A 72,089-nucleotide genomic window follows, 5' to 3' on the forward strand; every position below is an offset into this window, starting at 1 on the left:
ATCTAGCTAAAATATTATTTAAGGGTAAGGGTGCAGTTAAGGTATTTTCAGATGAAGATTAATCTTACTACTAATAGTGGCTAAAAGAACTACCAAGGATTTACTCTGGGAAGAAGAAAATTGAATCCATAAGGAAAGAATAATCTAAAGCAGGCAATGGTAAGGGGGCAGAGAAAAATATGAAAATGTGGGTAAAAATAAACAAGCATTGACAGTATAAAATAGTAGAAGTAGTTTCAGGGTGTTAAGATGAAACTACAATATTAGACAAAAAAAATGAAAGGCAAGAAGTATATGTTTTTAGCCAAAGTGCTCTAACATGTTATACAGCTCCAGAGCATGGGAAATATAAGCAGCTGTCCATCATATGTGGTCTGACCTCATCAGAGATAGCTTGTTGCCACCATATGTAAGCATAGATTAAGATTTCCAACTTGAGCCTCGAATGGTACCACATGGCAAATGCCTTGCCTGGATCCTTTATTTCCAAGTTCTGTGCCCATTTTCTTTTAGAGGATTAAAAGATGATGGGAGTAGATATGGGGGAAAGGGAGCAAAGAAAAAGAAATACACCTTGGCAAATGATTAGATACAAAATCAAAAGAAAGGGAAGAGTCAAAGATTTCACTGCAGTTTTTAGTCTAATTGGTGACAGTATCCCCATCCTCTGAAGTAGAGAAATCTAAAGAAAAATGTAAAAACACAAGTTTGAGAGGTAGTGATGTTTCATGTGAGATGCATCTGAATTATTCAAATAAAACCATTTTATGAGAATCAGAGGTTTTTAACCTGAATTTTCAGGAAGTATCATTACTAAAGATAGAAATTTTAGAGACAGACACATAAAGGAATATCCCAGATACATATTTCTATCTGAAATCCTAACGAAGAGCCTAGCACATATTAGGTTCTCAATAAAAATGTGAGGAATTAGTAAATGAATGAATGAATGAGATTTTTCTGTAGAAAGAAAAAGTCAGACAGCTAAGGGCTAAACCTTAGTTATTATGCACAGATTTAGAATTGGAACTAGCAGAAATACTAGCAGAGAAGAGAGCGGGGGAAATCCCAGTGAATTATAAAACACTGACAGCAGTGCAGTGTCCAGAATAGAGGGGCAGCAGCTGACCAACAGTGGGCAATGCTTTCCAGAGGACCCTGGGAACTGAAGAAAGACTGTTGAGCACAGAACTTAAGAGATGACGTGGTGACTGGGGTGAAATGATCAAGCAGAATGGCTAGTGGGACAAGCCTTATTCAATGAGGTTAAGGAAGATTTAAGTAAAATATAAAACTATGAAGAGCACTTTTTGAAATTTGGGGAAGACACTAAGAAAAGAAGATAGGTGAGCATGGTGACTAGAAATGATGCTAATGCCCTCATTTTTTAAGCTAAGGTAACTTCAGTATAATTAAAAACACAAGAGAGAGACCTATCAAGCCGCAAAAATGCCATGGTCCACATCGCCTCCAAGATAAGGTTCCAGGAGTTTCCAGGAGTCATACAAGACCCTGCTTTATCTATTCCCTGACCAGCTATATAATCTCACCTACTCTGGCTTCCATGAGCTTCAGCCGTGCAATATTGCTTGCTATAAAATACATGTTCACCTTTCCAACCTTTGCACTTGCTGTTGTTTACTTTAAATTAAATATCTTTTCTATGTTCTCAGCCAGACCAATTCTTACACATCCTTCTGGACTAACTTTAAACAATACCTTTTGCCAGTCCCTCAGCCGAATGAGCCATCACCTCTCTGTATTGCTGACTTAAAGCATTTATCAAATTACACAGTATTATGATATTTGAATCTTTTCCACTAAACTATTGGAGAGGAGTTGTTTGTGTCACAAAGTGCCTAGAATGTAGTAAGTATACAATCAATGAAGAGAAAATTATTTTGGGTAGAGGGAAATGGTTAATTTCTGACTTTCAAGTACATATAATCCTATTTCATACCATGGAAAAATGGCCTTTGAACTTAATTGCAAATTAAGTTTCCAAACATGCAGAGCTGATATAGCTACATTATTTGCAATGGAACTAATAAATCCTTAATAATAAGATATATCATTAAATAAGATGGCTTAATACCCCTCACTCTTGCCCTGATGCAATGTTTATAAGAGAAGAAGAGATACTTGCTTTTCTAGGGTTGAGTATTACTCATCCTGAGCCAAGATAATGTTTCAGATTTATCATGGCCAAATCATTCTGACCTGCTGCAGCGTCATCCATGGAAGAGAGGACTTTTTTTACTCAACGTGAATGCTAGTTTTCCTGTTCGACCCGTTCTATCTAGTTAGGATGAAACTGCTATCCCTTCATATGGAATTTCCTACTATAACTGTTCAATGGTTTAAGGATATCAAAGATGGATCACGCAGTGGGAAGGAAGACCCTGACTGGATGACATTCTTTAGCTTCTGCATTCTTGCATTGTCCTGGTTCCCTTCTGCCTGGAATCCTAGAACATAAGACTTTAAAGTAAACTTAATTGTCGAGGCCAAATCTCTGAGTAATTTCTCTGACTTCATCATCTTTGCCACCTTCGCTTGGAATTCAACTTCCTCCTTTCTGCTTAGTTTCTCCCTCAAGTCTTGGGCCTTCTGTCTTGCTGTTTTATTCATTCACTTACTCAACACATATTCACTGAGTGCCTTTACTGCCTAGGTCTCCGTTCTTTGCACTGAGGTTGCTGCAATGAACAAGACAGACCAAGTCTATTTTCTCATAACCTTCACTGCAGAAATGGGACTGCATTCATTCCCAAAGATTTGACTCCAAGCTGCATATGGCTTATTACCATTTATCTTAATCGTGTTTATGTCAATGTTCAAGGATTCTGAGTCTGAAGTTCCAGCCCCACATCACTGTTACATGGTCATGTCCTGCCAGCATGTCAAACCCAACACATCTTGGACAAAACTTACCTCTCCTCCTCACACTAGTTCTTTCTCCTGACTTCTCTATTTTATCAATGCTGTCATCATTTCCCAGGCACAAGGCACAAAATCTCAGAGATACCCCAGTTGCTTCCTCTTTCTCAACACCAATACATCACCTGATTCTATCCCTCTTCCTTCTGGACAAATGCTTTTCACAACAGTCATTTCCTTTTCGTAATGACTGCCATGTGCCAGGTTCAGATCTTCATTTCATGCCTGGGCCATTGCACCTGCTCACAGAGGTAATCTCTCCATTAACTTCCTCTTCTGGAGCACCCTAATCATTGCTGCCTAATTAATCTTAGGATCATGTCAGTGAGTACTCTAGATGTTATATAAACCAACTTTTATCTCTCTAATTTACTTCTTTCAAAGCCATTTTCCTACCACCACACTCCACAAATATGATACAGTTGAAACTCTTTGATTTGGCACTCCAAACCATCAATGATCTGGCCTCCTATCTCCTTCTCTGAGGATGTGTCCTCAGGGTCTTTCAATATCAACACCACTCCCTTGAGACCCCTTTCTCCTCCCCTAGTCCAAGCTTGAGACTACTCCCCTCTTTCCCAGAAATGCAGACTGTAGCACAATGTTCAGAACATTGACTTCAGAGGCAAATGTCTCCAGCCCAAAACCTTGTTCTTCCTATTACAAGCTGGGAAATCTAGGATGGCTACCTAACAGCTCTATCTTTCAGTTTTCTTAACAAAATGTGAAGAAAACTTACCTTGTAGGAGAGTTGTGAGGATCCAATGAAATAATGCCAAGCTCATGGCATACGATCAATCTCACTAGCAAATCTGTCTGCCAAGAAACTGGAATTCCAAGTTACTTTCCTAGTAGTGAAACTCTCTAGTGGAGCCAATGTAACTGAAAACACACCTCAAACACCTGCAGCCCTAGGCTGCCATGGATGCAGGAACCTTGTAACCATGGGCTTCCCTGCTCTGTGCCGTAGCTCCTATTTCTTCTGCTCAAATAACATGTCTTCAGAGAGGCCTTGCCTAGCTCCATCTAAAATCCCCATACACCTCTAGTTAATGTTTATACCCTTATTTTCTTTGTTTTCATCACAACCCTTTTCACGGTGTGAAATCATCTGACTTCCTTGCTCACTTTCTTGTCTGTCTTCACTCCAGAAATTGAGGTCCATGCCAGCAGGGCCTTGGTCTTATTTCTGGTTCTGTCCCAGAACCATAAACAGTGTCTGATGGAGTTGAACAAATACATAAATGAATGAATCTCTGCCTGTCTGATGTGTTTCCATCCTTCATACCCAGCCCAGATCCTTCTTCCCATGAAGGCTTATAAATAATCCAGTCCACAGTAACTTGCCCTCATTCAAAGTCCTATCACAATGCCTCATCTAAACTCAGTTGAATCCCTAGAGCAGTTGTCTATGCCGTGTTCTGCTTGTGACATTTTTTGCATTTCAGATCTGAGTTATCATTTATATCTTGTATGATTATTTACCATAATTCCTGAATCAGACTATAAACTCCTTGAGGTCCAGAAATGCTTTTGTATATCTCTATGGAATTACTTAGCACAATGCCTTATACATTATGCACTAATAAACAATCACTTATTTGTAGACCTTTAATATGTACCTGGCATGATGCTAGGGATGCAATAGTGAATACAGCACTGTCTCTAAATAATCAATTGAGTGCCATTATTCAATTATTTCAGTGAATATTCAGAAGTGGCTATTGGCCTTCTTAGAGGGCATTAGAAGGCCTGGTCCAGACAGAGACCACATGTATCAGCTGGATAACCTCAGGTGGGTTGTTTAAACTGTAGGAGTCCCTCCCTAATCTGTTAAACAGAGATGGTAATACTTATGTTACAGAATTATGAAAGAGATAATATATGTGGAAATGCCTCATAAACGCTAAATGATACATAAATATTGTGTCCGGAATTGGTGGGTTCTTGGTCTCACCGACTTCAAGAATGAAGCCGCGGACCCTCGCGGTGAGTGTTACAGTTCTTAAAGGCGGCATGTCCAGAGTTTGTTCCTTCTAATGTTCAGATGTGTTCGGAGTTTCTTCCTTCTGGTGGGTTCGTGGTCTCGCTGGCTCAGGAGTGAAGCTACAGACCTTCGCGGTGAGTGTTACAGCTCATAAAGGCAGCGCGGACCCAAAGAGTGAGCAGTAGCAAGATTTACTGCAAAGAGCAAAAGAACAAAGCTTCTACAGTGTGGAAGGGGACCCAAGTGGGTTGCCACTGCTGGCTCCAGCAGCCTGCTTTTACTCTCTTATCTGGCCCCACCCACGTCCTGCTAATTGGTAGATCCCAGTGGTCTGTTTTGACAGGGCGCTGATTGGTGCGTTTACAATCCCTGAGCTAGACATAAAGGTTCTCCACCTCCCCGTCAGATCAGTTAGATACAGAGTCTGGACACAAAGGTTCTCCAAGGCCCCACCAGAGCAGCTAGATACAGAGTGACGATTGGTGCACTCACAAACCTCGAGCTAGACACAGGGTGCTGATTGGTGTGTTTACCATCCCTGAGCTAGACATAAAGGTTCTCCACGTCCCCATCAGATCAGTTAGATACAGAGTATTGACACAAAGGTTCTCCAAGGCCCCACCAGAGCAGCTAGATACAGTGTCGATTGGTGCACTCACAAACCTCGAGCCAGACACAGGGTGCTGATTGCTGTGTTTGCAAACCTTGAGCTAGATACAGAGTGCTGATTGGTGTATTTACAATCCTTGAGCTAGACATAAAGGTTTTCCAAGGCCCCACCAGAGTAGCTAGATACAGAGTGTCGAATGGTGCATTCACAGACCCTGAGCTAGACACAGGGTGCTGATTGGTGTATTTAAAATCTGTGAGCTAGACATAAAGGTTCTCCACATCTCGACCAGACTCAGGAGCCCAGCTGGCTTCACCCAGTGGATCCTGCACCGGGGCTGCAGGTGGAGCTGCCTGCCAGTCCCACGCCATGCGCTCGCACTCCTCAGCCCTTGGGTGGTCTATGGGACTGGGCGCCGTGGAGCAGGGGTTGGCGCTCGTTGGGGAGGCTCGGGCTGCACAGGAGCCCATGGAGGGGGTGGGAGGCTCAGGCATGGCGGGCTGCAGCTCCTGAGCCCTGCCCTGCGGGAAGGCAGCTAAGGCCCAGTGAGAAATTGAGCACAGTGCCGGTGGGCTGGCACTGCTGGGGGACCCAGTACTGGGGACTCATAAAACCATTTTATGAGAATCAGAGGTTTTTAACCTGAATTTTCAGGTTAAACCGCAGCCGCTGGCCCGGGTGCTAAGTCCCTCATTGCACGGGGCTGGCGGGCTGCTCCCAGTGCAGGGCCCACCAAGCCCACGCCCACCCGGACCTGCAGCTGGCCCGCAAGCGCCGCGCACAGCCCCGGTTCCCGCTCGCGCCTCTCCCTCCACACCTCCCTGCAGGCTGAGGGAGCCGGCTCCCGCCTTGGCCAGCCCAGAAAGGGGCTCCCACAGTGCAGCAGTGGGCTGAAGGGCTCCTCGAGTGCCGCCAAAGTGGGAGCCCAGGCAGAGGAGGCACCGAGGGCGAGCGAGGGCTGTAAGGACTGCCAGCATGCTGTCACCTCTCAATATCAGTTGTTATTACAAGTATAATATAATTTCAGCTGAAATTGAAGCCATCATGAATAAAATATATTTAACAATAATGTCCATTTATTCCAGAGATAATAAGAAACCTAATTCTGCCTGTCACATGTAACAGGTGACAACCTTTGAGTAGGACTTCACTTTGCCAAATTTCCCACAGGCTCAGCATCCACCATCATCACCTCACAGAGAGTGCCTGGGCCACACATACAGCTTTACCCACTGCTGGAAATCAGAAAAGCCTGAAGGACCATGAGCAGAGAGCTCTAGACATTCCAAAGTCGCCGTCTAGATTTCTAAGATGAAACTATTTTTAAAATACTCAAATGTCTCTCATCAAAGTCCATGTGTGCTGGCCTGCCGGGTTTCAGCAGCTTGTGGGCCTGGAGGTGCCACCACCATCAGGTCCAGCCATTTGACATGAGACCCAAATGTCTGGTGTACAGGGCATGTGCTCCTATTTGGACTCTAATATCTCTCCGTGAGTCACCACGTCTCTTTCCCAGAGCTCAGGCCTCAGCTTCCTGCTCCAGGTTGAGCCCTCACCCTCAGATTAGCTTTGTAATGTGTCTGTTCCGAGTCAGGAGGAAGAACTCTTCCTTCCCACCCACTGCCCACCAAGTCCGGGGCTTGCTGTTTCAGCACACGTCACTGGTGTGGGGAGGCAGGTCCACGGGTGATATCATCTGTTTGTAAACAGCTTCCGCAAATCACCTCCCACTGGAAAGAAATCACAGAATCTCAGACATGGAAGGAAGGGCCACTCCTAGGCAGAGCAGGACTGCCCTCCAGAGCCTCCCTGGCAGGAGGTCATTTGGCTGCAAGGTCAAACATCTTGGATGAATCAGCAGAGCATTTCCGACCTCACCTTTGAGCAGACACCCTCAGCTGCCTGCCAGCTGCTGGGTGGATGCCATGACAGAGCTCCACACTCATTGGGTCACCAAGGGAGCAGCAGCCAAGAAGCCAAGCTGCAATTTTCTGAGAGCCTGGGTGTGTCCAGAGACCCAAGTGTCCCTTCCCTGTGTGGTGATGATTTCTAAGACAGTAGAGAATGACTCTTTGAGTGTGAGGGCATGACTTTGGAGTCACACAGGTTCCGGTTTCAATCTCATCTCCCTCACTCACCATCTGGGGACATTCACTAGCTCTGTGATTTTAGCCAAATCACTGGAACTGTCTAAACCCATGTGCTCACATATAAAAAGTGGGGAAGTGAATGTCTATATTTTTAGATTACTACGAGGATTAAGTGAGATAATATATGTAAAGTGCCTTGACTTGTGCCTGAAATAAAGTTAGTGCCAAATAAATGGTAACTAGTGTTACTATTATTATTACCCTGATTATCTCTTCCTTCTGAACCCAGCAGACACCATGCAGAGGATATTGTTCTCCTGTTTCCTCGTGCCTGAAATGAGTGGATAAAATCTGTGCCCACAGCGATAGGTTTCTGACCTAGGCAAGATGACCCATCCATTGCCACTGCCACAGCCACCATCTCTGAAGAATGAGATCCCCACGTTTCCAAGCACACATGTTGCACCACAGAGACTCCCAGAAACCCATGGCTCTTGGTCCTGCTTCAGCTGCACAAATGAGATCTGGAGAGGGCAGGTCCCAGTTTCCCGGAAGGCTCATCTTAGGAAAAATTTCCTCCCCAGCAAGCAAAGCAGTAGGTCAAGGAACTTCCAAGCCAAAAATAAAAAATAAAATAAGACATAGAACTAAAAAATAAAAAAAGACAGCTGGCTTGATTCCAAAGCCCCCAAGAGTTGCCAAAACAAACTTTGACCACAGAGCTGCCTGGACCTGGTGGTCAGGAGGAGCACCTCAGTGGTAAGGCTTGGGAAGTCCAGGTGAGAACCCAGCAGAGCAATGAAGCCCTTGAATCAGATGTCCTGTCTTCTTTATCATGCGCCAGGTGAGTGACTTTGAACAAATTACTTAACCTCAGTTTCTCTTCTGTAAAATGGGCATAACAGCACTCTCCTACGTGAGTCATTATGAGAATCAGATTGTGCCATATAAAGTCCTGAGAATATTCAAGGACTTTGTCGCATAAAGTCCTTAAAATACTCGAAACAGTCGATATGTGATCGCTGCTATCATAATTAACTATCAGAAAGCCACCTTCTTGTTCAGGCATGAATTATAGTATTCTGCCCTTCACAAACATTTCAAGCCTTTCTACCTGGGCGGAGAAACTAATGAAGAACAAATAAGAAAAGGTGTTCTCAGGAGGTAGAAGCTTTATTATGACATCTTCAAAAGACAATCAAATTAGTAGGCATTTAGTGAGCACCTGCTGTGTGCAAACCCGTGCAGACAGTAGGGTCCAGTGTCCCACGCATGGCTCTCGAATCCCCGGGGAGAAAAATCACATCGGGGTCAGGGAGTTTTGCGTGACTGAGAACAAAGTGGGTTTCTGAACATTAAAGTGCAATTCGCTTTACGGGGCGAACTCCGAGGCCCAGCCCCGCGTGGGAGCCGCAGCGGGGCGGGCCCGTTCTGGGCTGGGCAGGTTTCTCTAGCGCAGCGCTGGGGGTTGCGGGCCTCTCAGCAGCCAGAGCAGCAGCCCGAGCTCTGGTTGTTGGAGCGCTGGGACCTCTGGCTGCCGCCCCCACAGCAGCAGCAGCCACTACTCCGCTGCCGGCGGCGTCTCCTTGGGAAGCAGCAGCAACTGGTGGAGCTGGAGCCGCAGCAGCCCGAGTCGCCGCAGCAGCCGCCGCCGCAGCAGGAGGAGGAGGAGGCGGGCGCCGGGGTGGGCGCCGGGGCGGGACACGGAACGGGGCCCTGGGACGACCCCTTGGAAAAGCCTTTTGCGGAAACGGCGTTCTGTTGAGAGGACATCGCGGAGCTCCTCACGACGCACCTGGAAGAAAGGCACCCTTTCAAAGGCGAGCTGGCTTTTTCTTTCCACCAGTGGAACTCTGGGCTTTTGAGATTCGGCTTAGTGTACAAGTCAGCCTGGCCTGGGACAAGGAGGGAAAAGCACCCAGAAAGAGCCGACGCAAAGAAGCAAATCCAAGCAGGTGTTTCCAGTGAGTTAAACATGCTCAGAGCAGGACACAATCTATGCAATGAATCAATGCATTTCCATTTTCTCTGACTAGAAGAAGACTGCTCAAGTTCTCCACAGTGGAAAATAAACAGCACACTGCGGCAACTTATCTGTATGATTCAGTCCAAAATCTCCACTTGGCTTTTTTCTTGTCCCTCATTTTACTTTCCTACCGACCTTCGATTGTATCTTCCTAGTTACTACACCCCATCAGTTAGAAAACACCCAAGTCCAACAGGCGGTCCCACCTGCTGGGTCTAAATAATCCACAGGCCAGAAGCATGTCCTGATCGTTCTTTCTTGCCTATGCCTCTCATGCCCCACAACCATGTGGGAAAGGAGAGTTGTGCCAGTATAAATAACCCCATCCAGGGAGCTGAAAGACCTGGGTTCTAGTCACAGCTCTTCTGCGGACTTGCTGTGTACCCTTGCAAAAACCACCTCCTATGTTGCCTTTATGTCCTCATTAGTATCTTAAGAGGTTGGCTCACTGGAAGCTTAGGTGCCTTGCAGGACACCCCTCCCACATCTATCTGCTGCCTATGTTCTGTTTTCTCCTCCCCTGTGCCCTCAACTCATCCCACCCTCTCCCCCAGACCCTGCTAGGAGACTTACCAGACCCTGGCTCCACTGAAAGACTCACTACCTTCTCCAACTGGAATGGGCCAGCTGCTAGGCAGTGGATTGAGCAGCGTCCAGCCAGAGAACCTTTTTATAAGAAGTACTCATGTTCAGGCTCTTGGGAGGGGCCCATTTCCCAACAGACATGCTCAGCTGACACTCACATCCCAGAGACATTCATCACTCAGGTAGCACTGTAGGTGGTGCACGTGGGCATCTAAGTCACTTCACAGAGGTGCCAGGATTGCTACGGCATGTTTACTTTCCAAACAGGGCACTGTTTGTACCTGGGAGGCTGTGTGTATGCTAAGAGAGGGCATGGGGCTCAAATGCAGGGAGGTCTGGAACCCCCTTGTGCCCTTGTCTTCAATGTACACACACACACACACACACACACACACACACACGGCTCCACTTGCCCACACATCCATTCCTGTGTAGTCATCTACTTGGTAGGTGGTAGTTCACCTATTTTTATCTTGATTCTCATCTCTCTGGCTCTTGGTCCTTGGCTCCCCAGGGCAGACCACAAGCTATGCGATAAGCCTGCTGGGTTTCATCCATATGCTTCAAGATGCAGTGAGTGAAGATGATGATGGGGATGCACCTGTGGGAATCCCAGGGGTGATTTCTCTCTGTCACTGGAGACAGGAAGAAAAAACTCGGCAAAATTAAGGAACCATAAGACCAGAAAGTTGTGAATGTAGTCAGGTTGCCATATCCCCATAATACAGCATGGTATGACAAAGAGAAAAATGTGTGCGGGACAGTGGCCCAATTGCAAAAAGGCAAGTCAGCCTGTGGGACTCCTGCTTCTTAACCCACCCCAACCACCAATCTGCCTTTGAAGATAAGTTCTCGCTAGGGCTACTGCCCAGTGCCAAAGAAAATGGGAAAGGAAGAATGGAGGGAGGGAAAGAAGAAAAAAAGGGAAGGAAGGAAGGAAGGAAGGAAGGAAGGAAGGAAGGAAGGAAGGAAGGAAGGAAGAAGAAAATTCTTTCCAAAGGTCCAAAGTGTGCATTTTTAGAATAACTAATTTTTTAAAATTGGAGGAAACTTTGGCAGTCAACTTCAGAACTGCTTCTTAATCAATCAAATTGCCCACAACTGTGAATGTGAGCGATAACAGAAGTCCAAGACTAAGAATTCAAGAATTAAGGATGAGAGACAGGTTTGGGGGTGAGTGAGCTGGGAATGGCTCGAGGGAATAGGCAAGGAAAGATAAGTCACAAAAGATACTAGTTTCATTTAACATGGATTTAGAGCCTGATTAACAGGTTGCCAGTTCCTAGAGCACCTGCTGGTGAGTATAGGTGAGACATTCCAAAAAGTAAAGTCAATATTAGAACAGAGAAGGAAGTAATGAAATAACAAGACAAGCAGGATCCCCTCTGGGAAAATGGGCAAAGTTCTTTTAAAAAAAAAAAAAAGAATGAAGAAGAATGTTTGGTAGGAATCAGTATAAGGAGATTATCTGGGCAAGTGCCTACTCATTCTGTGGGCATCTTATGATCTCATAAACCAGCTTACTTTATTTATCGCTATTAACTCTTATCAAAGGAGGCATCAATTGTTTATCTTTTATATAAAAGGCTGATTTGGAATTAACTTTTCTAGTTATCTTTTCTAGGTACCTTATGAGTGTCTCCTGAAGGAACCAGCCCATCCCTAAAGAAATATTGCTTGGAAAACCCAACACAGGGGCAAAACCCCTGTACTCTTATACCTCTCACTACATACACACACACACACACACGTACGTCCCAACCACATAGAGAGAGTCTTTGCAAAGAAGGGTGTCTTTCTCAGTTCTTTACCCAGATTCAAATCCAGGATTTCAGCATGCAGGGAAAATGTGCTCAGACATTTCATATCTGACTCCAAAACTCACTCACTGCCCACCCAGCTCTCCCTCTAGCCAACTGATGGAAACACCTTAGCTTATAATAATCAGAAAAGTAAAGAGTGTCCATTTATTAGAGCCCAGGATGAGCACTTCAGGCAGTCTTATTCTCCATGAATGGGGACAAGCAATTGTTCAAACTGTGACCCATGCTTGAAGGAAACCCTCTCAGAACCTGACCCTTTTGAGTACAACCATCCTCTTCTCTTCAAACCCATTCCTTGTTCTCTGCATACAATCTTGTGTCTGGCATAATGGTCTCAGACATTATTCTTTCCTTCAAGCTTAAAGTTCCAGAATCCAGTGCATAGAAGGGAATATTGTTTTCCAGAGGCCTAAGTAGCTTCGCTGCCAAAATGTGCTTCCTAAACAAGTTTGTAAAGTGTTCGCTTGCATTTAAGAGAAGGGAAGGGAAGATGGCTTGATGCAGCAGGTAGGGAGTGGGAGAGGCAAACAATGAAATCAGGAGGCAGTGATATCAGGAATAAAAAGCTTTATTGTTACAGAGAAAATAGCTTCATAACTGAATTACAACACCTAGTTCTCCAAAGAGCTATGTCTGAGAGGGAAAGCCAGGCCAGAAAATATCACAGGCTAGACCTCAACCCTACAATGGAGTGAACGTGGGCAGGATAAAGAGGGGAACTTAAGGCATTTCCAAAGTCCTTCCATGGGAAATGAGAGAAAAGAAGCCTCAGGCTGACACAGATCTTCAGCACCTGGGCTCTGTCAGTCCTTCTCCTCTGTGCTCCTCATGGCCCAGGTCAGCAGCAGCCTCCAGAGCTGTGGCAGCAGCTGGAGCCCCCAGACTGCTGGCCACTACCACTGCCACAGCAGCTGGAACTCTGAGGTCGGCGTCGGAGGGACCGGCGGGGCCTGTGGTGGCTCAGGCAGCAGCCACCACCCCCAGAGCTGCAGCAGCCCCCAGAGCTGGAACCACAGCAGGAAGAGACTGGAGGTGGGCATGGGGCTGAACCCTGGGGAGGGCATTTTGGGGGACACTTGGGAGGACACTTAGGACTACACTTGGGAGGGCATTTAGGGGTGCATTTGGGAGGAGGCTGGCACTGCTGCTGGCTCTGCTGGCAGGACATCTCTGTAGAAGCTGAATAAAGCTGAAAGACAATACAAGCCCAAGATCACTTCCTTGCCCTTAAAATTGAGCTATAATTTCACAAGATTTTATCTCTAAGATGACCAGAATTTATTATGATGATGATTATTATTATTATTTGAGATGGAGTCTCACTCTGTCACTCAGGCTGGAGTACAGTGGTGCTATCTCGGCTCACTGCAACCTCCACCTCCTGGATTCAAGTGATTCTCCTGCCTCAGACTCCTGAGTAGCTGGGATTACAGGTGCGCACCACCACACCCGGCTAATTTTTGTGTTTTTAGTGGAGATGGGGTTTCAGCATGTTGGTCAGTCTCGAACTCCTGACCTCTTGACCCACCCACATCGGCCTCCCAAAGTGCTGGGATTATAGGCATGAGCCACTACTCCTGGCCTAAGATGAACCAGATTTTAAAAACCCAGTCTCCCAAGACCAGTAACAAGAACGATACAAATGATTTCCACCTAGTAACTCCATATTTTCAAATGAATAACTTGGAACTTCAGAAAGGCATCAGTCCTTCATTCCTTTCACCTACCTTCCACCCTCCCCTTCCAGAAGAACCTTCCCCTCCAAAATCCTCCTTTATCCTTGTCTTTCTTCAAGAATGGCCTCAACCTCCACCCAGGGGCTCTTTCCGCCCAAAACACCAGCACCAAGAGTTCATCCTGATCCTGAGAAGCACTCTACCTGGTTCAGGCACTGCAGCAGATCACTCAGGAGACAGGTAGACTGAGGTGCTGTCAGAAGCTTCTGCCTTTTATACAATTCAGTCCTGACCTAGCATCAGGAGGTGCAGACCATGTGCAGGATGCTAGAAGCATCTTTCATAAAGGCATGGGTGACCCCCTCCCCTCGCATCCCAGGGACCCAGTTCCTCCCTCTATAAGCATCTCAAGTATTAACCCACAGGAAGATCCCCTGAGAACTGCAGGCCTCTAGGATGGTGAGGGAGCTCTGTGAGTTGCACATGGCACTTATCTATCTCACAGGCAGCTCTACTATGCTTTCTATTTTCTGAGCTGGGCCAATATGGCTCTACGCCTCTGGGATGAACAGAAGGTCTGTTTTCTCTTTGGTGTAGGAACTGAAGGAGAAAATTCCCAAGATGGAAAAAAAATGGCCCTTTTTAGAATAATAATAGAGATCCAAAATAAAATTGTAGGCCCAAGGAAATAATCTAACATGATTTTTTTCATTTCTAGATGATGCCATAATGAGAACTAAGAATGTTTGATATCTCAGTGATGTTATTTTAGGCAGATCTAATGCTGACAGTGTGGGTGGTTGGGCTTTTCTCCTTGCCTGAATTTGATGCTCCAAAAGAGCTCACAAACAGTACTGATTCAGCACTAACAATGCCTTTAAAAGGGCAGAAGTCTAGGAATGGCTTATTTACTCGTGTTAAAGAAGGTGCCCTTGGCCAGCTCAAGGTGAGGCGGCAAAGACCAGGTGTATACTGAGGGTGGAGCAAAAGCTCTCGACTCATCTGGAGGTTTCCAGAAGTGAGGCACCAGTTCCAGTCATTCATAAGAGAAAAGCATCCAACCCAGGAAGGACCTCAGGAGAAGATTAATCTTTGGATGGAGAGGTGAAGAGCAGGAGTATATAGGTGTTAAAAGCCCATGGTGGGATCCAAAACTTATTTTCTCAGCAAACAACATTCTGAGGGAAAGTTGGGTCCCCAGGATAGTTACCGAAATTGACTTAGCTGGAAGGGGTGGCCAAAATATGGCATATTCACAATGAAAGCTGCAGTGAGAGAAAATAAGACTGGGAGAAAAATGCAGTACCTTAGCTCCATGCTCATTGAAATGGGCTGCAGTGAGAAGCATCAGCCCAGTTATAACACAAACCCTGGAGAGGGACGTCCAGCATCAGTTCCCACCCTTGCTCTCTCCACCTGTGCAACCTCTGACAAGTTACTTAACCATCACTGGAAAAGGGGGCTGAAAACATTCCTAATCCACTGAATAAAGAAATACAGACGAAGTTCTTAGCACAGTTCCTAGAACTGCAAGTTTAAAAAAGAAAAAACTATTCACTATGGCTATCCTTATTTCCGTAAGAAAATATATTCTAAATTTCAAATTACTGACCTGCCAATTTTGAAACCAAAACTAATTTTTATGATATCAGAGCTTAGACTTGATGTTTTCTTACAGCAAAATATTGAGTATTTGCTTGTCACTAGGGAACGAGATTATAAAGAAAGCATACTCATTATTTAAAAACATCAAAAAATAGAAAGAATTTTAAAATCACCTGTAATCCCATCCCTAAAATACTGTTACTATTTTGCTATTTTCCTTCCAGTCATTTTTTTCTATATATAGTAGTTTTGTTGTTGTTGTTGTTGTTGTTATTTGAGTTTTGTTTGTATTTTACATAGTCTTTCTCATAGTACTTACATGAGTTTATTTTACTAACTTTTCATTTTTTTTGCTATAAATTTATTTATTTATTTATTTATAATTTTGCGGGATTTTATTATACAATTTATAAATGCAAATTATAAAAAATTATAAAATATATCTATGAAAAAAAGCATTACTATTAGGCCCACCACCCAAATATTACTACAGACCGCTTATAAATCCTTCTTCCTACCATTTTAGGGGATGCATGTATTTATTAAACAGAGAAGCAGAATAAGAATTACAAACACTTTGTGACCTATTTTCTCATGTCAAAAATTGATTTTTTTGCTATGCTAGTAAACATTCTTCTGCAATATCGCTTAATGATTACATGGTGTGTCAAAATTAATTTATATAACCAGTGACATATTATTAGCAGTACTATGCTCACTACTGGGTGACAAGATCAATTGTACCCCAAACTTCAGCATTATATAACATATCCATGTAACAAACCTGCACATGTATCCCTTGAATCTAAAGTAGAAGTTGAAATTTTTATTTTTTTTTTTTACTGCTTTCTCCGAGAGGTGGAGTTAATTTTCTTTTTTTATTATTATTATTATACTTTAGGTTTTAGGGTACATGTGCACAATGTGCAGGTTTGTTACATACGTATTCATGTGCCATGTTGGTGTGCTGCACCCATTAACTCGTCATTTAGCATTAGGTATACCTCCTAATGCTATCCCTCCCACCCCCCCCCAACCCCACAACAGTCCCCGGAGTGTGATGTTCCCCTTCTTGTGTCCATGAGTTCTCATTGTTCAGTTCCCACCTATGAGTGAGAACATGCGGTGTTTGGTTTTTTGTCCTTGTGATAGTTTACTGAGAATGATGGTTTCCAGTTTCATCCATGTCCCTACAAAGGACATGAACTCATCATTTTTTTATGGCTGCATAGTATTCCATGGTGTATATGTGCCACACTTTCTTAATACAGTCTATCGTTGTTGGACATTTGGGTTGGTTCCAAGTCTTTGCTATTGTGAATAGTGCTGCAATAAATATACGTGTGCATGTGTCTTTATAGCAGCAATGATTTATAGTCCTTTGGGTATATACCCAGTAATGGGATGGCTGGGTCAAATGGTATTTCTAGTTCTAGATCCCTGAGGAATTGCCACACTGACTTCCACAATGGTTGAACTAGTTTACAGTCCCACCAACAGTGTAAAAGTGTTCCTATTTCTCCACATCCTCTCCAGCACCTGTTGTTTCCTGACTTTTTAATGATGGCCATTCTAACTGGTGTGAGATGGTATCTCACTGTGGTTTTGATTTGCATTTCTCTGATGGCCAGTGATGATGAGCATTTTTTCATGTGTTTTTTGGCTGCATATTTTCCTGATACCAAAGCCTGGCAGAGACACTACCAAAAAAGAGAATTTCAGACCAATATCCTTGATGAACATTGATGCAAAAATCCTCAATAAAATACTGGCAAACCGAATCCAGCAGCACATCAAAAAGCTTATCCACCATGATCAAGTGGGCTTCATCCCTGGGATGCAAGGCTGGTTCAAAATACGCAAATCAATAAATGTAATCCAGCATATAAACAGAACCAAAGACAAAAACCACATGATTATCTCAATAGATGCAGAAAAGGCCTTTGACAAAATTCAACAACGCTTCATGCTAAAAATTCTCAATAAATTAGGTATTGATGGGACTTATCTCAAAATAATAAGAGCTATCTATGACAAACCCACAGCCAATATCATACTAATGGGCAAAAACTGGAAGCATTCCCTTTGAAAACTGGCACAAGACAGGGATGCCCTCTCTCACCACTCCTATCCAACATAGTGCTGGAAGTTCTGGCCAGGGCAATCAGGCAGGAGAAGGAAATAAAGGGTATTCAATTAGGAAAACAGGAAGTCAAATTGTCCCTGTTTTCAGATGACATGATTGTATATCTAGAAAACACCATCGTCTCAGCCCAAAATCTCCTTAAGCTGATTAGCAACTTCGGCAAAGTCTCAGGATACAAAATCAATGTACAAAAATCACAAGCATTCTTGTACACCAATCACAGACAAACAGAGAGCCAAATCATGAGTGAACTCCCATTCACAATTGCTTCAAAGAGAATAAAATACCTAAGAATCCAACTTACAAGGGATGTGAAGGACCTCTTCAAGGAGAACTACAAACCACTGCTCAATGAAATAAAAGAGGATACAAACAAATGGAAGAACATTCCATGCTCATGGGTTGAAAGAATCAATATCGTGAAAATGGCCATACTGCCCAAGGTAATTTATAGATTCAATGCCATCCCCATCAAGCTACCAATGACTTTCTTCACAGAATTGGAAAAAACTACTTTAAAGTTCATATGGAACCAAAAAAGAGCCCGCATCGCCAAGTCAATCCTAAGCCAAAAGAACAAAGCTGGAGGCATCATGCTACCTGACTTCAAACTATACTACAAGGCTACAGTAACCAAAACAGCATGGTACTGCTACCACAACAGAGACATAGATCAATGGAACAGAACAGAGCCCTCAGAAATAATGCTGCATATCTACAACTATCTGATCTTTGACAAACCTGATAAAAACAAGAAATGGGGAAAGGATTCCCTATTTAATAAATGGTGCTGGGAAAACTGGCTGGCCATATGTAGAAAGCTGAAACTGGATCCCTTCCTTACACCTTATACAAAAATTAATTCAAGATGGATTAAAGACTTACATGTTAGACCTAAAACCATAAAAACCCTAGGAGAAAACCTAGGCAATACCATTCAGGACATAGGCCTGAGCAAGGACTTCATGTCTAAAACACCAAAAGCAATGGCAACAAAAGCCAAAACTGACAAATGGGATCTAATTAAACTAAAGAGCTTCTGCACAGCAAAAGAAACTACCATCAGAGTGAACAGGCAACCTACAAAATGGGAGAAAATTTTCACAACCTACTCATCTGACAAAGGGCTAATATCCAGAATCTACAATGAACTCAAACAAATTTACAAGAAAAAACAAACAACCCCATCAAAAAGTGGGCGAAGGACATGAACAGATATTTTACTAACTTTTCACTTAACATTTTAACATCAACATTTCCCATGTTATTCGTTGTTTGGAAGCATTATTTTTGGTAGCCATAAGAACATTTCATGAAGGGCACAGAATCTCTTTATAAGTGGTTGGAAGCGTGAGGTCTTTTTTTTTTTGAGACAGAGTCTTGCTCTGTCACCCAGGCTGGAGTGCAGTGGTGCGATCTCTGCTCACTGCAAGCTCCGCCTCCTGGATTCACGCCATTATCCTGCCTCAGCCTCCCAAGTAGCTGGGACTACAGGCACCTGCCACCACGCATGCCCGGCTAACTTTTTGTATTTTTAGTAGAGATGGGGTTTCACTGTGTTAGCCAGGATGGTCTTGATCTCCTGACCTCGTGATCCACCCACCTTGGCCTCCCAAAGTGCTGGGATTACAGGTGTGAGCCACCGTGCCTGGCTGGGAGCGTGAGTTCTAAAGCCAGTCTCTGGGTTTGAATCCCAACTCCCCACTTACCAGTGGTGTGACTTTGAACAAGTGATATGAGCTTTTCACCTCACTGTCCTCACCTGTGAAATGGTGAAAAAAGTAGTGTTTATCTCGTGGAGTCATTAAATTGAGTTAACATACCTAGAACTCTTGTAAAAGTGCCCGGCGTATAGTAAGCATTCAATAAATGTTTAAAATGAAACCTGATGCTGTGTCACTTCTAAATTCCAGCACTCAGGGCAGGCCTAGATAAAGATCACAGGGTTGGGAGGCAGGTAGGCTCCTGTGGCTACTGAATCTCTATGCATCAGATCTGTCTCTGCCCTCCTTGTGGAGAAGTATAAGCAAGAAGGTAGAACACAGGCTCTGAATTTCCGGAAAGGGAATCCCAGTAAAGTTAAAGGAATTACCTATTTAAAACATGGGTTTGGTGAATTCTAAAAGGAACAATGTCCATCCCCTTTTACTTATAATTGTTTGGGCACATGACCACCTATCTGACCATATGGTAAGGTCTTTAATGCAGGAATCCCTAAGGGGTCTAATTTAGTGCCTTGTAGGCAGCAGGTGCTCAGTTTTCGTTTCGTTGTTCAGTTGAATTTACTATTCAGCAAGCAAGATGAATGCCTCAAACAAATCCAAACCCAGATTTTCATTAACAAATTCTAGACATTTCATGGGATGATAGAATAGATGTGGAAAGGACCTTGGCCATCATTGAGAGCCGGTGGTTCTCAACCCCAGTGAGATCTAGGCTTTGACATTCTCCGGACGTCCATCAAGTGGCTCTACTGCACCACTGGGATTGATAATTGCTGATTTAGATCATGCCCCTTGTTTGACAGAAAAGGAACCTGAGACTCAGAGATGGAAAGAGGCTTTCCCTGGATCACATGGAGAGTTGGGAGCAGAGATGGAATTCAAACCCTGCTATCTGCCCTCTCTCCATCATAGCACTCTGCCTCTTGAATAGTATTTTATTTCTTACTGTGATTTTTTTCTAGCAAGATTTACTTTATATGATTTGCTTGTTAAACATGGCTATTGAATTTGGAGTGAAAATAGTAATAAATATGGTGAATCACAGCCTGAATTGCACATCTGAAAAAATTAGAAGTGATCATTACCTCTACTAAATAACCAGGAATTGAGTACCAGTGTTGGAAAGGCAGCGTCTGGCATCGCCAGGGATAGGCCAGCTGGCAGACCCCCAAGAACTCTCCCCAGGGTGGCACTATCTGGATGACTGTTCCCTAGCCCAGAAGTCCAGGTCTTAGCCTTAGCATGGCTAAGTTCCTTAGCCCATGTCCCTGAGCTGATTAATCCTGTGGACACTGATTCACTGCACCTAACTCACAAGAGACTGTGATGACATCAACTTACAAAGAGAAACCTGAGTGTCAGTGTTGGCAGGTACATTGTCTTCCTGTAGGAAAACTCCTGAAAGAAGTCGTCATAATCTGCCAGCACTCAGTGAGCATGAGGTTGCATGACAACCTCAGGTTTTGATGGTGAGCAAAACTAGACATGCCCATCAGGTCATCTGAACACCACCAGCCCTGGACAGATTTGGGAGCCCTGAAAACATTTGTCCCTGACCGCCCTTTGCTTCTCTGTGCTGGACTGTGGCCTGGGAACTGTCTCCATGAGGGCCTTTGTACAGTGCTGCTCTCACCCACTGCAGGCTGATTCTGGAGTTTAACACTGGAAAGGGAATTTTTCTATTTGTCTTATTTCCACTGCTCATTGTTGCCCTGATGTAAAGTCTGAATGGTGTACAGAATAATGCCCACCCCTCCTATGCATAGATGTCCACATTCCAATCCCCAGAACCTGTGAATATATCACCATACACAGCAAAAGGAACTTTGAAGATGTGATTAAGTCAAGGATCTTGAAATAGGGAGATTTTCCTGGATTATGCAGGTGGACTCACTGTAACCACAAGGGTCTTTACAAGAGGGAGGCAAAAGGGTCAATGTCGGAGAGGGGAGATTTATCAGCAGAAGCAGAGGTTGGAGGGAGGCATTTTGAAAATGTAAGAAGGTAACAGAAGCCAAGGAATATAAGCAGCTGGGAAAGGTAAGGAAATAGATTTTTCCCTAGAGCCTCCAGAAGGAACATAGCCCTGTCAACAGCCTGATATTAGCCTAGTGACACCTATGCCAGTCTGACCTGCAGAACTATATGGTAATACCTGTGTGTTGTTTTAAGCAACTAAATTTGCAGTAATTTGTTACAGCAGCAATAGAAACCAATCAAGAGGATCCTCAATGCCTCTGAGGCTAATAGAATGTCATCGGGCCAAGGGAAGCTCAGTGAAGAGGTGACAGAGAAAACTCTTACAGATAGATAAAGTGCTGTCTGGGTTGTCCCAGCTCTACCCCTTGCTAGCTGTGTGACCCCTTGGAGCTGTTTCCTCAGCCATAAAATGAGGATAATAACAGTGCTCATGGCCGTGCTTGTTGTATGAGGACTCCATGAGATAATGCCTGCAAATCCCCTCGTCCTAGACTTGGCACATAAGAAGCGCTCAGTAATTTTTAGCCCTTCTTATTCTGGTCATTATTAGTCTTGTCCTCACCATCATCAGTGAAAACAGAGATGTCATGATGGATGCCAGTGCATTCCTGGGGCCCTCCACTGGACTCAAAGCTCCCAGCTACTTATTTCCTGGACTGGAGCTTGAAAAATTCCATAGAGTAGGATGGACAACTTGCCGCCACTTTGGGCTTATTTGAATTTTCAAGATACTACTTGCACATCTTCTCAGGAAGATGAGGGCTTCTTATTCTTTAACCTCTGGAGAGCATTTTACCATTTATGAGGTGTTTGTGCATTCCTTCCTTTACTGGAATCTTTTCAACAACCCAATTTTGTAGAAGAGAGGGTTACTACCCCTATTATTCAAAGGTAAAATCAATGCTCAAAGAGGCCAAGAAATTTGTCTAAAGTCACACAGATGTTAGGAGAAGTTACCAGGGTTCAAATCCAGCTCTTTGGACCAAAATCCCCAGGGGGCTAGAATATAATGCACAAAAGCAGTCTGTAGATGATGTTCTTCTTCAGAGAAGATACTGCAATATGGTCTTAAAATGGAGCTTTCTTCCTGTCCTAAGTGAACAAAGTGCCGAGTGGAAGGGCCTCTAGCAGTCTGGCTGCAAGCTGCAGACCTTTCTTCTTGCCTTCCTGCACACCACCACCTTCAAGTAATGAGTGCCAGAGACACGGGTGCAAGCAAGGACATCAGAGACTGACTGACTCATGAGCTGCCTGGGGCCCCCACGTGTGTGTGTGCACTTCCTGGAAAAGCCTCACCTCCAGGCCCCGAACCAGGCCTGCTCAGCCTGGCTGTGGATCCCTGGCATGTGGGATGCTCAGGTTTCCTGGGGCCCTTGCCAGCTACAGTGTTATCTTCTCTGTGGAGAGCATCTGCATAGCTGGAGCCTGGAGGCGAGGATGCCATGGGAGCCTCCAGAGTGAGTAAACAGAGAAAGGAGGATTCCTCCTCTCGGAGAGCAGGTAAATATCCGGGGCGTGGGACTCAGAGGGAGTAAAAATAGCCAAGGAGGCTCCTGGAAACACACACACCAAGGTACCTTGTTTTCCCAGATGGAGAGGATGGAGACCAAGCATACAGGTGACGTGAAGCAGGCAGCAGGGAGAGGCTGGCTGCAAAAGGGCCAGGCGTCCCATCACATCAGGGCAAGGATACCTCCATCCAGTGGCAGGTATACCATGTGCCTCCCTCAGGGGAACTGGGCTTTCCCTCACAGTGGCTTAATCTGCCCGTTTGCCTTCATCGGTGGAGTGCCTTCAGCAGGGCTTGTTTTCAGTTCTCCCAGCTTACATTGATGACCTACGGGGATCTAGTCCTGGGCTAGGCAGTGGGGAGGCAAAGATAGGGAAGCCATCAGCACTGCCCACTAAGAGCTGTCAGTCCAGTGGCGGAGACAGTTGTTCCCCAGGAACTGCAATACAAGCAGACTCTGATGGGTATGGACCAAAGGTTAAGCTATGTAGATTAGAAAGGAAAAGGTGTACATCAAGTTACAGTAGTATAAGCAACATGAGAAGTTCATTTATGTAAGTCTCTCTAAACATTTATATATATAAATGTATATATATAATGTACATATATATTATACATATTAAATATATATAATATGTATTTATTTATATAATATAATATATATTTATTTATATTCTATATAATATATAAATGTGTATATATAATGTATAGATACATTATATCTGTATAAAAATGTACCTATTATATATATGTGTAGTATATAGAGAGAGTAGGTAAATAATCAAGGGAGAAAAAGCTTGGATTGACCATATTAAGATGTTAACTGCAATTTCTTCTGGGTGGGGGATCATGCACATTTCTTTTTCTTTTGCTTACCTACATTTTCTGATTTTCTGCAATGAATATGCATTACTTGGATGATAGACTGTTTAAATTAACACAGAGGTACTAAATGGGCTGAAAGGGTCAGAGGTGACATTTGATGCTTTCATTTAATTTTGCAGGTGTTGTGGTTTCCACTAAGCAACAGGTACCATACTTGGCTCTGTAGGCATAAGGAGGAAGTGAGTTATACACAGTCCCATTACTCCTGAGGCTCAGAATGGCCTTCCCTCTCTTCTCCATCCGTTTACAGTTCACATGCCACCACCGCCTACCTGGTCTCCAGTAGCCTCACTGGCCAATTTGCTTCTCAGATGTTTGATCACAGCCTGCACAGTACTGCCTGCTCCATATGTGGACATCATTTACCTGCAAGATCTTGAACTCCTTGGAAGGAGGAACTATGTGTTATCCTTCTATTAAATTCCCAAAGCATGGAGCTAGGAAAATACTGGATGCCTTGGGAACATGAGCTGAATGTAGCCAAGCGGAGGGAAGGAGACATTGAGGCCCACACGGGAGTCAGCCTTGGTGCCCTGGTTTCCTCAGGGTTCCCAGGTCTTGACTCCAGAAGGGACTGAGGATGTGAGTCCTGCTCTTCTCTGAGCCACTCATCTCCAGTGGGTTGTCTCAAACCATGGCTCATGTATGGAAAAAGCCAGTGTTTATTGAGCTGAAATTAGCACTCCAGAGGCAGGCCTTGCACCCACAAGTGGGTAAAAAAGTTTCCCTCCCCCCAAAGATACTATCTTCCCCATCAAGATTTCAAAGCTCAATTGACTACATCCATGCAAAGACTAAAGAAATTTAATTTAACTTTGTAAACCTGGGGCTTGGTTAGCTCTATGGTAAGCACAGTAAATAGGGAAGGGAGAAAGGGAGTGAGGAAGAAAAGAGGGAAGGAAGGGTAGATAGAAGGAAGGGAAAAGAGGAAGGAGAAGAAGGCAAGGAAGAAATGAACAGAGATGGGAAATGAACAACAAATACAGTTCTCTCTTCCTACCTATAAGACATTCTACTTCGGGTAGTGGTGATTTTGTTGATAACTCAAAAACATAGGGCAGAAAGTGAATCTCACTTGTAACAAAGAGGAAAGACACCCACGTATCCTAGCAACTAGTATTTATGGCTATAGGTTCTCTTTCCACCCCTCTCCCAATCCCACCCACCTATGCCCGCCCAGCTCTGGGCTCTCCCTGCCCTGAGGTACCAGGACTTCTCTGAGCCTGCTCAGTCATGCTCCCGTGTCTGACGGGCGGAGTATGACTGAGTCACATTACAGGAGTCGGAGCAGTTTCACACATGGCTGAAGTCTCTAGGTTAATGATGAAATGCTCAAGAATTTCCTGCTGCCTGTGTGCCAGGCTTTTCACCAATATCCAAAAAAGCAATCTGGGAATGTGGCTACGTCTGTCCGAGGGTTGCAGATTACTCCCTCCAGGGAATTCAGTCTCTTCCCCTCTACGTATTCCCCTCTATTCATCCTCTGCCCCACCACCTCTGCCATGGCCTCCATCATAAGGACCTCTCCTCCCTCCTCCCAACTACTTCTCCTTTACGCCTCCCCTCTGATGGCATAAGCCACATTCCACAGTTTACAGTCACTGATGCAAATAGGACCCATCATCATTACCTCCTCTGAAGCCTCCTTAATCCCCTCAGTAAATGTCCCCAAGACCCAAGGCTGAAAGTCATCCCACCTTCTCCCTCTACGTCACCTCCAGGTCTAATCATGCACACAGGCTCCTCCTCCCAGTCCTACAGTCTCCTCTCCTCAGACTCTTACCATTTCTGTTTCTAAAAGGTAAGTCTGAGCCTATTTAAAATGTTCAAGGGCTCCCTATTCCCCACAGAGGAAAAAAAGTCAGTTCCTCCACATGGTGCCTAGATTCTTCATAATTTGGCAGCTTCTACCTGCCCAGCCTTATGTTCCTGCACCATACGGACACTACAGCCACATCAAATTATTACCATCCCTGAATGTGCCTGCATGCACCCTCTGCTTAGAACACCCTTTTTCCTCCACTCCTGCATGTTCTCAGGCTCCTATTCTCTAGGAAACCTTCTAAGACAGCCCCAACACTGACTCCTGTAATGGAATGCCTCCCTGTCAAGGCGCCTGGCACTCTCTGTGCTCCCCAACAGGATCGCCTCTTTATTAGATTCTGAGCCTCTCCACAGTGGGGTCTGGGCACTCCTCCATCATGCTGGGGAATATCACAGAGGCTGTGTATCATCAATACTCAAAGGTGCTTGGAGACAGATGCTGGGGTTATTCATCACTGTGTATCCTCAAGGCTCAGCACAGAGTTCATGTCATTCAGCAAATATTTGTTGAGTAAAGAATGAAGGAATGAAAGACTGAGAGCTTGTCGTCATTGTCATGGAAGGAGGAGGCCCACAACGCCAGCCTGGTTACTGTGCAGCAGGTTCTGACCTTGACTCTGTCTGATACAGGTGGAAACTGTGATGAAGTCACTTCTCATCAGTGTGTTGCCTTGGTCTCCCTGGGATGCCAGGCAAACAGGAGCTTTTAAGCACTGGAAATTCTGGATCCCTTATTAGACAAACTGAGTGACACCAGGTCCTGCTTGAGTTATTCTTAGACTCCACAGGTCACCAGGAGTCTGTCAGAGATTTGGCCCATCCCTCCTCATCCAGGGGATGAAACTGGCTCCAGAAGCCAGAACCAGCACTCAGAACTCCAGCCACTGAGACCATGTCCTTCCCATGTCTTTCCCATCTCCATTATCTGAACTGCCTCCTCAGTGGCCACATCTGAGCCCAGCGGAGCCTGGGGAAGAGTAACATAAGGACAGAGTCTTGCAGTGCCACAGAGTGTCCTCTCAACTGCTAATTGCCTAGTTGAGTGACAGGAAGCCCAGCAGGCTTTAGGAAGATCTCAGGGGAAAAATGACCCCTGACTTCTGCTGCTGTCCCCCTCTGCCCCAGGCAGCTGCATGAGGGTTCAGTTACTGCCCTCCCAAGGGGGTTACTCTGTGGAGGCCCTTTGGATGAGGCCAGCCCTCTGAACCTCTGTCAGTTCCCACTTGTAACATTCCAAGTGCTCAGGGTTTCTCTGGTATAGAGCTTGGTCCCTGGACCAAACTCTTTATGTACCAGAAAGAGTTTCTCTCTTTAGATTTCTGGTTTATTATTAAATCCTTAGAACCCAGAAGATGTTTGGAACATAGTAGATGCTCATTAAATATTTTGGGGAAGAGGGAGGAAGGAGGAAGGGAGGGAAGGAGGGGGTGAAAGAAGGGAAGGAGAGAGGGAGGGAGCTGATCCACGTGCCACTGTTTTAACTAGCTGCCACTGAGCTAGCTGAGAGAGCGGGGTGAGCCTCTGTGAGCATCTGGACAACTCACGCATGAGGCTAAAGCCAGCTTCCCAGAACAGAGGTGACCTCCCCTCAATCCCAAGACTCTTGGACACAAATGCTCATTTACCTAAGTAGAAAGCCTCTTGAGTTAGAAAACTTCACAGTCCATGGGCTTCCTTTGTGGTACACAGCAGGTGCCCTGGAACCCTTTGCTATTTCCCCATTTCAACCCTGTCTTTCCCTGGGGCTTTCCATTTATATCTCTCCCACCAGCCATCTCAGCACCGTAGAAGTATCCTGTCTTGGAAACACTAGGCTCAAGAGGGTCACCTAGGTTCCACGTTTCTCACTGGGATCCAGGAGATAAGGGTGGTAGGAATGCATTCTATTAGAAGTGTAAGACTCAAGGACCAGTGGTGAGCCATTTGTATCTTTAAAGTGGAAGAGGAATCCATTGAGCAGAGTGAGCTGAATAAGAGACAGGGAAATCTGCCCTTGAGTCTCAGTTCTGCCGCGTTCACTCTGCAACCTTGGACACACCACATTGCTTCTCTGAGCCCCAGTGTTCTCATCTATAAAATGGAGGCCAACAATATGCTACCCAAACAAAGGAGATCACATATAGCAAAGTATGTGGTGATCCATAAAGTGCAATAATAACTATCATAATAATATAAATATAATCAAATGATGATGATGACAATTAAGGCCAACCTGTGAGTGGTGTTGTCTCTCACATAACCCCACAGCTTTACGTGATGTCAGTGGTTCTAAGGGGCGCAGAAGGGTAAGGCCCACAGCAGGAAAGACCCCCAGGTGACAGCTGAGTATCAGTGACACTTCCAGGCATTCCTGGTGCCTACCTGGAAGACAGCACTGAGGGCAAACACTGTCCTGCCCCAAAGAGCATGAGAAAGCAAGAATGAACCTGATGGCTAATCTTTGTGACCCTGCCTTGACCCCTGTAGGACTCCTCTTATGACTAGAGAATGACACCCTATTCTCACCAGCTGGTTCTGCAAGCCCTCAGAAACCAGAATGTCGAGTGGGGTGGTGCCTGGGTTTGGGCAGTCACTTTGCCCCTCTGCAGCAGTGTATCCTCCAGTGGAAGATGGGGAGGCTGGACACAATGGCCTCTATGAGCCCATCCTGCTCAGGTGGATCTGGTGGAAGTGTCTCACAGGCTTCCCAAGGCCCTGTGCTCCAGGGCTCACAGCACCGAGAACTTGGCCAATACCCAGCACTATCGACAACACCTTATAGTGCCTCCACTCAGGGCCAAGCCTGGCTTCAAGCAGCTTCACCCTGGCCTTGCACCTACAGCGTCACATACCAAAGACATTTGGAGCTGCTATCGGAAGGTTCACCCATCAATCCATCATTCAGTCCTCAAAGTCATATTAAGTCCTGATAACACACCAGGCATCGTGCTCGACCCTGATGACACAGATGGAAATTAAACACAGCCCTGTCCTTAGGACATCCCCACTCTGTGTCAGGGCCGGGTTGAGGCAGGCAGACACATAGGCATTCACTTGTAAGGCAGTGTGATGAGTGCTGATAGACGACATAGCACTCTTCTCTCTTCGGAGTTGCCTCCCACTCCAAAGTCCTGGCAGGAGACAGATGACTTCCCACAGACACCCTTGCCCACCCTTTCGACCTTCTCAGCTAGGAGCCAGAAAGGATCCCAATTTTGCCATCAATTAGCTATAAGACCTTGGGAAAGTCACTTTGCTTCTTGAGGCCTCAGTTGCCTCATCTATAAAGTGGGAACAATGATGGTTTTTCATCTATTCAGGAATCAAAATTTTTTTTAGCAGGAGCTATATGCTAGGCTTTGGGAACACAGCAGTGAGCAGAGACATGGCCCCTCATCTCATGAAATATAGAGTTAATTAGAAAAGACAGACATTAAGACATAACATTAGTGCCAGAGCTATGAAAGGAGAAACAGGTTCCTATGGAACTACAGGAAGAGAATCTCACCCAGCCATGACCGTTCTCCCAGAGATACCACGGGCACTCAATTAAACAGTGAATATAAAAGTGCTCCTTAGGCTGTAAAGTGCTGTGTGAATATGTGCTATCCTCTCCTGGGTGTTTTTGCCTGTCTCACTCAAAGCTTGAGAAGTCAGAATATGAGAAAGATAAAAAGGAAAGCAAATGTCAATTGAGATAATTGCTTAAATAAATAATAGATATTATTCCACTTGTTAGCAGAGCAGGACCGGGACGCCCCCCAATAATAGTGAAATGTCTATTATTTCACTAGCATGCCCAGGGTGGCACAGCTCAGAGTCAGACATGAAGGTTAACCGTGTCCCTCTCCACTGCTCCATAGTAAACAGGAAAACAATTCTCCTTGGTGTTTCCACCTCCAGCCCTGTTCCTCAACTTCTGGTTAGAAGCGAAGGCACAGACCAACTCCCAGCCAAGATGCTCAGAGAGGGCAGAGGTCCACCCAGGAGAATGGACAGCAAGGCAGGTAATTGTTGCCAGGCAGAGCTCAATCTGCCTCCTCTGATGGGACTGCATCCATACTAATGGCCGTACTAACTCTGGAGGGAAGACAACCCTAGTCAAGCTGTGAGCTGAATCCAGTTGAATCCAGCTATGGTAGACAATGGCTGGACAGATACGGAAACTGAGGTTCAGAGAGGAGAAGTGGATGGTTGCAGCAAAAAAACTATGAGTGCCAGTGCCCTGTTTCTGAGTCTTCTGGTATCAGCAACACTCTGAAGTGGTTTGGGGAGGCAGACCTTCCCCTCGTGGTCTTCTCAGATCTGGGCATCTCACCTTTGGCCAATGTCCTCAGGCTCTCTTCCTTTTCTCCTGTCCATTCAAAATCCAGTCTCTGTAAACCATCTGAAACTTACTCTCAATTAAGCATGGCCCTTGCCTGGGGAATATATCTGTGTTTCAATAGATACCAACTCTCAAGATAAAGGAATGAATTTATAATCATCGGGTTTCAGGCCTAAGCCCTAAAAGGAGTGCTGGGCAGTGGTATATGCAGTGGTCAGGGTCGATTTCTCCCCAGATGAGAGAACGGAGACCCACAGCCAGAACAGAGATGCAGCTGGCCTTCGGTCACACGGCTAGAAAGTAGCAGGCCCAGAACCCATGTTTGCTGAATTTCAGCCCCTTCAAGAAAACCATAGATGCTGTAACTCTCAGTGGAGCTAGAGAAGACCCTTCGCCAGCTGGAGAGGTCCCGCAAGGGACAGCAATCCTGTCCCATATGACAAGGGGGAAACTAGGGATGAGGGATATAAACCTGCTCTCCCAGGACTCTTGGAGTTGAGAGGAATTTTGGTCTTCATTCAGGGCTGTCCAGTGAAGTCACCCCAGGTCACTTTCTGAACAGCCTAAGTACAAACACAAATCCTAAATCTCCCAGAGCCCAGACTCAGGCTCTCTGAGTTGTCACTCTCGTTGAGACACCCCCTGGTGGTGTGGTAGGAAAATCCTTTTGACTCTCTAGCCTGTGATCTCAGGGAAGTTATTTAATCTCTCTCAGCCTCAGTTTCTATATCTGTAATGATGGAAAAAATACTGCCTAATATTTGGGGATTGGTCTGAGAATAAACTAGACTGCAAATCTAAACCTACTAGCACGGAGCCTGACACAGGGAAGTCATTCAATGTGTGTTTCTTTCCCCCTCCTTAACCTCTTCCTTTTATAATAGTGATGCAGCATACTTCATAGAGTTAGCTTAAATAATGTCAGAGATGTGAAGTAGACAAGACCTATTGAAGATGGAATCTGTTTTTTTGTTGTTGTTGTTGTTGTTTTGAGATGGAGTCTCGTTCTGTTGCCAGGCTGGAGTGCAGTGGCGTGATCTTGGCTCACTGCAACCTCTGACTTCCTGGTTCAAGCAATTCTCTTTCCTCAGCCTCCCGAAGAGCTGGGATTACAGGCATCTACCACCGCGCCCATTTTCATGTATTTTTCATAGAGACGGGGTTTCATCATGTTGACAATGAGGGTCTCGATCTCCTGACCTCATGATCTGCCCGCCTTGGCCTCCCAAAGTGCTGGGATTACAGGCATGAGCCACTGCACCCGGCCAAAGTTGGAATCTTAAAAGAAAACTCAGGGAATCTCTATTAAAATAGGTCCCTGCTTCCTTGGGACTGAAACATCACAGAACCTCACCCTATCAGTCCTTGCAATAACTATAGGAGTCAAGAAGTTTGGGGGCCTTGGATTTGAACCTTAAGTTTTTGACTGTGAAATGAGAAGAGAGGTCAATAACTCAGCAAATATTTATTAAGCTTCAAATGTCTCCCAAACACCAAGAACAAGGCTGAGTGAGGAAAGAGAGACTAAAGGAATGGACATGAAAATGGGCAAGACACACTCCCTGCCACATAGGAACGTACAAGCTGGACATGGAAGTCAGGACACACACAAGGGAGCTACACAGCCAGAGGTGAAGAGCACAGACTCAGGAGCCAGTGTGTGGGTTTGAGCCCTAACTCAATTTTTTACTTTCTTTTTTTTTTTTCTTTGAGACGGAGTCTCACTCTGTCGCCCAGCTGGAGTGCAGTGGCGCGATCTGGGCTCACTGCGAGCTCCACCTCCCGGGTTCACGTCATTCTCCTGCCTCAGCCTCCCAAGTAGCTGGGACTACAGGTGCCTGCCACCAAGCCCGGCTAACTTTTTGTATTTTTAGTGGAGACGGGGTTTCACCATGTTAGCCAGGACGGTCTCGATCTCCTGACCTCGTGATCTGCCCACCTCGGCTTCCCAAAGTGCTGGGATTACAGCCATGAGCCACTGCGCCCTGCCTATTTTTTACTTTCTTTTGGGACAATGTCTCACTCTGTCACCCAGGCTGGAGTGCAGTGGTGCAGTCATGACTCACTGCAGCCTCGACTTCCTGGGCTCAGGTGATCCTCTAGCTTCAGCCTCCCTAGTAGCTGGGACTATAGGTGCACACAAACACACCTGGATAATTTTTTTGTATTTTTTGTAGAGTTGGGGTTTCACCATGTTGCCCAGGCTGGTCTCCAACTCCTAGGCTCAAGCTGTCTGCCTGCCTTGGCCTCCCAAAGTGCTGGGATTACAGATGTGAGCCACTGCGACTTGCCCCCAACTCAACTTTGGGCAAGATACTTACCTTATCTGGAATGAACTTGGTTTCTATAAAATAAGGACAAAAAGAAGGTCAATTAACTGGGTTGTTGAGGTGTGCGTGTGTGTGTGTGTGTGTGTGTGTGTGTGTGAAAATATAATAAATATTTTATAGGGACAAGCCTGGCTTAGGCTGTATGTGTGTGTGTTAATTTATATAAGATATAATAAAAATAAAGTATGAAATTAAAATATTATTTACAATATAGAAATTTATTAAAGCACTTTAAATGGTACCTGGCACATAATAATCACATATAAGTTTTGCTACGTTAACCAGATACACCACATAAAAAGCAGACCAGAGTTGCATGCTTCGTAGAGGAAAACACAGTTGACTCTGATTACTTGGGATTGACAGCACCCCATCAGGTCTTGAAAGAAAAGGGGATTTGCAGTGACCTCTGCAGCAGCTTCCTGCTCTTCGCCTATCCTCATCACTGGAGCCCAGCAAAATCTCCAGGATGTACTGCCCGTTCTGAACTCCTGCCTCTGATTCTGTCCCCCCCTACCATCCCATGTGTGTAAGGCAAATTGGACACTCCACCTCTCCCTCAGTGCAGAGAAGTGCTAAAACCCTAATCCAAGGGTTTACAGCCTTAAGAGACTTGGACAAGTGTGTGACACGGCTGTGAAATAAGAAATAATAGGAGCAGAGTTGGAGAAAATGTTGGGCATAGAAACCCTTGGAAGACAGATGTGTTAGTTTGCTAAGGCTGCCAAAACCAAGTGCCACAAAGTGGCTTAAACAACAGAAATTCATTTTCTCTCAATTCTGGAGCCCAGAAGTCTTACATCGAGAGTTGATGGGCTTTGTTTCTTCTCTCCTTAGCTTACAGACATCCATCTTCTGTTTGTGTCCTCACTTGGTCTTCCCTCTGTGCATGTCTGTGTTCTAATTTTCTCTTCATATACGGACACCAGCCATATTGGATTAGGGCCCACATCTGATGACTTTATTTTAACTTAACTCCCTCCTTAAATACCCTATCTCCAAATATAGTCACTTTCTGAGGTCCTGGGCTTGGGACTTTAACATAAGAATTTTGGGAGGACACAATTCAACCTACAATAACAGATGAGGAGTAGCCTCCCTTAGGAACCAAAAGTAAGCCCTGTACCATCACAGATACCCATGAAAAGGGGGACAAAGATGGAGATGGGTGGAAATAAACTAAGAACCCCCCACCCATGCCCCCCTCATTAAGGATTCAGCTGACTTTGGAGGGTGGATAGAGATTACACCAAGGCCTCAGGGGGGAAGTGAGGCCTAGGCAGCTTTCAGAGGATGGGCTTTGAAGCTTCTGCATTCTGAGGTCCAGGAAGTTAACCCTGTCACACTCCCTCTCCACAGTACCCCCAACATTCTGCAACAAGCAGTTCCCTAGTATGCCTCCAGCATACTATAAAAGAGCAGAACTGGCCAGGCAGGGTGGCTAAGGCCTATAATTCCAGCACTTTGAGAGGCTGAAGTGGGTGGATCATTTGAGGTCAGGATTTCGAGACCGGCCTGGCCAACATAGGGAAACCCTGCCTCTACTAAAAACACAAAAGTCAGCTGGGCGTGGTGCTGCACTCCTGTAATCCAAGCTACTAGGGAGGCTGAGGCAGGAGAATCGCTTGAACCTGGGAGGTGGAGGTTGCAGTGAGCCAAGACCGTGCCACTGAACTCTAGCCTGGGCAACAGAGCAAGACTCTGTCTCAAAAAAAAAAGGAAAAAAAAAAAAAGCAGAACCAGTCCCATGATCACCACTGACACATCTAATCAGCCTATACATAGACTGGCCTAGACATTCTAGAAGCATTCTTTGAAATAGATTGTTTCTTGGAGTAAGGAATGTATATCTTTGGGTTAATAGCTGTGGCATTTTCCCCTTTTCTCCCCTTGTGAGTAAGGAGAGTTTGTTTTTCCCACTTTTCAAGCCAAGCAAAGAGTCCATAAGAAAATCACTCTGAGATATTGGGGGTCCCTGCAGGAAAGTGAGATGATGTATTCTATCTCATTTGGCTGCTTGATGTGCTGTGGAAAGACAGATGCTCAGCTGTGCTGGGTTGACTGCCAGCATACAGAACAGTGAGGGGATGCTGGAAAGAGCTTGCCATGTGCCCTGGATTTGGGGAGGCGTTCCTGATTGGGTATAGGTCCTGTCACCCAGGTAGTGAGCACTGTACCCAACAGGTAGTTTTTCAACTCATGCCATCATCCTAAGCGAATTAACACAGGAACAGAAAACCAAATAACACATGTTCTCATTTATAAGTGGGTGCTGAACATTTAGAACACAGGGACCTAAAGATGGGGACAATAAACAGTGGGCACTACTTGCGGGGAGGGACAGAGAGAGGTATTTCTGATTATAAAGTCTGCAGCACACATCCAAACTATCCACTGAGGCCCCAATACATGGGAAAAAGGAATATATCCAAAAGAAACCCCATGTGAACGAGACAGAGAAGGAGAAACAATGCAGGAAAGTAGATCAGACCACCCACTGCTTGCCAATGCAGATTCCCAGGACGTGGTTTAGGTCTGAGCTGACAGGTCAGAGAAATCTTTTAAATTGTGCTGGACTGAAGTCTTTAAGCCCTGAAAGTGACCAGAAAGCTATAAAATCTGCCAGAGACTTCATTAAGGCACAGTAAAGAGATGGAATATAGGGCTTTAAGTATCTGAGTTGATAAATAAATAAATAATTTTCCATCTGTAAAATATAAAGTTCAAACCTTCAGTAAGTTTTCTCCAAGAGCCATTTTTGCCATTATTGTCAGAAGTTATTGCTAATCACATATATGATTACTACCCCCCTTAAATAGTGAACCTCTCCACCCAGAGAATGCACCCAGTGGTTACTTTCCTTAAAAGTCATCCATACGGTTTCTGTACACATAAAAGGATGCCTTATTTGTATGTGGTATTTGTATCTTGTTAGCATATCACTTAGCAAATTACCTTTTCATATATTTATTATTACATTATATTTCTTACTTGAAAACTGTTTAGCAATAAGTTTTCTAATGTTCTACATTTTATATTTATCCCTTTGTTAGAAGCTTTTTGTATTCACTTTTTAATCATTGATCATAGACTAATGGAAAACTTATTTCTTTGATAACTCTAGTGATATTTTGAAGTTCATTAGTAATCTATGAATGTCTATACAGTTTTAATCATCACTAAAAACCATTTATTGTGTAAATCACATGAAATTTCTATAAATTGGAACTTGTTCAGAAAACAATTTAGGTGAAAATGTAACTATTACATACACTAAATAAAATAGGTTGCAATTTCATAAAATTTATGCAATTAATTAGATAAATATGTGTACTTTGTTATTTTATTGTTCAACCCCAAGATCATCATCTACCTTAGATGAAATCTATTGAACTCTGGAAACAGCTAAATTTAAGAGTGAGAAAACAGTTCTCAAAATTAAAAGCTGCTACAGGAGACATCAGCAAAAATGATGAAGTAAGGACCTTTAACAATCTGCCCTCTCTCCATCCCTCTCCCGCAGTAGTCCCCACTGTCTATTGTTCCCATCTTTATGTTCCTGTGTTCTCAATGTTCAGCACCCACTTACAAATAAGAACATGTGTTATTTGGTTTTCTGTTCCTGCATTAATTCGCTTAGGATGATGACATGGGTTGAAAAACTACTTGTTGGGTACAATGCTCACTACCTGGATGACAGGATCCATACCCAAACCTCAGCATCATACAATATACCCATGTAACAAACCAGCACATGGACCCCCTGCATCTAAAATTAAAATTAAATTTTAAATTATTTTTTAGTGGAGAAGAAAACAAATCTGCCCTCCATAAAAGTAGTGCAAAAACAGACAAAAATGGTCAGATTCAACTTTTTCAAAATTCTGGAAGAATTTATTCAAGAAACATTGTTGAATCTTGGTAAGAACAGTTAATTTGGTAGCACTGGAACCATCTCTCTCTCTCTAGCTTTCTGGTAGCCTTGAAAAATTACAGCTAATATTTGCAGTGAAAACAATTAATTACCTGACGACCAGTAGAGGGAGCAGAACAGGAATGGAGCTGATAAGTAACTTCAGAAAAGTCTCAGGATACAAAATCAATGTGCAAAATTCACAAGCATTCCTATACACCAGTAAAAGACAAACAGAACTCCAAATCATGAGTGAACTCTCATTCACAATTACTACTAAAAGAATAAAATACCTAGAAATACAACTTACAAGGGATGTAAAGGACCTCTTCAAGGAGAACTACAAACCAGTGCTCAAGGAAATAAGAGAGGACACAAACAAATGGTAAAACATTCCATGCTCATGGATAGGAAGAATCAATATCGTGAAAATGGCCACACTGCCAAAAGTAATTTATAGATTCAATGCTATCCCCGTCAAGCTACCACTGACTTTCTTCACAGAATTGGAAAAAACCACTTTAAACTTCATATGGAACCAAAAAACAGCCCGCATAGCCAAGACAATCCTAAGCAAAAAGAACAAAGCTGGAGGCATCACACTAACTGACTTCAAACTGTACTACAAGGCTACAGTAACCAAAACAGCATGGTACTGGTACCAAACAGATATATAGACCAATGGAACAGAACAGAGGCCTCAGAAATAACAATAACAGAAGAAATTTAAATGGAAATTTAAAACATTCTTGAAACAAACGAAAATGAAAACACAGCATATCTTGGGACACAGGAAAAGCAGTGATACAAGGAAAGTTTATAGCAATAAACACTCACATCACAAAAACAGAAAAACACATCTACAAGCATCTGATCTTTGACAAACCCTTCATAAATAAAGGAGAAATAAAAATAAACTCCTTCCCAGACAAGCAAGTGCTGAGGATATTCATCACCACTAGACTGGCCTTACAGGAAATGCTCAAGGGAGGCCTAAAACCTAGAAGCAAAAGGACAACAGTTACCATGATGAAAACACATAAAAGTATAAAACTCATTGGTAAAGCAACATACAAATGAAGAAAAGACTCAAATGATACCACCACAGAAAACCAGCAAACCCCAAGAACAAATAAGAAGATGAAAAGAAATGAACAAAGAACATATGAAAACAACCAGAAAATGATTAACAATATGACAGGAAGAAAACTTTACATATCAAAAATAACCTTGAAAGTAAATAAATTAAATTCTCCACTTAACATATATAGACTTGGTGGAAACAAACAAACAAACAAACAAACATGATCTAACTATGCTTTACTTGCTGCCAGAAGAAATGCACCTTACCTGTTAAGACATATATATACCGAAAGTAAATGAAGGAAAAAAGACATTTCACACAAATGGCAACCAAAAGTGAGAAGTAGCTAGATTTATCAGATAAAAGGGACTTTCAGTCAAAAAGAGTAAAAAATAAAAGACAAGCTCATTACATAATGATTAAAGGCATTAATCCAGCCAGAGGATATAAGAATTTTTTTTTTTTGAGACAGAGTTTTGCTCTTGTTGCCCAGGCTGGAGTGCAATGGCACAATCTCGGCTCACCGCAACCTCCACCTCCTGGGTTCAAGCGATTCTCCGGCCTCAGCCTCCCGAGTAGCTGGAATTACAGGCATGCACCACCAAGCCCAGGTAATTTCATATTTTTTAATAGAGACGGGGTTTCTCCATGTTGGTCAGGCTGGTCTCAAATTCCTGACCTCAGGTGATCCGCCCACCTTGGCCTCTCAAAGTGCTGAGATTACAGCCATGAGCCACCGTGCCCGGCCCAAGAGGATATAAGAATTTTAAATATGCACCCAACCCTGGAGTACTCAATTTCATTAGCAAATGTTTGATCTAAAGAAAAAAATAGATTCCAATACAATAATAGTGGGGAATTTCAGCACTCCACTCTCATTATTAGACAGATCATCTACACAGAAAATCAACAAAGAAACATTGGACTTAAACTGGACACTAGACCAAATGAACCTAAGACACATTTACAGAATATTTATCCAAGAACTACAGAATACATATTCTCATCAGCACGTGGAACATTCCTCAGGATTGACTGTATGTTAGGCCACCAAAACAAGTCTCAACAAGTGTTAAAAAATGAAAATCATACCAAATATCTTCTCAGACCACCATGGAATTAAACAAGAAATCTAATAGGAAATTTAGACACTACACAAATACATGAAATTTAAACAACATGCTTCTGAATGGCCGTTGGGTAAATGAAGAAATTTAAATGGAAATTTAAAACATTCTTGAAAGAAACGAAAATGAAAACACAGCATATCTTGGGACACAGGAAAAGCAGTGATACAAGGAAAGTTTATAGCAATAAACACTCACATCACAAAAACAGCAAGATTTCAAATAAACAATCTAATTATGCACCTTAAAGAACTAGTAAAGCAAGAAAAACCAAACTCAAAATTAGTAGAAGAAATAATAAAGATCAGAGTGGAATTAAACAATAAGAGACTAAAAAAAAAATACAAAGCATCCATGAAATAAAAGTTGTTCTTTAAAAGGTAAACAAAACAATAAACTACTATCTATACTAACCAAAAACGAGAGAGACAAGACTCAAATAAATCAGAAACTATAAAAGAGACCTTACAACTAATACCACAGAAATATAAAAGATTATGAGAAACTATTATGAACAACTATAATAACTGGAAAATCTAGAGGAAATGGATAAATTCCTGGACATATACCACCTAACAAGATGGAATCAGAAAGAAATAGAAAACCTGAAGAGACTAATAATGAGTAGTGAGATTAAATCAATAATAATAATTTTTAAAAAGTGTTCTAGGAAGCTAGGCAGGAGGGATCAAATGGGACTGGTTGGGGAATGAAGGGAAATGCGGGGAGGGGTGGAACTCAGAAAGTCTTCCGGGAGGGGAGGTGCTGAGCTGATCCTTATTGCATGAGTGGGGCACCCAAGTTAAGGAGCCGGTGAAAGGTGGTGGGCATCAGGGGTGTCATGTGGAGGCCAGTTGAGACACATCTAAAACCTGCATCTATGCCTGCTTCCCAGACCTAAAGGTGGGACCTGGAGAAAAGCAGAGAAGCAGGAGCTAAACCAGAGCTGGAGAGGTGTGCAATTGGAGGTTCTTTCCCAGTTCAGCTGGAGGAAGGGATATCAGGCCTTTTAGGATAGCAAAATTCATGCGCTAAATGGAAATGTATAAAGAACAAGCAACTTCTTTAGTTTGAATGGATATAATGTTGTTTCTTGAGCAACTGACCCACCTGAGGTGGAGATAAAATTTCTGATTAGATGTCTATATTTGTCTCTTCTGGTTTAAGAAAATCATTTTAGGAAATAACTCAATCAACATAACTTTTACCTCCTGCTTAGCATTTTTTATCCCCTTCCCCCTTGTCCGGTACTGATGGCATCTGGGTTCAGGACAGGAACCCCAGGCCCTAGGGGTCACACGCAAAGGAAAGCCTGGGATTCCTCTGCTGGATTTTGGATTTTTGCCGCCCCCTACTGTAGGAGGACTGAACTGACCGAGTTCTTGGTCTAGGGTCGACTGATGAAATTTGTGGCCAGTTAACTTGTATTCTGTTCCCATGGCCTGGGCCAGCCCGCTGATCCTCCTGGCTCACTCCAGCTCACTTCAGCTCTGACTGGAGCTGGAGATACGAAGGAAATAATGTATACAGTGGTCCATTTCCAAGATAAAGTGCCTTAAATTGTCTTAGGTCAGCAAACTACAGAAAACACAGGATATACTAGGCCCCTGCTTGGATAGCCAACATCTGCTTGTAGCCCCTGCCCCCGCTTTAGTTGCCCTCACCCAAACGAAAGAAGTTTAGTATAAGAGGAAAGTTTACTAGCCTGCAAAACCCCTGAGCTGACTAGGATTGCAATGCCTTGTGGGCTGCAACAAAATGCCTCAAGACAACCTTAAAAAAAACACCTAAAGCCCCAACCCAACAACTGATAGGTGATGTCTGGGAAGATTGTGACCCCATAGTACTTAGCCTATGAAGAGCCCGGGAGAGGGACCTGTGCACTAGGGGATAAATTGCTTGTTGTAACTGTGCTGGGTGTGCCTGCCCATCAGACAACCTGTCTTGCAAGACCATCATTAAAAGTCTCACTTTCGCTGTTCTCTGGGTCTCTGAGTCCATTCTTTGGGATTGGATGGGTGAGTTTCTTTCTCACAACCTGGTAACCCGTATGGGGAACTCTGTGCCTGCATGGAGTGGGACTCCAGCTGAGAGGGGAGACACATCCCACCTGATTTAGGTGGCCTGCTCTGTCTGGGTGTCCTAGCTCCCCACAAAAGCAAAAGACAAACCTGAGACTGTTATTCAGGAGACAATGGAAGTGACACAGGAAGAAAAGCAGGCACCATGGCAACTAGGCAAACTTGTGCATAAGCCAAGGTAGGAAAATTGGACTATAAGTACTGCCTTGGTGGTTAGGCATTTTCAAAGGTTGAGTGTGTGTGACTAAGATGTACCTTAGATACAAAGCGAGTGCAGAGTCCCAATTCTCCCATGAGGAAACAGCTGGAGACAAACGAAGCAATTCTTGAGGTGTCAAAGAAACTTCCAGTGTGGGGGCTGAGTACACAGGAAAAAGCTCAGACACAGAGACTAACCAAAAATGGGAAATAAGAATTCTAGGCTTAGGAAACAAAGGAAAAAGGAAACTAAAGAGACCCCCTCTAAAATTCCCCCAGATAATCCACTGGGGAAAGTGCTGCAGGTTTGGAGGGATAACCCTCAAACCAGGGACAAGGAAAAGCAGGGACAAGGAAAAGATAATAAAGTATTGCTGTTTTATCTGGCCCAAAGAGCCAATTAATCAGCCTCAGTCTTTTGGCCTAAGTTTGGCTCAGATGAGGATTGGGTGTGCCAAACTTAATTCTCTATGTAAATAATAAAACTCCATCCTCACAAGAGGAGGTGGGTTATGCTCTTTGTTAGATTAGTGAATTAACCCCCATGATCCCCCTTAAAGAAAAAAAAAAGAGCATAATAAAGAGCCTTCGCCCAGTGAAATCCCTGGCATCCCCTAACATGCTTGCCCCCTGCCCCATACATCTCACAAAGTAGAGGACAGGGAGATCAGGAGGCAACAGGAAGGCAAGAGGAAGAGGAATCTGGGGGTCATAAAGGAGCTAAACCCAATGCTCTCTTAAATCCTTACCCAAATTTAAGGAAAAAAATTAGAACAATGTTTTAAAAATTTGAGACTTTACCTATTCCTTCTAAACAGCAGGTGTCTAACATGTACCGTCTTAGAGACGTCCCTATGGGACAGGAAGAAGTTGGATTTGTGAGTGTGCCTCTAACAAGTACTGAGGTTAGGAATTTTAAAAAGGAAATAAGGCCACTCTTAAAAAATCCCCTCGATTTAGCAGACCAGGTAGATCAATTTTTAGGACCAATTTTTATACTTGGGCTGAAATGATGTCAATTGTAAATATTCTGTTTGCTGGGAAAGGGGGGAAGAGAAAAAATAAGAAGGTAAATTGGAAAGAGAAAGGGGAGGAAACAGCAAAGGTAGAGGACCAGAGAGAGAGAGGAAGAGGAAGAAACTGAGTGTAAGGGAGAAAGGAAACGGGATGATAGAGAAAGCAATAGAAAAAAAGTTAGTGAGAGAGAGACAGGAAAAGACAGATCAAAGACACAGACGGTGAGACTGGAGAGAAAATGTAAATGGAAGAACAAGTATAAAAGAAAGAAAGAGAAAGAGAGAGAGGCCATAAAAAACAGGAGACAAAGAGACAAAAGTGCGAGTAAGCAGTAGCGGCCACAGCCCTGCTGGTAGAGGAAATTTGGAAGCTGACCTTCAGCGGGGCCCTGGTAGTAAGCACTCCACATCAGGTCTGAAATGTATTAAATCAAAAAGCTGGAAGATGGTTAACTAATTCCCGGATTTTAAAATATAAATTCATATTACTACTACTACTACTAATAGTAATAATAATTTGGTCTTAACAATAGATAAACCCAATAGATTTAACAATAGATACTTGCTTGAATCCAGCCAGTTTCTTATAGAAAGGAGACGAGAATGAGGAGGCATCAAACCATAACTGTTTAAATATCACAGACTATCAAACTAAAGTTAAACCAGACCTTAGAGAAACTCCAGAATATGATGGGACGAGGCTGTTTGTGAATGGGTCATCCCAAGTAATAAATAGTAAAAGACATAATGGCTATGCTGCCATTGATAGAAGCAAACAATCCTTATGTGAAAAAGGTAAACCAATAACTGGTCAGCCCAAACCTGTGAATTATATGCTCTTAACCAGGCCCTAAAGCTCCTAGAAGGTCAAAAAGGCACTATATATACTAATTCCAAGTATTCCTATGGAGTAGTACACATCTTTGGAAAGATCTGGACAAAGTGGGGCCTAATAAAGAGCGTTGGGAAAAAATTAGTACATGGGGAACTGGTCAAACAATTTCAGAAAGCCTCTTGCTTCCAGTAGCCATAGTTCACGTAAATGACCATCAGAAAGGAAACACTATAGAAGCTGTAAAGAATGGGCTTGCAGATAAAGCTGCTAAGCAAGCCTCCCTGAAGAAAGAAGTTAGACTGTGTAGCCTAATACCAGATATCCCTAATGTGGTATTAAGACCCCAATTTTCTAAAGAGGAGGAGAAAGAGCTGGGTAAGATAGGGGCCACTCAAACTGAGGACGGAAGGTGGGTGCTCCCTGACAGTAGAGGAATAATAAGCAAACCCATAATGAGAGAACTGATCTCCATACTGCATAAGGGAAGTCATTGGGGAAAGTCTTGTGTAATGCAATACAGAAGAATTATGGGTGTATAGAGATTTATACACTTGCTAAACAAGTGTGTGAGGGTTGTGTGACCTGCCAGAGAACAAACAACAAGGTAGTTAAAAAAAAAAAGCAACAGACTACTGGAGGAAGACCTCCTAGGTTAAGGCCATTTCAAAGCATTCAAGTAAATTTTACAGAAATGCCCAAAATAGAGAGACTAAAGTATCTGCTGGTAATAGTAGACCACCTCTCCAGCTGGGTGAAGGCCTTCCCCCTCCCAACTGCCACAGCCAGGAATGTGGTCAAAATAATCTTAAAACACATTATACCAGATTTGGCCTAGTAAAAAAATATTAATTCTGATAATGGAAGCCACTTTAGCTCAAGGGTGCTAAGGAGAATTATGGAAGGTTTGCACATTAGATGGGATTACCACACCCCTCGGCATCCCCCCTCCTCTGGAAAGGTAGAGAAAATAAGCCAAACTCTCAAAACCAAAACGCACATTACCAAACTAATCTTAAAAACTAAAATGCTTTGGACCAGATGTCTCCCAGTAATACTCCTTGGGATTAGGACAACCCCAAGAAAAGACTTAGGATTGTCCCCCTCTGAGTTATTGTATGGACTCTCGTATTTAAACAAGGCTACAAAGCTTCCTACTATGGAAACCAAAGACCAATTTTTAAAAAATCATATACTGGCCATACCCTCTACCCTGTCATCTCTTAGGTTAAAAGGACTTCTGACTCAAACTCCACCCCTGAGTTCACGGTCCACCACTTCCAGCATGGCTACTTGGTGCTGATTAAAACTTGGAAGGAAGACAAGCTCCACCCAAGCTGGGAAGGTCCCTGTCCAGTGCTCCTGACCACGGAAATAGCCGTGGAAACAGCTGAACGAGGGTGGACCCATTACACTTGGGTCAAGGGACTGGTAAAAAAAAAAAAAAAAATGTAAGGAAGGGAAAAAGGGAAAAGGGCAAATGGGAAGTGTATAAATCGCCTAAGGAACTCTTAAAGCTAACTCTAAGGAAAACCTAGAAGAGAGCTATAAGCGGGCCCTCTCATCAGGGATGGATATGGTTAGGATTAATCCTAACACAAGGGGTAAAAGGAAACTTGAGTATTAAATGGAGCCCAGTACTAGGGGTGGAAAGTAGGGAATATTCAATCAAACTAATAGTCAACATAACTCAGACTTTCACCCAGCAAACTGTAAAATTTAATGCCTGCCAAGTTTTACCTTGAAGGAATTTAGGACACCAAAGACAGTTGTCACAGGCAAACAAATATCTATGACCTAAAACAAACCGTTCTCGGACCCTCTCAGAAAAGCCTTACACTAGCTGAAATCAGTCTGGTAGACCAGTCAATACCAAGGCTGAGTAAGTCATTCTTCCAAAAACAAAGACTTAAAGGATAAAATACATTTATATAAGGGTCCCACACAACCTAACTGTGAAAATTTAAAATCCAATCATATATTAATCACAATAAACAACCCAGCTACTCTAGACCAGGAACCTTGGAAGTATGGATTAGGAGTAAATATCTCAGGAAGGGACCTCATGGGATGGTTAGCTCTCAGGCTAATCACCAACTCAGCCTTGAGCTCACTCAAGGTTACTATAACTTCTGGTCCCACCACTTCCTTTAACCCACCAGGCAATAACTCTAATAGAGTAAAAAAAAATAGTAATTGAAATAATTGACCTAAGGCAGACTTTAAAAATTAAGACCGGATATGGGGATGTAAATGCCTGGGTTGTATCCCCATAGGGATACAAGGCCACCAGCCCTCCAGGGTCCTCAGAAACCCCAAATATTAGATGCAGATGGAAAATTTTTAGTCCTTCCCCATGCTCTTTTTCCCTAGTTCAAGAGACCAAATGCCCTGGAGAGGAAATCACATGAGGAATGTGTTTAAGTAAAGAGTAACCACTGTCAACTTCGCACAGGATGGAGGAGGGTAGGTGGGGTCCATAAAAGAAGCCTACAGGCATCCAGGAGGGACAGATGATAATGAGGCAAAGGAAAATCCTGTGAGTGCTCCTGGGAGTCTGGGACAATTCTGAAGTTTTCCTACATTTGGTTCATCAACCGAAGAAAGCAGGACTGGCTTCAGGCTGGCCATGCCCAAGACACAGAAACAGAAGGCTGACTGCCATTGCCTGCCCAAACTTGGTCCACTGGACTGGCCCAAAGCAGGTCCGTTGTGCAAGGAGAGAAGCAAAACACAGAGTAAGCTCAGCTGTTACCAATGAAATGGGACCTAGAGAAACAACGAGGCAGAGCTTCACTCTGACCCCCTCCTTGGGGGCCCCCTTTGGAGCAGAATAAGACCTGTAAAAGAAAGACCAGGACTTGGATTCTGCTCTCTGGATGAAAGAATATTGGGCTCACGGGCTGTGTTTGGGAGAAGGGAGTGGTGTAGGCTAGACAGAGCAAGCAGAGTGGAGGTGGGGCCAGGAAATCTCCAGATGAGCCTTGGTTTTGCTTCTCATAGGACGTGAGCATCCCTGTCACCCCCAGTGAGACAGTCAGGAGTACAGCACCCACCCCCTCACTCTGCTATTGTGGGGATTCACAAAGTGAAGTGGGGTATAGAAAACATCTATTGTCAGCATAAAGGCAGGATTATTTCCAAAGGCCCTGACCTTCAGTATACATCCAGCAAGCAGTCCAGGAAGCAGTTTCCAAAAGATTTTAGCCTTGATCCCCTTGTTCACTTTGTCATGGAGAGAGAGACTGGGAAAGGGGGAGAGACTGAGGCTGTGCCCTTAAACCTCTGTACAGGTTTTTCTGTTCCCAAAGAGCCATTGAAACCTTGCTGCCTCTATCTCAGCCACAGAAGAACTTAAAAAGCTGAGGGCTGGAGATTGGTTCCTCCTTTCATAGCCTCTCAGAACACCAGCCCTGTCACAGGACCATGAAGCTCCCTTCTCAAGGGGATCCAGAAAAGGATCATCCACATCTCTGTCCTCACAGAGAAAGCCAAAATCACCACCAGGGGGCGGAGAGGAGCCCTGCAGGGAAGGCCTTGCGGCTATAGCCTCCTTCCTGTTCATTGAAGCGCTGTGGTTGGCTGGCCTCGCCTCGCCTCCCCTCCCCTCCCCTCCTGTCCCCTCCCCTCTCTTTCCTTTCCTTTCCTTTTCCTTTTCCTTTTCCTTTCCTTTCCTTTTTCTTTCACTTTCCTTCTTTCTCTACTTCTTGAACAAACATTTATTAAGGCCCTTACTGTGAGTCAGGCACCCTGCTGGAGCTAGGGATACAGCTGGGAGACAGGTGTGTGGTCCTGCTCCTACAGCCTTGGTATGTAGTCAACAACACTGAGTGAATGAATGTATTCTCTATACACCTTGAAAGAAAACAACCACAGGCCAAACCTTGAGAAGAAAGACCTTGAGGGCAGCAACGGCCCCAACAGACCCAGACATAGGGAGTTACCACAGATCAGTCCCAGACACCCGCCAAGAAGCCTTGCAGGGATGCAACACCACAGCTCGTTGGCAGCAGCAAGGTTGCAGGTAGAGGAAGCCCAGTCCCATGGGCTCACCTTTTCTTCCAGACTTTTCTAAGTGAGAGTTATCTGGTAACCATACAGGCCAGAGTCACAGAAATGCCCTTTACTGAATTGGAAACACTGAGCCAGCCTTTCATCCCCAGTAGAGAGGGGTAGGTGCCAGTGTAGGTGGATGATACCGTAGCTTACCTGTTCTACTCAGAGTGGCACTGGGATGAGCAGGCACCAGGACTCCAGTTAAGGATAGCCAGGGGTAGTGCTTCGGAGTCAGACCAGGAGTGTACCCCAGCTTTCCCAGCTGTGTTTCAGAGAAGGTGGGGGGCAACCCTGAAATTAAATCCTTCTCTAACTGAAAGCCTGTCTTGGAGGACAGGCGGGAGGAAGCAGCCACAGACCCAGTGCCTCTGCTCCTACTACAGCCACGTCCTCTTCTACAGCTCATCACCAGGCTAGGCCCGAGGGACCTCCACATTCTCAATGGAAACTCCCACCCAAGGTTAAGGGTGTTGTTAGAGCACCCCTTCTCATGTGAGGGCATCCCTTGACCTGTTTTGGCACCCTTCCTTCTCTTGGGGAACCCCTCATCCGGTTAGGGCACCCCTCCACCTGTTAAGGCACCCCTCATCCTGTTAACGCACCCGGCCTCCTGTTAGGACACCCTCCTCCTGTTAGGACACCCCTCCTCCTGTTAGGGCACCCTTCATCTTGTTAGGGCATTCCTCCTCCTGGTAAGGCATTCCTCCTCATATTAGGACACCCCTCCTTCTGTTAGGGCACCCTTCCTCCTCTTAGGACACCACCTTCACCCTTTATGACAACTCTCCTCCTGTTAAAGAGCACCCCTCCTCCTGTTATGACACCTCTCCTCCTTTTTAGAGACTCCTCTTCCTGTGGAGGCACCCCTCCTTCTATTAGGGCATTGCTTCTATTCTTAGGGCACCACCTTCACCCTGTAGGGCACCCCTCCTTCTGTTAGGGCACCCCTCCTCCTGCTAGTGCACCCCTCCTCCAGTTAGACCCACCCCCTCCTCTTGTTAGAGCACCACTCCTCCTGTTAGAAAATCCCTCCTCCTGTTAGGACACCTCTCCCCGTTAGGGCACTCCTTCCACTGTTAGGACACCCTTCCTTCTGTTAAGGCACCCATTCTTCTGTTAGGGCACCCCTTTTTCCTGTTAGAACACCCCTCCTCCTGTTAGGGCACCCCTCCTCTTGTTAGGACACACTTTCTCCTGTTAGGACACCCCTCCTCCAGTTAGAACACACCTTCTCCCATTAAAGCACCCCCTCATCCTGTTAGGGCATGCCTTCTCCTGTTAAAGCACCCCCTCCTCCTTTTAGGACACATGTCCTACTGTTAGGACACATCTCCTCCTGTTAGGACACCCTTCTTTTGTTAAAGCACCCCTCCTCCTGTTAGGGCACTGATATGATTTAGCTGTGTCCCCACCCAAATCTTATCTTGAATTGTCATTCCCATAATCCCCCATGTCATTGGAGGTACCCAATGGGAGATAATTTAATCATGGGGGTGGTTACCCTCATGCTGTTCTCATGATAGTGAGTGAGTTCTCATGAGACCTGATGGTTTTATAAGGGGCTTTTCCTCCTTTTGCTTGATACTTCTCCTTCCTGTCATCATGTGAAGAAGGACATGTTTACTTCCCCTTCCACCAAGATTGTAAGTTTCTTGAGGCCTCCCCAGCCATGCAGAACTGTGAGTCAATTAAACCTCTTTCCATTATAAATTACCCATTCTTGGACAGTCCTTTATAGAAGCTTGAGAATGGACTATTACAGTAAATTGGTACTGCAGAGAGTGAGGCGCTGCTATAAAGATACCCAAAAATGTAGAAGTGATAGCAACAGGGGGCTTGCCTGGGCATGCCCACAGTGGACTGGGGGCACACATGTGCACTGCAGGAAAGAGGTGGAGCCACCAGGAATTTGCACCTTATGCAGGGAGGAGCGAAGCCTCATCAGCTCTTGTGTGGAAGTCCTGGCACTGAACTGTGAGGGGAAAACCTGCTTGCAGGACCCCTCTTTTTGCTGAGGGTTGTCCTTTTGCTTAATAGATTCTATTACTCACTCTGTGATGTCCACACGCCTAATTCTTCCTGGTCTTGAGACAAAAAACCTGGATCTAGCTGAGCTCAGGAGGAGAAAAATCCTGCATCGCAACTGACTTTGGAACTGGATAATAGGCAGAGGTTGGAACAGTTTGGAGGGCTCAGAAGATGAGAAAATGTGGGAAAGTTTGGGCCTTCCTAGAGATTTGGAGAGCTCAGAAGACAGGAAGATATGGAAATGTTTGGAACTTCCTAGGGACTTGTTGAATGGCTTTGACCAAAATGCTGATAGTGAGATGGACAATGAAGTCCAGGCTGAGGTGGTCTCAGGTGGAGATGGGGAATTTTTTGGGAATGGAGTGAAGGTCACTCTTCTTATGCAAAGAGACTGATGACATTTTGCTCCTGCCCTAGAAATCTGTGGAACTTGGAACTTGAGAGAGATGATTTAGGGTATTTTGCAGAAGAAATTTCTAAGTGACAAAGCATTCAAGAGGAAGCAGAGTATAGAAGTCTGGAAAATTTGCCGCCTGATGATGCAATAGAACATAAAATCCCGTTTTCTAGGGAGAAATTGAAGCCAGCTGCAGAAATTTGTGTAAGTAATGAGGAGCTGAATGTTAATCACCAACACAATGTGGAAAATGTCTCCAGGCCATGTCAGAGACCTTCACAGCAGACCCTCCCATCACAGGCCCAGAGATCCAGGAGGAAAAAATGGTTTCGTGGGCCAGGCCCAAGGCTCCTATGCTGTGTGCAGCCTAGGAACTTGGTGCCCTGTGTCCCAGCTGATACAGGTGTGGCTAAAAGGGGCCAAGATACATCTCCAGCTGTGGCTTCAGAGGGTGCAATTAACAAGCCTTGACAGCTTTGCAGAAGTCAAGAATTGAGGTTTGGGAAACCCATCTAGATTTCAGAGGATGTATGGAAACACCTGGCAGGCAGAAGTTTGCTACAGGGGTGGAGCCCTCATGGAGAACCTCTGCTAGGGCAGTATAGAAGGGAAATGTGGGGTCAGAGTCCCCACACAGAGTCCCCACTTGGGCACTGCCCTGTGGAGCTGTGAGAAGAGGGCCATGGTCCTCCAGACCCCACAATGGTAGATCCACCTACAGCTTGCACCTGTGCACCTGGAAAAGCCACAGACACTCAACACCAGCCTGTGAAAGTAGCCTTAAGCGGGGCTGTACCCTGCAAAACCACAGGGACAGAGCTGCCCAAGGCTGTGGGAGGCCACCTCTTGCATCAATGTGACCCAGATGTGAGACATGGAGTCAAAGGAGATCATTTTGGAAATTTACGTTTTAATGACTGCTCTATTGGATTTTGGATTTTCATGGAGCCTGTAGCCCCTTTCTTTTGGCCAATTTATCCCATTTGGAATGGGTGTATTTACCCAATGCCTGTATCCCCATTTTATCTAGGAATTAACTAACTTGCTTTTGATTTTACAGGCTCATAGGCAGAAGGGACTTACCTTGTCTCACATGAGACTTTGGACTTGGACTTTTGAGTTAATATTGGAATGAGTTAAGACTTTCAGGGACTGTTGGAAGGGCATGATTGTGTTTTGAATTGTGAGGACATGAGATTTTCTTGGGGCCAGGGGTGAAATGATATAGTTTGAATGGGCTAATACAGGCACCCTCTCCTGTTAGAGCACCTTTCCCTGTATAGGGCACCCCTCCTACTGTTAGGACACCCCTCCTCCTATTAGGGCACCCATTCTCCTGTTGGGGCACCCCGTTTTCCTGTTAGAATACTCCTCTTCCTGTTATAACACCCCCCTCTTAGGGCAACCCCTCCTTCTGTTAAGGCACACCTCCCCCTCTTAGAGCAACTTTCTTCCTGTTGGAGCACCTTTCCTCCTATTAGAGCACCTCTCTTCCTGTTAGGACAACTTTCCTTCTGTTGGAGCACCCTTCCTTCTATTAGGACACCCCTCCTTCTGTTAGGGAACCCCTCTTCCTCTTAGGGCACCTCTCCTGATTTTAGGGCCCCCATTTTCTTGTTAGAACACACCTCCTCCTATTACAGCACCCCTCTTCTTGTTATAGCACCTCTCTTGTTGAGGGCACCCCTCCTCCTGTTAGGGCATCACTTTCTCCTTTTGGGGCACCTCTCCTCTTGTTAGGGAACTCTACCTCCTGTTAGAGCACCCATTCTTCCTCTTAGGACACCCCACCTCCCGTTAAGGCTCCCTCCTCCTTTTAGAGCACCTCCTTCTCTGATTAGAGCATCCCTCCTTTTGTTAAGATACCCTTCCTCCATTTAAAGCATCCATTCTCCTGTTATGACATCCCCTTCTCCTGTTAGGGAACTATACCTCCTGTTACAGCACCCCCTTTTCCTGTTAGAGCACCTCCTCCTCCTTTTAGGCTCCTCCTCCTGTTCAGGCCCCTCCTCCTTTTAGAGCACCCTCTTCTCCTATTAGGCACTCCAACCTATTAGGAGCACCGTAATTAGGGCACTTCTATTAGGGCACCCCTCCTCCTGTTAGGGCACTCTCCAACCCCATTAGAACACCCTTCCTCCTGTTAAGACACCCCTTTTCCTGTTAGGGCATGCCTCTTCCTGTTAGAACTTCCTACATCTTGTACACAGCACCCCTCTTTCATGTAATCTCCCAACTTCGGCTGAAACACCTCCAGGCCAGAGAAACCAAAACCCATCAAGACAATAGCCACTTGCTTTTTTGAACAGATTAGATGGTTAGATGATATGGCTTGGCTGTGTCCCCACCCAAATCTCATCTTGAATTCCCACGTGTTGTCAGAGGGACCCAGTGGGAAGTAACTGAATCATGAGGGCAGGTCTTTCCCGTGCTGTTCTCGTGATAGTAAGTTTCACAAGATCTGATGGTTATTATAACGGGGAGTTTTCCTGCATAAGCTCTCTTCTCTTGTCTGCTGCCATGTGAGACATGCCTTTCACCTTCCACTATGATTGTGAGGCCTCCCCAGCCACGTGGAACTGTAAGTCCAATAAACTTCTTTCTTTTGTAAATTGCCCATTCTTGGGTATGTTTTTATCAGCAGCGTGAAAACGGACATTAGAAATTATTTTTTATTTTAAGCATGACTCTTTGTAGCCTCTGTCCACTCACTGGTCCTAGTTATACCCTTCCACACACTGAAAATTTCTTAGCTCTCCTTCAGACTTCTCATCTCCCAGATAAGCATTCAAGGCTCCTCCCAGGCATTGTTGTCTTTAGAGGAATGGCTTTGGATTGCATCATCACTCTAGGCTCTCTACTCTGACTTTTCTGGGTCTTTGTCATGGGACTGAAATGGACATGGCAAGGGGCAGCCTAACAGACCCGCTCCATGGCACAATGGTTGAGCCCATTCACAGCACCGTCTACATGTGGCAGCCCTGGAGTTGTGCAGTAGAAAAGCTGTGGGGCCCTAAGCAGCAACCTCTCTGTCCTTGGGGCCTACAACAGTGTAGATATTTCCAGGGATGAGTCAGTGTTGATGAGGCAAACTATTCAGGGAGGTTGTGGCAACACAATCAGAAAGAGAGTTGTGGTCAGGGAAGAAAGCAGAAGGTAAGAAACAGCAGTGACCGGCAGGTCTGAGGAGTGAGGCAAGTACACAAGGTAAGAGAAAATTCTAAAAAATTAGAAGGCGGTTCAGAAGCAAACTTTTGTTGTGTGTTTAAGGGATTGGTCTACCCAGGATGCCTCTAATATGTGAACTAAGTAAAGAAGGAGGAAATGGATCTAAGCAAAGATATGAGGGTTCCTCCTCATTAGAATCAAACCCATTTGGCCAGGTGCAGTGGCTCACACCTGTAATCCCAGCACTTTGGGAGGCTGAGGTAAGCGGATCACTTGAGCTCAGAAGTTCAAGTCTAGACTGGGCAACATGGTGAGACTCTATCTTTACAAAAAATTAAAAATTAGCCAGGTGTGGTGGTGTGTGCTTGTGGTACCAGCTACTCAGGAGGCTGAGGTGGGAGGATTGCCTGAGCCCAGGCTGCAGTGAGCTATGCAAGACTGCACTTCATTCTGGGTGACAGAGGGAGACCCTGTCTAACAAAATAAATAAACAAATAAAATTTAAAAACAAAAAAATAATTTTTTAAAAATGCACTCCTCTCACATTTCACCCTGTGACTGTGTGTGAATCCGTGAAAGCATAAAAGGTGAGGCGAAGACCTCAGGCTTATCTTCAGGGTGGGCTCAGGATAAAGGGACTGGGGCAGTTGCTGAGCCTTCTATTTCATGCACCATATCAGACTCATGAATACAGGCAGGGGAACAGGTGGCTTAGGGGCCTGTCTTCTGCTCTGTTACTCAACATTAGTGGTTGCCATAATAAGCAGGACCAGCTATATCATTTTCAAGGCCCAATGTGAAATGAAGATGCAGCACCCCTTGTTCAAAAATTATTAAGTAAAAGCAGAGCATTAAACCAAATGCACAGTCACATGGGGCCTTCTAAGTGCAGGCCCCATATAACTGTGCAGGTTGAACACCCAGGAGGTCAGGCTTCATAATAAGGCAATTGAGCATGTGATTATAAGTATAGGTGCTGGCATCCAACTGCCCAGGTTCATAGCCCAGTTCAGCCTCCTTCAAAAAAGGTGCCATTGAATGAATTAGGCTTTGGCAAACCTTTTTGTAAAGGATCAGATAGTAAATATTTCAGCTTTGTGATTATCTCTGTCACTGCTTCTTAACTGTTCAGTTGTGCCATGAAAGAACTCACACATAATGCATAAATGAAAAGATATGGCTGCGTTCAAATAAAACTTTATTTGCAAATCCAAGCAGTAGCCCAGACTTGATCCCATGGGCCACAGCTCACCAGCCCCTGCTCTAAGACCTTAATTTCCTAGTCTATGGGATGAGAATAATGACAGTGCCCACCTCACAGAGTGGCTTTGTGGATTAAATGACACCACGTAAATACTTAGCAAAGGGCCTGTACACAGGAAGTACTCATTAAGTGTTAGCTATAATTACTGTAGGGCATGTGCAGGACTGGTGAGGTGGTAAAGATGTAAGGGCCTCACAAGTGTCTGGGCTGCACTGTTTCCACCTCTATACCATCTTGATGCTTTGCCCTCCATTCCCCTCCTTTCCATGGCCATGGGAATGGCCAGCAAAGGGTTGAAGCCTGGTTTACGTCTGCACTGCCTGCATAACCCAAGAACCAGTGGGCTTGATCAATCAGAGGTTCTGAGAAGGACTGGACATTGTTAGTTACAACTCATCCAAAAGATTAGCCTGAGGTATTCATTCTCTTACGGATTTTTACACATTCTGCAGAGCCAGTGAAGGGAAAATGTTTAACTAATACCCTGTTTGGGTAATTTGCATCTCTGAGGCTCTCCAGACACCCACTGGGCCTCTACCTGGCCAAGGAACAATCTTTCTGGGTATTTCCCCCCAGACACCCAACTGATACCCAATTGAACTTCATTATTTTGGTTTTCAGTAGCTTTTTTAATATACGTGATGAATCATATATTATACATTGGTCAAAATATGTCAACAAACATTTTATTTGTGTTTGAATTTCTTCCTAGCCACCTACAATTTGTATGATTTTAGAAATGTATTTTAAATGCTTTGAGCTCTCATTCCTTCATCTATAAAATAAAATGTTAATATCTTCCTTGGGGGATTTTTGTGAGAAGAAAATTAGATAATATGGATTAAAGTACTGTAACAAAAGGCATTGTGAATATCTAATTACATGCTGGATATAGCTTGCCAACATTAAATATTTATGTATGTATGAGACAAATATTCATTTCACATTGTCCCCGAATCCCTTGAGAGGAAGTGTTCTCTTAGTACCTCGAGCTTACCAAATTTTATTGTAATTGTTTGTTTACTCACTTGCCTTCTCCACTTGCCACTGAGGACAGAAAGTGTTTTGGTCACCATCTTATTCCCAGCACAGAGTAGGTGTTTAAGAAATACTTCTTGAAAAGATGTTGAATGAAATTGTTCAAAAGAACACAATTTCAAAGTGAAATGCAGAGAAATATTCTCATACTCTATCTCTTGAGCTGCTATAATTGTGACATTAAGGAAGAAAGAAGACCAAGGGGGAAGGGGAGCTTGAAAAAGATTGGGCTTCCAAAACTAGACAGTCTTTAAGGAACACTTTTGTGTGCGTTTAGGAACGCTGGGTCAGGGCTTTCCTCAGCCCAAAGTCAATGATCTTTTCCCATCTGCAGGGGAAAATATCTAACACAGCTGTCATTCCTTTTTTTAAATTTTAAGTATTCCTTTTGTAAGTGTCTCTTACACGTTCAATTCTTACTACCACTTGTCTAGCACTTAAGCCTTGTATCAAAGAGAATAAAATGGGCTTTTGTCTAAGGGGAAAGTTATATATATTTCAGTTTCACTATTTTATAAATTTTTTAACAGAACCTGTGACTTGAAGGAACTCTAACCTATACAAGTTTGAAAACTGTTATTATAGGACAAACCTTATATTTTACAGGTTAAAAAAAATCAAGGTCTAGAGAAGGAATATGACAAAACTAGGGCCCACTTCATGGAGGAGGGGCTGGTCCCTTAGCTCTTTCGAAACATGATCAGTCAACTTACAAGTCTTCGCTGGAATGTTAAAAAGCCTGCCCTTTAAAATCAGCAACAAGGCAAAAATCCTGCTATCACCATGTCCAGCATGTCCAGCACAGTAAGAGAGAAAAAAAGATATATTTATATTTATATATACACATATATACTGTACTACAAGCATAGCTCTGAAGAGTTTAAAAGAAAAAAATCAAAGCTGTTATTATCCATAGTTGTTATTATTGTCTATTTAAAAACACAAAACCTACAGAAAAATTATAATTGATAAAAAGTTTATCAAGAAAGTTGAAAATAAGATCACTATACAAAAATCTATTGTATTTCTACATAGCAGCAATGAACAATTAGAAAATGTAATTTTGAATGTTATCAATATAAAAACATCACAAGTGTTTGAGGTAATGTATATGCTAATTACTCTAATTTGATTATTTGTCTATATGTATGGAAAATCACAGTGTACCCCATAAATATTATAATTATTATGTGTCAATTAAAACAAAATAAATCTAGAAAAAGAAAATTTAATTCTTGTAATACTATTTACAATATCAGCAAAAAACATAAAATATTTTAGGTAAGCTTTATAAAATATGTCTCATTATGAAGAAAATTATAAAATTTAATGAGAAACATTAGTGAAGATCTAAAAACATACAGAGAGACACTAAGTTCACAAACAGGAAGATTCAAAATCCCAAAGATGGCAGTCTTTTTTAAATCTATAGATTTAATGCAATTTGAAACAATATATAAATAGGACGTCTATGGAACTCAGCAAGCCACTTCTAATACTAATACAAAAGTGTAAAAGAGCAAGCGAAGACCAGGACACTCTTAGAGAGAAAAAGTAGCAGGATGTGCCCTACCAGATATAAGACTTATAATAAAGCAATTAAAATTAGAATAGTGAGGCCGTGGCACAGAGAAAGACAAGTAGATCAGTAGAATCAAATATAAAACCCAGAAATAAACTTGTATTTGAAACGTCTTATATGAATGGAGTGATTTTCTGTTTGCACCATGGTGGAGTCACTGACAAATAATCTTCCTCCTATCATAAATAACTAGGCAGCTGAATAAAAGATACAGAACAAATGTTTTCAAGCATTGAACAGAAACCAACACAGGATTATAATCCTTGAGAAAAGAAAAGCACAAAAAGTAAGCCCCAATTTCAACATGGCTTTCTTTGAGAAGGCCAAACTAAGCAGAAGAGACAGAGATCAGATTTCAATCCTGCCAAGCAGCTAGGATTTGGTGGGCAAGGTCCCAGAGAAGAGAAATCCACAAGGAGGTGCACCTACAAATCTACATTAAAATTCCTTCTTAGATCCTTTGCCAACCGCTAAGCTGTTCATGCACAGAGTGATACTAAAGGAGGCCTAGGAGAAAAAAGCCACGGAATGCTAGAGAGCTGAAGATCTGTTAGAGACTGCACAGCATTAGGAAGCTAGTAATTAGAGGTTGATACCAGGTCTGAGCGGAGCAAACTTAGGGTTTATCTTTAGCTTTTAGTTAAGACCTCAGAAACACCATTCGCTAGCATTATGACTCATGCCCTAAGAGCAGCCAACACCCTGGAAGTAAGGAAAGGTATCTACTCTAACAAAGCCTAAAGCCAAGTCTCAACAGTATCAAGATGATCCTCTGGTACTTTAACTGCCTGCCAGAACAAAACTCAACGCTCTTCAAAGATGGAAAACATGACGCAGAGCTTCTACAAGGCATCATCCAGACTAGCCAGTACAGAAAAAAAAAAAAAATTAGTCACAGAAAAATGCAGGAAAAGATGATAAACATCAAGAGAAAAGGCAACAACTGGGAGATAATCCCGTGTTAGAAGACGCAGGAGTTTAAAAAAGAGCTTTAATATAACCATGATAAATATGTCTTTTTAAAATAGAAGGAAAGATGGAAAAAACAGATGAAAAGGAGAAGAATTTCAACAATTAGAATCGATAAAAAAAATCAAGTGAATATATTCTAGAATTAAGTATCTGGAGTTAGAAACATTCTTGGTGGGGGTAACAACAGACTGGGTATGTTAGAAGACAGAGTAAGTGAACTTGAAGAAAGGTCAATAAAAAATACACAAACCTATGCATACAGAGGGAAAAAAATGGAGGAAAAAAAGAGCAGAGTGGACAAGTGGGTTATGCTCAAAGAGTCTAATATACATGTTACTAAAGTTCAGAGAGAAAGGAGAGAATGAGACAGGGCAATCTTTGAAGAATTAATGTGCAAGAATTTTCAAAACCTGATGAAACACAAACAGATTCAAAAATTTAAACCAACTTTAAGCATGATACATGTAGAGAAGGCCAGATCTATAGAAATTATAGAGATTTATAGAAAGCCAAAGCATAGGAATAATGTCAAAAGGAGTCAGAAAGAAAAAAAATATATTATTTTAAAAAGGGCACCAATAAGAATTGTGGTTGACTTTTTAAATAGAATGTATAGACTCTAGAATATAATGAAATCGCATATTCAAAGTGGTAGGGCAAAACTACAGATAATTCTTTGTCTTGTGAAAAGATCTTTCTAAAAAGAAATTACTTTTTTACAATAATATTTTTTACAATGATTTTTACGAAAGTATTTTTACAATAATATTTTTAGAAAAAGAAAAACAATATCATGAAAAAGATGAAATAATTCACCTTCAGTGAACTTGTACTATAAGAATTCATTCAGGCTAAAGGAAAATGATCCCAGATAAAAGCATGAAATTGCAGAAAACAACAAAAATCACTTTTAAAAGGTAGATATTTGAGAAATTATAAGTGAATACTGACTGTTTAAAACAACAAAAAATCATTGGAATTTATAATATGTGTCAAAATAAAATTTATAATAATGGCAAAAGGCAAAGAAAGTTAAGGTTCTTGCATTGTTTGAGAAGTAGTAAAAATATTAATTTAAAATGAGCTACAAAAATTGTAAAGAACATTTTAATTTCTAGGATAACTTAAAATAATAATAAAGAAAAATATATTTAAAAAGCTAACAGAAGAGAAATGAAATAATTTAAAAATTGATCCAAAATAGACTAAAATTATTAAAGAAATGAAACAAACAAAAAGTAGAAATGGCAAACATAAACCTAGCTATATCAGTAATTACATTAAATATGAATGGTCTAAATACTACAATCAAAAGACAAAGAGTGTTAGACTTGATTTTTTTAAATCAATTATATGTTGTTTATAGGAAATCCCTGTCATACATAAAGACACAGAATGGTTCAAATTTTTTAAATGGTAGAAAATATACTTTATGAAAACAAATTACAGTAAGCAAAAATTGTCAGAACTAAAGGGAGAGATAGAGAACTCCATAATCATAGTGAAGATGGTAGCATCTGTCTCTCTCTCAGTAATTAATTAGAACAAGCAGTAAAGTTGAGGAGGATAAATCCACCTGACATAATGGGCATATATAGAGCAACCATCAACTATCAGAATACACATTCTTTTCAAATGTACATTGAACATTGACCAAAATAAACTGTCTTGGTTCATACAGCATGTCTTAAAATTTTCAGAGATCTGAAATCATATGTTCTCTGACCACTGTGATATTATGTCAGGACTCACTAACTGAAAGATAACTAGAAAATCTCCAAATGTTTGGAAATTAAGCCACATGTTTTTAAATGACCCATCAGTCAAAGAAAAAACCACATAGCAAAGTAGGAAACATTTTGGGCTGACTTATAATAAAATATTCTTCATCAAAACTTTCAATGCTGCTAAATCAGTTCTTAGAGAAAATCTTGTTACTTTAAGGTAAATATTAGAAAAAAGAAATGTGGACAAAGATCTAAATTTTTTCTCAAAATACTGGAAAAAGAATGGCCAGCTAACCTCTTCCTGAAATTTTAAATAATAAATAAATAGTAAAGAGAGGAAATCAATGAAATAGAACACAGGCACACAATAGAGAAAATAAACAAAGTCAAAAGTTACTCTTGAAAAATTTTTTTAGAAGGGATTAAAATGAGTAAAGTTAAAAATTAAAAATTAATAAAATTGAGCAAGAAAATAAAAGCAAAAGTGAAAATTATGGATCTCAGGAAGAAAAAGAGGAAATCACTACTGATTATACATTATTATGAACAACATTATGCCAATAAAATAGAAAATTCAGATGAAAAGGATATTCTTTAAAAAACAACTCGCTAAAACTGACCTAAGAAGAAATGTAAAATTTCAATATTAAAATAATTTAAATGTTTCCTTAAAAAGACTTTCAAACGCAAAAAAATGCCAAGCCCAGAAGCTTCACCGGTAAATTCTTCTCCTCTATTAAGGAAGAAACAATACCAGTCTTAACGTAAATTCTTCCAAAGAAAAGAAATAGGAATTTGACAAGGAGTATCGAATGGCCATATCTTTGTTGCCAATCACACCATGGACTACCAGTGCCCTCTTTACCACTGAAAATAGTCATCAGTGCCTTGAAATCCAATCAGATTAGATAATTGCAGAAAACCCAGAATTAGTTCAGAAAACTCATTTTTCTGTTCCTCTACACTCTGCCTCTGAGTATGAAAATCTCTGTCAGTCAGAGTTGCACTAGAAGACTAATACCAGAACCAGTACGTGTGTGTGTGTGAGAGAGAGAGTGTGTGTGTGTGTGTGTGCGTGTTCGCGCACGTAGGAAAGAGGGTGGAGGAGAGGGAAAGAAAGAGAAAGTGATTGCAAGGAATTGGCTTATAGGATTGTGGATGCTGGATAGGCAAGTCTGAAATCCATAGGGTAATTTCGTTTACTTAAAGTGAACTGATAACAAATATTAATCACATCTTTAAAATACACTTACAACAAAACCTAGATTAGTGTTTGGTTGAATAGCATATAACTGATCAACAGATAGAGTTTATTTTAGAAACAGTTTCAAACCTCTTTCAAATTTGAAAGGCAATTAATGATTAATTAACATTAATAAAGTAAAGGAGAAATATAATATGGTCATCACAATAGAAGTAGAAAATAATAATAAAAGATATTCAGATTAGAAAAAATAAAACGGTTATTATTCTCAGATGACATGATTGTGTTTGTGTAAAATCAAAAATAAAATGTACAAAACACCTAAAATTATAACTAAACTTAGCAAGAATGATAGACACAAATCAGTTTACAATAAATCAATTGTTTTTGATTTATTAGCAACCATCAAATAAGAAATAAAAATTTTAAGATATCATTTATTATAGCACCCACAAACATCAAACAAACAGAGATAAATCTGGTAGAAAATGTGCAACTTCTCTAGGCTGAAAACTATAAAATAGTACTGAGAGAAATTAAAGAAGTCCTAAATAAATGAAAAAATATTCAATATTTATGAGTTAGAAATTTGATATTGTAAAATGTCAATTATTTTCACTCTTTTTGTATAGAGTTAAAGAAATTCTCATCCCAGCAGGGTTTTTTAAATAAAATTGACAGGCAAATTCTAAAACGTGTATGAAAATGCAAAGAACTGGTCGGGCGTGTTGGCTCTGCCAGCACTTTGGTGGATCACCCGAGGTCAGGAGTTCGAGACCGGCCAGCCTGACCAACATGGTGAAACCCCTTCTCTACTAAAAATGCAAAATTAGGGCCGGGTGCGATGGCTCATGCCTGTAATCCTAGCGCTTTGGGAGGTCGAGGCGGGCGGTCACGAGGTCAGGAGTTCCAGACCAGCCTGACCAACATGGTGAAACCCTGTCTCTACTAAAAATACAAAATTAGGGCCGGGCGTGATGGCGTGCGCCTGTAATCCCAGCTAATCAGGAGGCTGAGGCAGGAGAATTACTTGAACCCGAGAGGCAGAGGTAGCAGTGAGCCAAGATCGCGCCACTGCACTCCAGCGTGGGCGACAGAGTGGGACTCAGCCTAAAAAAAATTAATAAATAAATACAAAATTAGCCAGTCGTGGTGACGCATGCCTGTAATCCCAGCTACTTGGGAAACTGAGGCAGGAGAATCGCTTGAACCTGGCAGGCGGAGGTTGCAGTGAGCCGAGATCGCGCCATTGAACTCCAGCCTTGGCAACAAGAGTGAAACTCCAAAAAAAAAAAAAAAAAAAAAAAAAGAAGGAAGGAAGGAAGGAAGGAGCAAAGAGAATAGCCCAGCCAATATTTTAAAAAGGGATAAATTTGTGAGATTTATACTACCCGATATCAAAATTTGTTATAACATTGCAGTAACTATGACTGTGGTATTGGTTTGAAAGTAGAACAATAGAACAAAATAAGAAGTCAAAAACGTTCCCATACATATACGGCCAACTAAGTTATGATAAAAGCTCCACTGCAATGTAGTAGGGGAAAAAAATTGGTAGGAAATGATTCTGCGTCATTTGAATATCCATGTGGGGAAGTAAATGAACCTTGACGCCTACCTCAATCCATACAAAAATATTTGTAAGAAATGGATCATAGACCTAAAGTGAGGGTTAAAATAATCCAGCTTCTAAATTAAAACAGAAGAAAATATTTTGGGTAGACAAAGATTTCCTAAACAGGACATAAAAAGTACTATTTTATAAAAGAAAAACTATTTTATATTTTATAAAAGAAAAAACTGATAAATTGAAATCCTTAAAATTAAAAACTTTTAGTCCTTGAAAGACATTGAAAAGAGAGCGTGTAGGGAAGCAATAGGAAGATTTTGTGTCATATCTATCTATCTATGGCTACAGTTGTGTAACTTCTTTTATTTTTAATTCGCTGATTCCCCACGAGAGGGCGCCCTTCCACAAGTCCTTATTTAGCACAGCACTGACGGCCATGGACAATGCTCCAGCCTGGCTTTCCAGCACATCTCCATTTCCCAACATAGACGCTAAGCCCTTTGTGGGAGGCACACATGTAGTCAGACAATCCTGGTAATATGTGATAAGTTTGGGGAAAATTTTTTTTAACAGTGAGATAAGACCTGGTAAGGTATCTGTGTGGCCAGATTAAAGGATCAGCATGAGTTAGTAAAACCTAAAATGAACTGGGCGAGGTGGCCCACGCCTGTAATCCCAGCACTTTGGGAGGCCGAGACGGGCGGATCACGAGGTCAGGAGATTGAGACCATCCTGGCTAACACAGTGAAACCCCGTCTCTATTAAAAATACAAAAATATTAGCCGGGCGTAGTGGCGGGCGCCTGTAGTCCCAGCTACCCGGGAGGCTGAGGCAGGAGAATGGCGTGAACCCGGGAAACGGAGTTTGCAGTGAGCCGAGATAGCGCCACTGCACTGCAGCCTGAGTGACAGAGCAAGACTCCATCTCAAAAAATAATAATAATAATAATAAATAAAATAAACCTAAAATACAGGCAATTTGTCTCTTTTTAAAAGTCAAAATCTTAACATCTGGGAGTGTCTGTATGAATTTTGGCCCCTAAAAATCTTAAAAAGGGATGTTTTTGAGTTGCCAACATCAATACTTAGTATAAAAAGTTTATAAGTGCAATAACTCTTTGGAACTCTATCACCAAAGGAGGACATCCTTCTTCTATTTAGATGTCACACATCTCCACAAACCGAAATGCAGTCTGTTTCCTATTTATTGTTACATGTTGCCTATATTCTTTCTTTCAACAGTTATTGAACACCTCGCTATGTCCTAGGACCTGTGCACGTCTTCTGGAATCTGCCATAAATAATGCTAATTCCCTGTCCCCCCCTGGGGGAAGACAAACACATTAGCCACATGGTGAGTAGATGTAGTTCAAGGTGTCTTAGGGTCACTGAGGACTGGGGAGTTTGGAGAGTGTAAGGGATGGATCTTGGAAGTAGGTGATTTTTGAAGTAGGTGATGTTGGGGGACATCTTGGATGTACAGATTATTTTTCGTAAGGCATACCAGCACAAGCAAAGGCAAAGGGACATTTGCATGATGCTACCATGAGGTATTATGTACATAAAGTGTTTCGGGAAGACTGAAAGAATTAATTTGCTAGAGTCACATATAGAAAGGCTTCATTTGCCATTTCCGAGTAAGGAAGAATGAAGATTGACTGGGTGAAAAGGCAGTTTATGCATACAACCAGCAGGTGGCGCCCACCCTTCTGCACATCTAGCAGCCTGGTTAGTTCCTCCCAAATTACAGCAACCAGGAAGGAGTCAAATGCTGATGTCCACCTGGGCCAACCCTCATCCCCACACACATCCCACACCTTCTACTCTGAGCTACTCTGAACCCACTACCTAGAGAAACTAGAACAGATAGGAAACAGCATCGTTAAAAATGTTCCACACTTGCTTTCACTTTCAAGAAGAATGTCACTTCCGTGCTTTTACTTTCAGATAATTTAAAAACCAAAAGTCTACTTAATGCCAAAAAAAAACAAAGAGAAGTAAAAATAGTAATTGATTTCAGAGTGGTGAGGATGCTGGATCTAAAACCAGGGGTACAAGGAAGCAGCCTCGGTGTGGTGGGGATCAGTGAGAGCCTGTGACTCCTGGGGCCCTCCTCGGCCACTGAGCTGGGGCTCACTGACACCAGGAGGCCAGCTCAGAGCATGGCAGTTGCTGCAGGCAGGGCCGCTCGGCCAAATGAAGGCAATGGGGTGCAGAGGAGAGAGAGGGTCTCTGGAGCCAGAACATCTGCTTTGCTGGCTCTGTGGCCATGTGTGAGTTACCCACTCTCACCAAACCTCTATTTCTCAACTTCTAAATTGGTCCATAACACACTCCCAGAGGAGCTGACATGATCAGCATGTTTAAATGCCTAGTGGTGCCCAGCATATAATATATACTCAGTCAACAGAGGTAGCTCAACCCCATTACTCTCCTCTCTCATTCCCTTCCAGCCACACTGGCCTCTTTGTTGTATCTTGTGTAGATCAGGAATGATTTCACCTTAGGACATTTGCATTGGCTTTTCCCTCTACCTGGAATCTTCTTACCCAAGATATCTGCTTGGCTCCCTCCCTATATTTCTTTCAAAAGTAAGTGTCTTAATAAAGCAGATCTGACCAGTCCATTTAAATTACAACTTACCCTTTATCTTGCCACTTGCACTCTCATTCCTTATTCAGCTCTATTTTTATAGTGGTTACCACATTCTAATATGTTGTATAATTTACATATTTATTAGGGTTACTGTTCACTGCCTACTACTCCCACCCACATATCCCAGCTTTTATCTATTGTGTTTACTGCTGTATCTCTAGAGTCAATAACACTGACTGGACATAGTAGACACTCAATAAATATCAGTTTTATGAATGAATGGATGCATGGGCAGATGCTCTTCCATCTTCAAAAATCAAATATCATCTGTCAAACAGAGAGAGCAGGTGTTAAGGTCAAAGGCGATCCCTTATGTGAAAGGGCAGGTGGAGGAGGAAGCACTGCACCATGGAAAACTGTGTTCCAGGTGGTTGCCAAGAACACTCAGAAGTTAGAGATGAAGGGCTGCCCCAGACACAGTCCTGGGGCCCAATATTCATACTGCTGTTAGAGGGGCACAAACTTGCTGGGTTTTGACTCTGGGAGGAAAACCACGTGTGGGGTCTTAAGTGGGGCCCTGTGTCTTTGGGGATTCACATTTGTTGCACCCAACTATACTCTGGAGATTCAGAAATCAATGGAAGTTGCTCTGGATTCAGAAATCAATAGAAGTTGCTCCCTTTCCTGGAGATGCCCACGGTCAACATTTGTCTTTTGGAGTCAGGCTAACTTGAAGTTGAATCCCAGCTCTACCACCATTGAGTTATGACCTTGGACAAATCACGTAAATTATCTGAACCTGAGTTTACACTTCTATACATGGCAATATTAGTGGCCACTTTTCAGCAGACTGCCTACACACAGTGTGCATTTGAGAAATACTAGTTCCCTTACTCTTCCGTCTTCCATCTCTGAAACTTCGCTGGAGCTCCATCTTCCTGAGACAGGGCGATGCATTTCAGGAGTTTCCCTGAAGAGGGAGCCAGAGCACCACGGAAATCCTAATTGTTGGCTGACAGCAGTCAGCTCAGGGAAGCTTATGGGCACAGCCAGTCAGCAAGTCTTTTGGGTCCAGACCTCGGCTTCCTCTCTCTCAATGCCTTCTATCAAACCCCCCCCACCTTGTGCCAAGTGCTGCCCACAGTCTGCCAAGCAGCTCCCCCATCTCAGGCTCTACCTAATCAAAATGATCTTTCAATCAAAATTCCAATTTTCTTTTCAGTGACTTTATATAGCTGTTGTCATAGTAAGTGACAACTTGGTTTAATAAAGCCAGTTGTGCCAGGATGTTGCTAGGTAATGTTTGCTACTTCTAGGTAACGTGTATATTTTAACAGGTGCCTTCTGATGATACATATGGAGACAGGTAGGCATTCCAAATGCTGAGATCCAGTGCCACTCACCTTTAGACCACCCTGCATTCCATGGGCTATACTTAATATTTGGTGCTTACCCACAGTGAGCTTACCTTAGGTTGAACACAAAAAATTGCTCATAATCCACCATTTTACCTACAAAACAACAATTTCATATGGTCCAAATTAATATTTCACTTCTTCACCCCCACTCAATTTCACTGTAGACTCCAGATCTTTTTTTTTTTTTTACTTTCCCCATCACATTTTTTCCCTCAAGCACTGTTTCCACTCTTGTTATAGTCTCCCCTTCCAGCCCTACCTCAGTTTCCAGTTCCTACATCTTGCCTAAGCCACACCTCACCCTTGCAGGGCATCTCCCTGGTGAGGCAGCTGCTGTGATGGGATTGGTCCCATCTGCCATCTCCAAAATGAGTGCACCAGGGCTTTGTCCAGCCAAGAACATAGGGCTCCAGCTCCTCCCATACCACAATATCCCATAAGCACTCTCTCAGTCTCCCAGCAAACTTCTCTGCCCTCTCAGACTCTGGAGTGCAAGTCCCATCGAATAACTATCTGAAACCCTTTGAGTCCAATTGTCTTCAGATGTGAAATGTAAAAGGACAATGCCCACCACATAAGGTTGACATAAGGAATGATTGGTGTAATGGTTGTAAAAAGCCTAGCACTGTGCCTGGCAGATGGCAGTCATTCTGCAAGGTACAGTCGCCCTCTCAGAACCCTAGACATGGTCTACAAGACCAAAGCCCACAAAGCAACTCACTGTCCTATCCACCTCTTCCTAAAATGCCATGTTATTGTTGCACCTCCATAGGCACCATTTTGTCAAGTGTGGTCTGGTCCTATTCTCCAAGCACTCTGTATCACACACTCCTGTGATTGCCACAGCATGGGGCAGGGCTGGCCCGGTAACTCCCTAAGGGACTAAGTCCTGCCTCACCAACAGTCTTCTATTCTGTCCTGGGCCCCTGAGATTCTGCCCTTCCACACAACCAGAGTAGTGACTGTGATACCAGAACCACATGACATATTAAATAAAGAGGCTCTGTAAAGAGGAGCAGAGAGATGTGTGCCCTGGAGGGGAGGGAGGTGGTCAGGCTGGGGGTGAAGGGTGGTGGGACTTGGCCCTAGGAACTCCTGCCCTTTTGTCCTCTTTCCTGCCATACCCTCTCCTGTGTGTTCTTAGCATCTCACCCCCACCCCTCATCTCTCCAGTTCTAAAACAGTCTGTCAAGGCTTCTGGAAGTGGAGAGAGACCCAGGCTGGTTATGGAGGGATTATAAGGAACTGCTAAATACAAAAGACAATGGTCAGCCTCACCCAGACAAAGGCAAATGCCTGTCTTAGTGGGGAGATTGCATGTTCGTCCAATTTGAAATTTTAAACAGATGTATAACTTTAAATACATTAGAATTACAATGTTAGATTATGATTTTGAAAAATACCAGAAAAAAATGGTATTATGCTAGCAAAAATATAAAGTGGAAATTTCCTCTTCCAATGAGAATGGAGTTACAGGGATGGATTTATCCTGTAACCTGAAACAACTACATAATCTGACAAGATATAGTTGGCCTTCCTTATACTTGACTTCTACATCCATGGATTCAACCAACCATGGATCAAAAACATTTGAAAAAATACAATAAAAATACAATTTTAAAATACAGTATAACAACTATTTACATAGCATTTACATTATATTAGGTATTATAAGTAGAGATGTTTTCATGTCTACAGGAGGATGTGCGTAGGTTATATGCAAATACCATGCCATTTTACATGAGGGATTTGAGCATCTCCGGATTTTGATATCTTCAAGGGTCTTGAAACAAATCCCTCATGAATACCAAGGAATGGCTATATAAAAAGAACAATAGTGTTCAAGACCATGAACCTGAAGTAATGCAGGACTGTGATGTTTGCAAGACGAAACAAAATGAGCTGAGCCCTAGGATTGTCCTGGCCTCCTCCCGGCAGAGGGTTTCCAGGCTGTGACTCAGGGAGGGGAACCTGGCAGAGTCCAGTGGACTCTCAGGATTGAATAAATGAAACTGGATCCTGAAACACCAAGGCAACTAGAGTTTGCAAGACAGACTACTAGCCTAGCTGTGGGGAAAAGAAAGAGAGATCAGACTGTTACTGTCTCTATGTAGAAAGAAGTAGACATAAGAGACCCCATTTTGTTGTGTACTAAGAAAAATTCTTCTGCCTTGAGATGCTGTTAATCTGTAACCCTAGCCCCAACCCTGTGCTTGCAGAGACTTGTGCTGTGTTGACTCAAGGTTTAATGGATTTAGGGCTATGCAGGATGTGCTTTGTTAAACAAGTGCTTGAAGGCAGTATGCTTGTTAAAAGTCATCACTACTCTCTAATCTCAAGTACCCAGGGACTCAATACACTGCGGAAGGCGGCGGGGACCTCTGCCTAGAAAAGCCAGGTATTGTCCAAGGTTTCTCCCCAAGTGATAGCCTGGGATATGGCCTCATGGGAAGGGAAAGACCTGACCGTCCCCCAGCCCGACACCCGTAAAAGGTCTGTGCTGAGGAGGATTAGTAAAAGAGGAAGGCCTCTTTGCAGTTGAGATAAATCTGAGGAAGGCATCTGTCTCCTGCTCGTCCCTGGGCAATGGAATGTCTCGGTGTAAAACCCGATTGTATGTTCCATCTACTGGGATAGGAGAAAACCACCTTACGGCTGGAGGTGAGACATGCTGGCGGCAATACTGCTCTTTAATGCACCAAGATGTTTATTTATGGGCACATCAAAGCACAGCACCTTTTTCTTAACCTTGTTTATGACACAGAGACATTTGTTCACATGTTTTCCTGCTGACCCTCTCCCCACTATTACCCTATTGTCCTGCCACATCCCCCTCTCTGAGATGGTAGAGATAATGATCAATAAATACTGAGGGAACTCGGAGACCAGTGCCGGTGCGGGTCCTCCGTATACTGAGCACCCGGTCCCCTGGGCCCACTTTTCTTTCTCTATGCTTTGTCTTTGTGTCTCTTTCTTTTCTCAGTCTCTCATACCACCAGATGAGAAACACCCACAGGTGTGGAGGGGCAGGCCACCCCTTCTCCTAGCAAGGAAAGAGCTAGAGAGAGAAGGGGGCGGGGGAGCCCTGACAATCAGGAACAGCCTCCCCTCAGATCCTTAGCTGAGTTATGATCAGCACCTGTATGTGAGGAAAGTACCTGAGGCAGAGGATGGACCTCCCTGCAGGAATGAAAGCGAATAATCCCAGGATCAACCCGAGTTAGAAAGAACCCCTGTTCCTAACAGCTAGAGTAGAAAACTTCATAGTTTATTGGGTACTGGGTAGAGTATTCAGAAAGGTTTTGCCTCAGTGGTGTAGTAAAATTGGCCCTAAACACTGCTCTGGTGCCACCCATCATATCTTAAAAAGCAAAATTTGAAGGACCAAACTGTTTCCAAGTAACTTAACTTTTGTTTCTTATTTATAGAAACAAAAATATATCCAGCCATTCAAATGGTAAAATTCACAATGTGTGGTATCCATAAAAAATTACCAGGCATGCAAAGAAGGAAAATATAATACATAATAAAGAGAGGAAGTCCTGACCAGAGCAAGCAGGCAAGAGAAAGAAATAAAAGGCATCCAAATAGGAAGACAGGAGGTCAAACTATCTCTGCAGGTGATATAATTTTATACCTAGAAAATCCCATAGTCGCAGCTCAAAAGCTAGATCTGATAAACAACTTCAGCAAAGCTTCTAGATACAAAATCAGTGCACACAAATCAGTAGCGTTTCTATACACCAATAATGTCCAAGCTGAATGTCAAATCAAGAACACAAATCCCATTCACAATAGCCACACACACCAAAAAACAAAACAAAACAAAAAAAACACCTACAAATACAGCTAAACAGAGAGGTGCAAGACCTCTACAATGAGAGTTAGGAAACAAACACTGCTGAAAGAAATCAGACATGACACAAACAAATGGAAAAACATTTCATGCTCATGGATAGGAGGAATCAATATTGTTAAAATGGCCATACTGCCCAAAGCAATTTACAGATTCAATGCTATTCCTATCAAAGTACCAAGGTCAGAATTAGAAAAAAAATTGTAAAATTCAGGTAAAACAAAAAAAAGCCCAAATAGCCAAAATAATCCTAGGCAGAAAGAACAAACCTGGAGGAATCATATTATCTGACTTCAAACTGTACTATAAGGCTACAGTAACCAAAACAACATGGTGCAGATAAAAATAGACACACAGACCAAAGGAACAGAATAGAGAGCCCAGAAATAAAGCTACACAGCTACAACTATCTGATCGTCAACCATTTATCTTCAATAAATGGTGCTGGGATAACTGGCTAGCCATATACAGAAGATTGAAACTAGACCCCTTCCTTACACCATATATCAACTCAAGATGAATTAAAGACATCAATGTAAAACCTGAAACTATAAACACTCTTGAAGAAAACCTAGGAAATACTATTCTGGACATAGGCCCTGGCAAAGATTTTATGACAAAGACACCAAAAGCAATTGCAACCAAAACAAAGATTGGTAAGTGGAACCAAATTAAACTAAAGAGCTTCTGCATAGCGAAAGAAACTACCAACAGAGTAAATAGACAACCAACATAATGGGAGAAAATATTTGCAAACTATGCATTTGACAAAGTCTAATATCCAGAATCTATAAAGAAATTAACAAGCAAAAAACAACCCCATTAAAAAATGGGCAGAGGACATGAACAGGCAATTTTCAAAAGAAGACACATACATGGCCAAAAAGCACATGAAAAAAATACTCATCATCACTAGTCATTAGAGAAATGCAAATCAAAACCACAATGAGATACCATCTCACACCAGTTAGAATGGCTATTATTAAAAAGTCAAAAAGTTAACAGATGCTGGCAAGGCTGTTGAGAGGAGGGAACACTTATAGATATAGATACATACCCAAAGGAACATAAATTATTCTACCATAAAGACACATGCATGCATATGTTCATCACAGCACTATTCACAATAGCAAAGACATAGAATCCACCTAAATGTCCATCAACGGCCAACTGGATAAAGAAAATGTGGTGCATATACACCATGGAATACTTCTCAGCCATAGAAAAGAACAAGATCATGTCTTTGCAGCGACATGGATGGAAATGGGGGCCATTATCCTAAGCAAACTAATGCAAGAACAGAAAAGCAAACACCACATATTCTCACTTATAAGTGAGAGCTGAACATTGAGTACACATGGACACAAAGAAGGGAACAATAGACACCAGGGCCTACGTAATGCAAGAGGGTAGCAGGAGGGTGAGGATTGAAAAACCATCAGATACTATGATTATTATCTGAGTGACAAAATAATATGTACACCAAACCCCCACAACACACCACTTATCTATTAAACAAACCTGCACATGTACCCCTTAAACTATAATAAAAGTTAAAAAAAAAAAGGTAAAGAGAAAAATAAATCAACTGATAATGACCCAGAAATGACCAATGATGGCAGATGACAGAAATAGTAGATGAGGGCCAGGTGTGGTGGCTCATGCCTGTAATTCCAGCACTTTGGGAGGTCAAGAAAGAATTGCTTGAAGCTAGGAGTTCAAGACCAGCCTGAGCAACTAAGCAAGACCCTATCTAAAAATAGCTTCTAAATGAGGATGTTCTAAAAGTTAATATAATTGTGTTTCATATGTCCAAAACACTAGTAGAAAAGATTAAGCAGGGACATGAGAGAGAGAAAACAAAGCCAAATCAAACTGCCTTGAAATGAAAACTAAAATGTCTGAAGAGAAAAATAACTGAATGGGATTAACAGCATTTTAAACACTGCAGAAGTGATGATTAGTGAGTCAAACACATAACAATAGAAACCATCTAAAATGAAGGAGAGGAAACAAAAACCGAAGAATAAGTTAAGCAAACATAGGACATCTTCATGCAGCCTGATATACATGTAATTGGAGTCCCTAAAGGAGAAGATGGACTGGAAATGGGAGAAAAACAACTTGAAGAAATAATCACCTCAAATTTCCAAATTTGATTTTTTAAAATAGAAAAACTATACATCTAAGACTCTCAATGAGCCCTAAGCACAATGAATATTTTTAAAAATTGTAACCAAGGCACATCATAATTAAATTGCTGAAAACCAGTGATTAAAAAAAAATCTTAAAAGCAGCCAGAGGGAGGAAAAAACACCTTACGTACAGACAAAGAAAGAGTAGAGTAATAGCAGGCTTCTTGTCACAAATGACCCAAGTCAGAAGATGGTAGATCAATATTTTTAAATTACTGAAAGAAATGTCAACCTAGAACTTTGTACCCAGGGAAAATATCTTTCAAAATGAAGGAAAAGAAAATACTTCTTAAGACATTCAAATGCTGACAGAATTCATCACCAACAACCTTGAACTACAAGAAATCTTACAGGAAGCCTTTTAGGCAGAAGGAAAATGATACCAGATGGAAATCTGGAGCTATACCAAGGGATGAAGAGCACTTGAAATGGTAATTATGTGAGTAAATATAAAAACACTTTTTATTATTATTTAAATCTATTTGTAAATAGTACAGCAAACTGGAATACTGAACATCTAAAAACATATCACAGTGACTAGCCCAGGGTACCCAGCAGCTCCGGGCACAGCCCTCTCCGGAGTGGACCTGAGCTCAGTTCAAGGCGGCGCCTTTAGCCCGTGGCCAGCAGGGGGCGCCTGTGGATCTTGGAAAACGCCGCCTCACCCCTTGGGCCTGCCCTCCCAGGTGTCAAACTACCTGGGCCAGGGGCTTTGGGGCTCT

General features: G+C 43.0%; 1 protein-coding gene and 1 long non-coding RNA gene across 2 annotated transcripts; both read right to left on the reverse strand.

Moving 5' to 3' along the window:
- Positions 1 to 8,781: 8,781 nt before the first annotated feature.
- CRCT1 (cysteine rich C-terminal 1) lies at positions 8,782 to 10,297 on the reverse strand. The gene is made up of 2 exons (XM_032154593.2): positions 10,227 to 10,297; positions 8,782 to 9,422 (listed from the first exon to the last, which is right to left on the reverse strand). The coding sequence occupies exon 2, from the start codon at positions 9,398 to 9,400 to the stop codon at positions 9,107 to 9,109; it is 294 nt and encodes a 97-aa protein (XP_032010484.1). The 5' UTR covers positions 9,401 to 9,422; positions 10,227 to 10,297; the 3' UTR covers positions 8,782 to 9,106.
- Positions 10,298 to 12,768: 2,471 nt separating this feature from the next.
- On the reverse strand, positions 12,769 to 32,057 carry LOC131383644 (uncharacterized). The gene is made up of 3 exons (XR_009213810.1): positions 32,039 to 32,057; positions 19,198 to 19,250; positions 12,769 to 13,250 (listed from the first exon to the last, which is right to left on the reverse strand). It is a non-coding gene; the product is annotated as an uncharacterized LOC131383644 (long non-coding RNA).
- Between the last annotated feature and the right edge of the window lie 40,032 nt (positions 32,058 to 72,089).

This window comes from Hylobates moloch, unplaced genomic scaffold (genome assembly GCF_009828535.3).
Source record: "Hylobates moloch isolate HMO894 unplaced genomic scaffold, HMol_V3 SCAFFOLD_5, whole genome shotgun sequence".
NCBI lineage: Eukaryota > Metazoa > Chordata > Mammalia > Primates > Hylobatidae > Hylobates > Hylobates moloch.

Excerpts from the sequence above, each read along its gene's own strand:
- CRCT1 (XM_032154593.2), bottom strand. The coding sequence starts at position 9,400 with ATGTCCTCTCAACAGAACGCCGTTTCCGCAAAAGGCTTTTCCAAGGGG.